Raw genomic sequence first — 72,089 nt, 5'->3', positions numbered from 1 at the left:
GATCTCGAGAAACTCGTGTTATCTGTCGAAAAGAACCAGATCGGAAAAAGGAGCAGAACTCCGTTTCTGATCAGAAAAATTTGAAAGTTGCTTCTTTTGAATAAATTCTAAATCGAAAGTACAAGAAAAATTGGAAAAATTTCGGTTAATAGTTATTTCACTGTAATTTGATCGGTTTTTGTTTCAATCGATTATACTTATGAAGAGAAGGATCGATTCTTCAGGCTCGCCTTTGAAATGAAATAAAAGAGGAGATAAAAATTTAAATTTCAGTTTATTCCTATCATTCCTTAAGATAAATAAACGAAAATTACCAACTTCTTATCGAAATAAATAATTAACAAATATTATTTGTTTATATAAATGAAGAGTATAGAGAAAGAGCACGACAAGTCAAACATTTTATATGGAACAGCAGTTTTAAAATTCAGTATGTTATCAATCAGTCCCATGACAAAATTATCTTCCTATTTGGTCTTGAAACGAAACATGTGTCTTTTCGTCATTTGTAATAATGTTAAAATATTAAATAAGATTCTAAAAAATATCCAACAAGATTTCCAAATAACAATTCTAACGATCTTTCCGAATGTCCGGATACCTACTTCCTATACTTTCCACTCTATCGAGCAAAAACTATCATGAAAGGAAGGTTTCAACAGCTCGAAGGATACAAAGAGACGTTAACATCTTATCTCTTGTGACAAACATCGGCCAACCTCCGAATTTCGTAACGTGCTGCCCATAAAAATCGCTCTTATCTCTGTCTATCAGACCTTGAACGCAGCTCGAACCACGTCTTCGACCACGAAGAAAGGCAGAAAAATTGAGCAGACCGGTTCGATCCTGGGCTGAATGAAAGGTAGCTCGTAACCGCAGATCACGCAAATTTCGCGTAAACCGCAATTCACCCGTGTTTTAACTTTTCTTGACTTAACAAATAGCTTTCACGCGGCTTGGAACACTCGAGCGTCTGTCTTTTACGGTCGCCACCAGCTCTTTATCCGGTCGAAAAGCCGCGTCACGGTACGTCTCCGCTAAATAACAGTCGCTTGCCTTCTTACGCGGTCGAGTAAAAAGCGACGCAGAGTCCTGTTAATTAAGATGCCTCGTCTCACACGTGCACGTCTGAGTCCTAATTAATTACAGAACATACGTATAACACTGGAAAATGTCGTAGTTTATGCTGTTCTTGTAATTAATTACCAACCTACCACCTGGTCAGGCTCGCAGTCTAACTGTTCCCATAAAAATGATATAACTCGGTTTACGACTAATCTTTCTTTAGTCGTCTGCGTATTTACTATTGTTTTTTTTCCGACTTTAATCTCGTTAGCCCTGATCTTAGTGGCTTTTAAATTAGCTTGGTGAGTTTTAAATTTATCTTGCTCAATGTTCTAGAGTACCACTCTTACTTTATTTAGGTTATTTCCTTTTTCCGTGTGATAATGTAACTATGTCAATTCATCAACAGTTAATGATGCAATATTACGTTTTCTCGTGGCTAGAGTATTCTTAAATATTGCAATTATATCAGTGATTCTAAAGAAACATTTCTACTAAATTACTTTAAAATTTAATAAATCGATAAACGAATATCTTTATCTCGGAATAAATGAACATATTATATATATAAACATTTTGTACATAAAAGTAAAATAAAAATGTATTAAACTAGCGATACGGAGTTCGGTTCGACTAAATTCTTCGATAATTAGGACCCAATTAGATACTTCACAATATAGGTATGCAAATGTTCTTACCATCCGAATATTTCTCGAAGTAACTGTACATATTTCCTACCATTTTTGAAAACGACGAACAGTTCGAACCAGACGTACAAACCAGAGAGATCAAATTTGGTTGACGAGCGTTTACGAGCGCGTTGACACGTGTCCTTCCGTATGACACGCGACAGATGTCGACTAGTCTCGTCACGTGGGACACGGAAAAGAAGACAAAAAGGAAAACAAGATTCTGTTTCTTCGATCGGGGATTGTCCCCATCTCGACGTGCCACGTCCTGGTGAAAGTATGGCTGACAAGCGCGCTGACAATCGATGTCACCGAAGAGCCTCGAATTTGCACCAAGTAGATCTACTCCGATGATCTGACGGGCACCCTTCTCCAACACCGGCGAATTTATGCCGGCTGATCTTCCATCCTATGCTCTTTATCGCGTCTAAAATGCAGCATCGAGAGGTCGAGACAGAAAGGCCGCCGGAAGGAAGAGTTTTTCGAACGGAGGGACCGACCCAAGTATGGGGGAAGAAATCGAGGCTCCTGGATCGTCGCAGGAAACTCGAGATACATTTACATACGTGGCAAACAACGAGGGGAAAATTTACAAAGATTTCAAAGAACCATTTTTTCCTTCGTTCTTCGTGAAAGCTTCCAACAACTTTTCGATACGTCACACATGAAACTGAAGTACTTTCAGCAAAGCAGTTTTCATTAATAGAAAAGCTACACGCGCGTAAACATTTGATGATTATACGAGAAAAATATGATAAATTAATCGAAGATCGTAGGAAGTAAACGCGATAAGTCCATTCTGTTTCAGATTTTTCTGATTTTCGTGTCTTTCTATAGTTGAAAACCAGAATTCGAAAGAACAAGTAATTTAAAAACGAGTGATAAAGTCAGGAGATTCTTTAAGAGAGACTCTTTAAATGTTCAAGTCAGGAAATTCTTTAAGAGAGACTCTTTAAATGTTCAAGACGACAAAAGCACGTATGGAATATTAAAGTTATATAAAAATGGAAAGATAGCTTCAATAAAGAATTGGTTAACTATATACTGAATTTTAAAATTGCTCTTCTATAAAAAAAAACAGGGACTACGTATATATGTATAACATATATTTTTCACCTGCGTTCTTTATGTTTATACACCCTTCGTACCGAAGGGATTAACGGTTGGAAGTTATATCTAACACAATGTTGCGTCGCCTTCTTTAATTCGTAGCCAGTTGTATCAAAATCTCAAGCGGAACACCGTTCTACTTTCGACGAGGCAATTTTCTTGAACCGTTTATGCGCCATCGCGCGTAATGTCCGCCGCTTGTTTGCCGTCTAATAGTTCCGTCCTGCTGAGATGGCGCAGTTAATTCAACGCTTGATTTTCATACAAATATAAGAGCATCGCCGGCCATCCTAAAGTCGTTTCTGTTCAAACCAAATATCCATTCCGGTTAATGTTAACATACGGTTAATGTTTTCAAATTGTTTCGAAAGAACCGAGAAAAAGGTTCAGCTTCCCTAAACGAAACGATGGTTGAAAAATGACCCGAAACTACATGAAAACGTAGTTCATTGTCAATAATATCCAATCTACTTTCTTCATTCGGTCGACAGGATTAACACAACTGCTTTGTACTCGATCAAACACAAAAAGCGACCCTAGACAACGGACGGGATCTCTCGATCGAGACCCGGATTAAAGAACAGATAAACTACTCGCAGGCAATCGTATCAATGGTTCCGGGCCAATGAAATTCCCCCGAAAGATCTGTAACTCAAATACGACTGGCGATACAAACGCCTTGGTCCCTCGTGTTCCTTGCCGGATCGAATCTGCTACGAAAAGTTCCAAGGCGCAGCAAACGAACAGCCACTCGTAACTCAGAAGCTCCTCGAACAAACTTCCGACGGCAGGCGAGTTACTTTTTTAAAAAGTCCTCCGCGAGAGTAACAAGCCGATTTATGCAGATTACCGGCCGCGAATTCGAGGCAACGACAAATTGCCGCCACTGACTGGGCAATACCTTGAGGCTATGAAATATTCACCGCCCCGATTCCTAACGATAGTCGCAACACATCCAACGGCTACAGGTTTATAAGATCGCGAACGTCGACTTATACGGGCAAAGTTTTCGCTCAAACGCAGGAATATAGCTCGAAAACGTGCGCCCTGATGCCTCGCCCCGACACGCCTCTTACGTAGGTATTCTTTTACGACGAGATGCCAGCACCTTCTCAGACTGGATTTATGGCTATTCTGTTATAACATGTCCCTCGTGTTGCATGTATTATCGACGATACGCGTTGAATCGTTTCATACTTATTTGAAATATAGACGGATACCTTTAGGCGATTATATATAAGTTATATTTGTAGAAATTTATTACGCTGGTCGAACAGTCATTACTAGATTTTAGTTGCTTATTAAAATTCATCTACGCTGCTTAAAACAATTTTTCTATACAAAGTCAACCTTTTAGCGATTCTAGCGTAATTAATGAATCTCACTGTATTATATAACCAGAATAATGTGTCAAACCAAAATAGTAAAATTCGAAATATTTTTAATCCATCTTCTGATAATAGCCAATACGCATAGACAATATTGTATTAAATGCTATTAAAGTAATTCATAATTTTCCAACTCAAGCTTTCTATTTTACACCATTTCCTATGAAAATCTACTTTTCTCAGTTACGTCACTCTTAATAAGTATCCAAGCATGCATCATACACATTACAGGCGATCAGAACGAAAAAGTTTTGAGAACGTAAGAGCAAAAGACGAGTCCTCGAGTGGATGCCACCTATCGACGTTCTTCCACTGGCGAGAGTTGATTCCCATTCACTACCTAGTCCCTCTGGCACGCGATGCATCCGAAAGTTCGATCGAAGACGTCGATAATGGAAGGAAACGAACTACTTCTTTCGTGGAAATGACGATCTAATAAGTTCTCTTTGGATTCCAGTCGCGGAATCGCGCTATTCCTCGAGGTTTCACTAGCGGGTTATTTTAGGCGTCTTATTAGAGAATGATTCCGAGGTTTCGCCGGAACGCGAGTCGGCTGACGCTGATTTATGGCTCTCCGTAGTGGGTGTTGGGTAAGCCGGCTAGTATGAAAGATCTGGGACAAATTTTCCCAGCCTGGCGTGTGAGCTGCGTGTAGAAAATGCGAAATAGATGGACAGCCGGGTTAAGAGAAAGTTTGGTAATTGAATGAACCACAGTGAAACATAGATATAATTCTTAACCAGTGTAGTCGAATGGAGCAACGAGACTCTTTGAAGCTAAATTAGCTTCAGCCTTCTAACCGTCCTTTCGGCTGAAACACGTTACACGCTTTAAGACTCGCGTACACGCGGCAGGATAGTAGACGGGGGTGAAATCTGCCTGTTATCGACAGACATATTCCGATCGAGGAGGGGAGAAAGTCGGATCGATCGATCGTCGACCTGTCTCTCTAATAGTCGAGAAAGAGCACGCTAAAGGACGATTCGTTTCACGCCTTTGAGATGGCCGACTGCACGGCCGCGTTATTTAACCGGTGGCGGCCACGTGAACAAAAACGAGAAGAAAGGAAGAATTGGAGAAAGAAAAAAATTGGAAGAAAAAGAACGACTAAGCGAGATGGAATGTCTCTAGCCGGGCGCCTAGCGCACATCCTCATTTAAATGAAATAAATCTTGTTACGAGTAATTTTCATCCGGCCGTCGAGCGGAGACGGGCAAAGAGGCGAGATGGAAAGGCTTTTTAAGGCCGGTACCCGGCCCGATGCGAGACAAATGGATTTTGTTCCGTCGACAGAACCCCACGAATATGTCGCCGCGTGCTTCGCCAAGCGAAACTTCGCGTCTCGTGGATCGGCCAGGAATTGAGACGTCCATTGTGCGTCCGATGGTTGCATAAAATGTTTCACGGGACCGGAGAGGGATGGGCTACCGTGTTTTCAGAAACTCGAAACAAGATTAGGACCGGCACGGGCCGAATTCTGTCGGGAGCAATTAAGCGGCAAGTTTCGATTCGATTTTGCTATTGTTCCGGGGTTTCGAGGAACGGCAGGCAAATGGGTGGGCTTACAGAGGTGTGGAGTTAGTGTTCCGGAAGGACATCGAAGAATCGTGGGGACATTGGTGAAGATAGTTGCGAATGAGTTGGAAGGTTGTAAACGAATTGGGAGATTGCAGGATAATGAATTAACGTCGGAATTAATGAACGTGTTGAAACGAAAGGTTTTAAGGTATTTGCTTTGAAATGACTAAAAATGTGTACGCAATCTTTAGAGAGAAATGATGTTGACTTTTATGAAGGCACATATCATCTTTATCCTGTTATCTAAATTACAGTTATCCATGTAAAGTATATTTAAGTGTATGTACATATTTTAGATTCGTATATCTAGAGGTAAGTGTCTATGCTAAAGAGAAAACTAGAAATTCTCATAGAACGGAATGCTTCTGTTCGAGCCGCTGAGAAATCACTCTGATCAATTTCATAGATTGAAAAGTATATAAATTGCTGGTATTACAAATTATTTTTTAAATTCATCTTGGAAATCACTATTCCTTATGTAATTCCCTCGCGACTAACTTATGACATTGAGTAATTTGTTTATTGGGAATTGAATATTAATCTTCTAGTTATATAATGTGATTAGGGTAATTAACAAAGGGTGCAATTGATCAGTTTGACTTTCCAGAGGCTTGTAAGTATATACGTAGATGTATGTATAAAGTAAAAATAAGTCAAATATACACCATTCTATAACATAAAAAGATGTCGTGTATCGAAACGATATTTTTAAATTAATTTGAATAAACATACGAATATTCCAAAATGTCTAATACTTTATCCAATACAATATAATACAACTCCCAACAGAGAGTTATATAATCACATTGTTGTTATACGATGTTCAGTGATGAAGAATTATGGAGATCTGTATATGAAATCTCGGAGATTTCAGATATCACAGCTAAAACCAGAAATTTAAGTACGGCGCCAGTTCCGATTTCTTCAGCCACTTAGCAGGCAACAAAGCGCACGGAAATGGTTGACAAACGAGGCCCACGAATAGCCACGAATTCCTAAGCCGTTATGGATTTATCGCGCGTCGTAATCTCAGAGTACTCGAGAAAATTATGACGAGGCATAACGAGCCCGACGTCATGAGTCACCGCGTTTAATGAACGAGACTAAAAAAATGTCGTCCGAAGGTGAACGTAACGATACGCGACAAAGATACGAATCTGTCCAGCATAATCGGCACAGAAAATCTTTTGCACCTCACAAACCCAAAGAAAGCTCATCCTGATTAACCAAGTTTTCGGAGTTTAACCAACTTGAAACTATTCTACTATTACCGCTTTTACATTCACATCTTTCATATAATTATTTTTAATTCAAACGGAAATATCTGCCATTTACATAGTTTCACGTAATTTCTGAAACATTAATTTCTAAAACTTTAATGATAGATAAATAAAATTTAAATTTTTCTAAGCAGACAGACTTAAGTGCGATAGAGGTTTTACCAACTATTCCTTGACTTGATAAGAATAACAGTCGATAGATAACGTAATGTCATTTTATGCTTGCTGATTAACTCTTAAACCAACTTTTTTTAAACTACCCTTTCTGAACCTAATAGCACCAGTTTTCATTATATACACTTGAAATCAGATTAGGTCTTCAATTAAATGATTCAAAGTCAAGTAACTCGATTTGCATAAATTCAAATTCAAATAGCTTGACTAATCTCCAAACCATCTCGAAGCTCCGTGGAAACCAGAAAACCTATCAAGATCATCTAGAAGAAACAATTAAAACGATCTCGACGATCGATCGGGAGATTCGCGGTGATCGACGTCGGCCGTTTATCAGATAGATCGGATCAGACTGTGTGCAGTTTACCTAGACCGATAAACGGAGCGTTTTCGTTATCGAGGAACGGATATTCCTGTTAGCCCTAATAGGGTTCGATAAAGGAGATAAGTAAGCGGCTTAACGGACTAGCGGTAAAAATGCGAGCACCGATGCACAGACTGGAACGAACCCTGTTCGACGTTACACTTTTTGTTTGCGACCTCGATTCATGGCAACTTTGCCTTCTTTATGCAATAAAGCTTACCGGGAGAAGCTGTGGTCCTCGAAATAGAGATCGCCACGCCCCACGCGCCACTAAACGACATCCACCTTTTTCTATTCCCATTCGCCGAGGGGGTTTCATTCTTTCAGTCCACGAGAAAACTCTCCTTACGATCGCGAGTAAACACCTAACCAGACGTATATACCACGGAATCTATTGAAACGAGCCAGAGAAAGAGAAAGATTTTCAACGCGGTCGAAAGTACCGGCAGGCTCCCTTTGGTTGGCTCCTTTTTAAAAAGGGACTCGGCCAACCCCTCCGTGTCTCAAGTTCCACCCCCGTCTTTCACGCTGACAAAGTGGATCGATCTCGTCAGTGTCTTCGCTTCTCCCCGGGACACGTTGCTCCATCGGAGGCCTACTTTCCACTCGATTTTTCCAACTTTTCACTCCGTTCTACGCACCTTACCTTCCCTCTATTCCTGCATCACGATTTCTACGTCTCATTGTTTCACCGGAGTTTCAATTTCGTCATCGATTCTCGTCGCAGAATCTACCCCTCTTATGAGAGCATCCGAGCGAACCAATTGCAGTGTCCCCTCTGTTTTCCCGGCCACGGGTTTCGATATCAGAAACTACTCGGTTTCGAGGAGCTCCGAGAGACAAGCCTTGGAAACTTTTAATCGCGAGAGAAGTTATCGTTGTCGACCACCGTGGGCTCTGGCTCGCGGCAACTTTTCGGCGTGAAATACACGGGAGCCGCGTTAAGTAACGTATAAATATGATAATTCCGCGGAGGCAACGACTCTCGTAAATCTGACGTTATGCAAATGTTTGAGTTCTCGCCAGCTTCCTTAATTGTCACGAGTTTTTCCGCCAGAATAACGCCGTGCCGCGACGAAGCGACTTTCGAAAGAGAGAAAAGAATACGATGTTGTTTAGAATCTTGTTCTTTTCTTTTGATCTGTTTTAAATTACTTCGTTTCTATTGTTTAATTTCCGTAGTATGGATATGGTATTTTTAAGTTAATTTAAAAACCAGTTTATCGACATGGTGGTTTTTCCTTTTCTCGTCATAAATAAAGTAATGTCTGAAAAGTGTTTCAATATCCCAATATTAAATTGGTCAGCCAAGAAACGAATTACGTACACAGTATGTTGGAAATTTTATACATTTTAACATACCTATATATATTTTATATATTTCTGCATATTTACGTATTAGCATTCGCAGTTTTGTTAGTTTAGTTGCTATAAAAGCACAATCTGTATTATTTTTTGTTCACTATATAACACAACTTTGGCGAAATGATTTCATGACTCACTGGAGAAAGATTCGAGACGGCACGTTGCTCAAAATATTAGAATATTCAAGTTATTTGCATCCTGCTAATAAATACAGTACAGAACGTGTCAAGTCCCGCAGGCAAATTTGTAATATTCATGATGTAACGATTAAATGAGCTATATCTCAGAATTATACCAACGAACTGCTATATTCATAGGAGTGGCAGTACTAATCATGATTTTAACACAGAATTTATTCGCGTGATTCAAATAATTTAGTATTTTAATACATTCCGCAATATTTTATGTTCTCCTGGCACAAATGCACGGAATAATGTATCGTGATATGAAAATGTATTGTCAATTAAAAGAACGTATTACAGTCAGAAATCACTTTAAGCCGTTTATGATTTTCCATCAGAGTAGGCTTATATTCGAAAAAGAAATGGCCATGTAGTGATTAAATGAGCTATACCTCAGAATTATTCTTACAACCTGCTATACTGATAACAATGACAATCATAATTTTAATACGAGATTTATTTGCTTGCTTCCAATAATTTACTGTTATAACTGCGCGATAATTTTATACCGCGTGTTAACATGAAGGTACAGAATGATACCTTCATAATTCAAAAACTGACTTTTCAATTAAAAATATCCTGATGTAATATGTAATAAGAGAATCATAATTTCTTGTCAGAAACAACTTCGAACAAAAATAACTAACAAGTCGATTTTCAGACAAATATCAATTACACCTTACAGTGAACACGATCACTACGATTACTATATTTAAAATCACCATAGTCTTTTTGTACTATTTAACATTATTAGCGAAATTTCATAAATCACGACGTATAAAAACTAGTTTGTTACGAAAACATGCATGATCCTAGAAATCGACTATTTATCATATTCGACGTAAATTTGTTAGAGTAAAACTTGTCACCAATTCATAAATATTATCGTTTCGTAAATTATTGCGCAACGAAGACCAAGTACTTAGAATTATTACTTCTCTTCCACGAATTACCACAACAGATTAGAAGAAACTGAACACGGACAAAAATGAACAACAAAAACAAATAGGAACGAAAATACCAGATGCATAGCTTAAAATCGTTTCGAAGAAATTCTACAGGTCATAAGTTATAAAAACAAGCAAAATTCAAGCCAACCGATTATCGTACAAAAAATTGTAGCAACAGATCTCGCGACTAGTTTACACGTACTATCATTTGGTAAATTATTGTGCGGAGAATACTAGATACGCAGGATTTCTACGAAACACCACACAACAGATTAGAAGAAACCAAAACAGAACTGCAAAACAAAGGGAAAACAGATAGAAACGAAAACTATCCGACACTTGTCTCAAAATCGTTCCACAGCAATTTGTTTTTCGAATTATTGATTGCACTTCACCTTCACGCTAGAAAGTTAACATGTTGTAACGACGGGACTACACGAGTGAAATTAAACGTCAACGATATAGGCCAGCACGAAGAAATTGCTCAGCTCACGGTATAATTACAGACGTTGCCGCGCGCACTTAATTCTATAACCTAATAGCCGGACACGACGATCTCGGCAAAACTTCCAACGCGAGAAAATGCTTCCGTATAATCGATGATACAAATCATTGGAAAGAATCGTCAACTTATATTGTGCACTTATATGATGGAAACGTTTTCGGCAATTTCGCTTTCACGATAAAGGCGCATCATCGTCAAAGGTAAAACGTTTCAAAGCCACTCGATTAATCTGAACATTACACCGCTTTGAGACGAGCGGAGAAACATTCCAGACGTTCACCGTGTCTCTCTTTATCCATCTTTACGTTCGAGACGAACTTCAAATCGCCAGACGCTCTCTAAGAACGGTGTCTATCTAATTTTCGACCGATAAACTTCAACGAAAACAGCAGACACCGTGCACTTCAAACGCCCGCCAAATTTCCGTCTGTCTGACGCTTATCTCATCCACTTCCGTTCACCTTGCTGTCTACAGCTAAGGAATTCGTATAACACGCCAGTGTGAGGAGAGAAAACAAAACTGGACACGAAACAATCAGCGAAATTTCGATCGGTAATCGCGGTAACTCGGAAGCAGTCGGCTAGTCACGTGCCAGACACCACAGCCACGGTATTTCAACGCACCGGCACAACACCGGACCAGTTTTTTTCTTGCTTGTCGGTGGCAGCTGCCCGAACTGTTAAAGGTCTTCGCATTATTTCCTGTTCGACGCACGAACATCGAGAAAAAAAGAATATTGCGACGCGTTCCATGTCGTGCATCGATACACGCAAGAAACCCGCAAAGTACCGCGATACGAAACCCTCAAGACACTTCATTTCGTCCGTAGAAAAATACGATCGCGGTTTAAAATACAAGGAAAGACGTGTAAATAAAAAATGAAATGCAACGACTCACCGGTGGGTACCGGATGACACGATGCTTTCTGCCACTCGAATTCCCTCGGAGAAACGTCAAAACGCCAACTTGAAAAATCCACAGAGTCACTGTTTAGACTCGATGACAATCGATCACCACATACGCGATTACGTGTCACTTGTCACAAGTTCGAAATAATTGTATTAATATATTCGACTATTTCAGAGAGTAGGCAATAGCGAAATATGACAGTGAATACTTCCGATTAAGGGCAAAAACTATGTTACGAAATGCTTGGTACGAAATCGTATCGTAGATTCAGTCACCGGGCTGCGTCCGTGCGTACAACCGTTCGGCTCGGAGTCTCGCGCTCAACTGGTCTCCGCTCGTTGGCGCGGATTTCTCATGGGCCAATCGGAGTCGAGACTGCGCGGCGCGCCGCGACTTTGCCTCGTGTGTATCGTACCTTAGGTTTAACCCCCGTCACGGCATTGCTCCTTCCCCCTCCCCCGCCGCGGAAATGCGTGTCGCTGTACTCTCTCACTCCCTCATCCCTGTCGTTCTTTCTTTTTCTTTTTCGTTCCCTTTCTTCGTCACTCTCGCTCTTTTATCGGGAAACTCTATACAAGGGTAGCGATGGCCATTCAATTTTTCCTCTCGCGGAGTTCCTTGAGTCGAACACTTCGACGAACGTAATCGTGCAAAGGTCCCGATCACTTCCGTGTAAGTTTCCGTAAAACGTTATTCTTGTTAGTCGTTCGACCGTCGACTATACTTTCCAACTTGGTCGTTACTCCGAGAATCTCGACAAATCATCATGGTGGAAACTTGATACGTTTCGCCATACGACCTGTCGCCATTACTGCAGTAACAGGATCGTTCGAGCTACTTACAGATAGATTTAAAGGATGACCCGTGGTTGATCTGTATTTTCACGGATGTAAAGTTGTTGCTTCTTAGACGCAGCCTCCAGCGTACATAAACTCTTCGCTGTCGCGTGCTAAGATCCGTGTATATTCCTTGCGATTTGCAACACTTCGACACTTTCGACATTCCTTCGCGCCATTTTTACATAAACTGACATGGTGACAAAAATGTATGTATGTAATGCGCTAAAAGAATGCGCAGTAGTTTGCGAGAACGCCGCCAGGGGGCAGTTTAGGTCTGCCCTTACATTCGCTCTAAGTGTAGTTTGTTTTTTATTCTGAATGTAACCTTATTTAAATGTGACTCGTAAGAAAGTGCGTGTAAAAAGAAGCTGAAACTAAAGTACGTGTGAAAAAGAAATTGTAACTAAAGAATGCGTGTGAAGAAGAAACCACAACTAGAGTACGTATCAAGGAAAAACTGTAACTATTGCACATCGATACTGTAAGTCGGTTCATCTTCTTTTTAGTGTGCATGTGTCATATCTATATTATTTTATTTATCATATGCAATCGATAAATGAAAATAGTCTTTGAAACATGCATTTTTTTTGTCGTTTATGGTTATCATATGCAGATAAGAACAAAATTGCGTAATATGACAATTATGAAACTTAACCTGACTGGAACTTTTATTTGGTACAACGCTTTAAAATTGATTTGAATGGTTATCATAAAGTCCTAACCTTTACGAATGCTTATCAGAATGAAAAAATCCAAACAAATGCATGTAATAAACAAGTTTCTCAAGAAAAATATGAAGGTATTTCGCACCACTTTTACAACTGATATGTTATATGAATTCATTACTCTACAAAGGAACGCGCAATATAGTAGACAGGAGATTTATAGTTTTGCATGCGTAGGGGTGACTCATTTTAATCTATAAATGGATATATATGGGAAAGTACATTGAGAGTTGAACGGTGAATATGTGAGGGTTGAAGGAAGTCGGGGGAGGCATTAGAATATCAAGGAGAAAGTTCGGTGGGAAACGAAACGTAACAGAACTCTATTATCAATACTACTTGTTAGACTATCTTCTTTGACGTCTTCACCTACCGAAATTCCTCTTGAGCATTCCCTTAGATACCCTTTAACTGTCGCATATTCGATTTCTTCGCTTCGACGTAGTTGGCATTTTTTTTATGAATTAAAAGGAGTTACAGTTAGTTATACTTATTTAATGTCTAATTCACAAAATTTGTTAAATGAACAAAGTTTTTGCGATGGTGACACAATTTCGAACATACGTTTTTCAATGAAGTAAACTGTAAATTGTAAAAATGACATTTGATTTTGATTTTTGAGCCTTATTTTCCTTATTGATAAATTTGGTTAACAAATTAATGCGTTGTTATATCCGAAGAAAGGTTAGGAAATTTTTACGAAGTATCTATATATTATGCATAGAAGTGGAGAAGGATAAAATATTTACATTGTTAACCTGGACCTTTTTGCACAATAATTTACCAACTAATAATATCAGTAAACTGACAAGTTACAAATTGCAAATTATAGACTTTTCCTTTATAATTAAACTATGATGTTTGTGCAAATTCATATGTATTTTTATACATACAACTACAGAAATGGAATGTAAATAGTGTTGTGTAGTTTCACGATTTAAATATTGATAATGAGTACTGTATGTATTTTTGTAATCTTACGACGAATAGAATAATCAAATGATCTGTGGTTTGAGAAATTTGTTTATAAAAATTTATTTGTTACTATCATACAAAAAAATTTATCAGTGCTGGTAATTTATGACCTATGACTTATAAAATTTCATTGAATTTATTGAAAAATAATAATATTAGTTTAATAGTGCTAGAGAAATTTGTTGATGTTTCGTACAAATTGAATGTTTTTCGCTGCTTGTATTTTCGCGTTTCATATTTTGTTATAAATCTGTTGTCTCATTTGCAACATACGTATTTTATAACGTAAAATAATAAATAAAGTAAAATTTGTTAGACTTTTCAAATAACTGTAAGGAATAACTGTATCAAATATTTATAACCGGCAGAGTATATACGTATATAGAAAAAGCAGCAAATTGAATTTTTCAAAATCTGACATCATGAAATGTTTCAATATTAACATCGTCAGATTTTCAGCTTTTATTTAACCAATATCGTGGCAATACATTATAAATCTACTTCAACGATACCTCGTACATCACAAATAATAATTACACGGCTCAAAAATCGTCATTTTACCGTGTATTTATCATCCTTATTCTCATTTCGGTAATTACAAAAACCGCGGTGCTCCTCAATACACCTGTATACGGTACTTGATGTATTTTCCTCGATAAATATTACTTAAAAAACGCTGGTGTGTTTATTCGAAATACACGAGGGGCAAAATATTTGCAAATATTGTCAGTTTACCGCCCGGAGTAAAATGCATACAATATAAACAGTCATAAAATGCAAGCGTCGATAAATATTCGCTTATTCGATAACGAAAAACACGCGGCCTCATAATATAACACCATGCGTATCTACGTCCATGCCACCTTAAATCTCCGCGGGATCTCTTTGCAGTGAACCAACCCATGTAACGTTACGTAACTTTTACGCAACTTCCTTTGCAGACGTAACAGGATACGAACGGCGACGACGACCGAAAAACATGAGCGTCGAAAGAAAGTTCCCTTCATATCGACTTCGTGTTCGTTTATTACGACCTATAGCCGCATGTACTTACGATCTTCCGCGTCCATCACCCCTCTGCCAGTATCTCGCCGTCTCTGTTCTTTATTTTCGCTCCCTCCGTCTTTCCCTAGTAATTCCACAGGGGGTTTCACATAATGCTTTTTTTCAGGCCGCCCTCTTGGTATACATCGGGACACAAGGTCCTAGTATCTGTAGTTCGGTCGCCCCGAGTGACGCGAATTTTTCCCCGAAACGACTTTCCATTCGTGCACAACACGGAATCCAGTCGGTACCCCCGGAGGCGCGCTCCCGTGAATTATCCGAGTGCCTTCGGTAATTCCGCTGGGAATCGTTTTGCATAATGTTAAGAAAATACTCGTAAAAGGCCATGCTGAATGCGGCCCGGCTAGGTCGTTGTTACCCGCCGATATTGCTACGCGTTATGACACCGACAGCGATCATCGTGACCGACAAAAATTTCCCTCGGTTTTAACGCGCGTCCGTTTACTCGCTGTTAAATCGAACACGTCCAAATTATGCGTATTAAGATATTATCATATGGACTAATTCCTGTTGATACTATTTTGGTTTTAGTAATTGTGGTATTTTTGATATAATCTTACTTCGATTTAAATTCAATGTCGATCCGTAGGTAAACACGCCAATAACGAAAATATTCTATAAACAGGAAATTTTTATTAAAATGGAATGCTACGTTTTATTACAAAGTTAGTTCTTTTTATGATCAGGCGGCTACGAGATGTTTTATTATTGCTTTATCGTTTATGTTATACACAGTTACACATTTTTTACTTAAACAAAAATAGGTTTTAATAAAGTGTAGACAAACTTTCGCGAGTACCGGTAAATAAAGAAGACATGTATAAAAAAACATTTCATTTTAGATATTTTGTATATTTTTACATATTATATACATTCTGTGCATTCTCATAAATGCATAAACTTTCACGGTACAATATTACATATGTTTCTCATACTGTAGAACTACGTTTGGTTGAATGAATGGAATTTTAACTACTTATTGCTGAATTAACCGAACTTTCGTTGATTAAATTCACATATTTCAAATCCACATGGTGAACTCCCATTCTATGAACAATTTAACCCGCAAATTGAATTCAAAGCTGACTCTTTTCGATCATTAGATTTAAGGGGACTGTTAGGCCGGAAATTAAAAGATTATAAGTGCGTTTTATAGCCCATATATCCTCTACTAAAACTACAAAATCATAGGTGACGGTATTAATTTCCGGTGCAACAGTTTCGAGCGTTTCCTCGTAAGTATCATACCGTTCGACGGAATTTGAGTTTACTTGAGCACGAAACGACGGCGTTAAACCGAATTCCCAACGTAAAACGTTTATTAGAATAAAGAAGCTACTTCTCGGTCCATTACTACGATTTAATTGTGCCGATGGTGAAGATTCCAACGGAGGAATCAGCTTGTGGGGAATGGGCCGTTGGTGTCTTGTGTAAATAGAGCAGTGTCGCAGAGAGAACGTTTCAAGAGAGGAAGTCGCCCTTGAAATTTCGCCACGCTCCAACTTGGCGGTTGGTGGTTTGTCGATAGTAGTAGCATTAAGGCCTCGTTAAATACGGACACGCTTCCTCGTAAAAGTATATTTCAAATTCGCCGCGTAGCCAGGATTACGTCGAGTTTGCTGGCGGCGCTTGGCTGGACAACAACGGCAATTCAGTTTTGCATAGGAACGAGCTTCCAGAAACAGACTTTCTTCTCGCATTTAAACACGGCAGAAAAGTCTTGCAATTCCCGATGAGAACTTTCTGCGGTTGTTCCTGTTTGACTTTTCCTTCAAAGGGTTTAAACAGGCCAGCTTCTCTCTCTCCCTCTTTCTCTCTCTCTCTCTTTCTCGTTCTCTTTCTCTTCATCCCTCGTTAATGTTAAGCGCCAACCATAGTCCGCGCCCGTCACCCGCTTTGATCACGATTCGTACTCGTATGCAATTAAAAGCGCGTCATAGACTCGCGTCAGCGTTAACTACGTTTCAGTGGCGAATTCGCATTTGGCCAAATTATCAAATGAATGGATGCCCGCTTCGATTACCACGCGCATCAGGCAAGAGTTTAATAATTCAGCCAGCAATGTAAAATGAATTACAAGGTTACTTTTGAGTCACAGTATTATCGTGTAATGTAAAATCTCATCTCATAATTACTTTAAACATTCTCGTGGCACTAAAAGGGGATGAGTGTTGTACAATATTACTATATTACGATGACAACACCATCAAGATCATGATATTGACATTCTACATTACTCCAAGACCATGAAAATTATTAAGGTCATGATATCGAAGTTTAAAGTCATGACATTGGTATCTAATGTCACATATCGATCGTTTAAAGCTCACACGAGCTTTATGAAAAGGTCATAACGTTTGGTTATGGTATAACGCGATTTGTAGCTGATAAAAGGTCATCGAGGTAGTATCACTGGGGAAAGATTTGCAAATCACAGGAAATCGTCAAATTTATATTATCGTCGATTATATTGATTTGATATTATATTGATTACTTTCAACGGATGATCATCAAAGTTGTGTCGTTAAATCTTATAAGATCATTTGATGTTTTTTAAAAAATATACTTAAAGATTTTATATCGTCTTCTGGAGAATCAAAAGATTGTGCGTTTTTCTCTACTCGCAATATACACTTTTTGCAATACGTAACGGATTGCACACTCGCACCGGATTCGTAATTGACAGAATCGGCATCAACTTTTTGTTTCAACAGGTCGTAAAGTAGCTCGAGATGATATTCAGCGCTCGCGGCGCAATTTTGAAACACACTCGAACTCGGTTTGTTTCCGGCAAGTGGGATTTAAGTGAGTTCTTAACGAGCTCCTCGTTACAGTTATCTGCCGCTCGAAAGCGACTAATACCTCCGCCGTGGCCGCCACTTTAACCGTGATAAAACTTCGCGACCGACCCACCCCATCCGCCAGATCGCCGAAACACTGACTCTCGGATTAGATTCAGACTTGGACGCCCTTTAATGCATTCAGCGCGGAGGAGGAATTGTTCCTCCGCGAACCAACTCCCTAAACGAGTTACGATTAACTTGTTTTTCCAACACAACCACCGCGACACCTTCTGTACAGTCGCTCCTTATCGGAGCGCACCTTGCTTCTTGTGTTCCGCGGTTACCCGCCTCGAGTACCCCTTTATAGCGAAGAAGAGGCGACACCGGAAGTCGTTGTTCATTCGCCGACCACCAGACTGGGAATCTCGTTCTGGAACGGCAGCAGCGGATCAGAAACTAGTTTCCCTTCACCTGCGTTTCTCTGTTCTTCGAATGACTTACGTGGGGCGGAAAGAATCGATCTACTTGCTCAACTTCGAGAGAGAAGGAGATCCATTTTTCGCTTCTTTTGTCTTTAAAATGATTAAGGTATTCGCATGAAAATATATGGTGATTAAGAAGTAGGAGTTCTAATTGACAGAAGAGTAGACAATTTTCTTGGTTCGATATACTCAGGTAGCTGCTATTTATATTCTGACTAAATAAATAATAAAATTTCCGCTGTTATACTGAAATAGATAAAAAAGTTCGTCAGTCGATTCATTGATCTACGCAGTTGTCAGAATATTTCTTGTATAAAATTAAATTGTTTCTATATTGATGTATTTCTAGCCGTTCGTGTTATTCTATATATGAACACATCTCATATTGCGTGAAACGATATTTCAAAGTTCAGCGGAATTTAACACCAGAAATCACCTGGGATACTAAACATTTTAAGCCTTCAACTTTAATTCTAGCAAATAGCAAGTACCATTAGAGCAATAGAAAATTCCACTCGCGAATTTCTTCCGGCGGGATCGTTCTGAAAGCGTACGTTTCGCATCGCCCAAGGCCCAAAACCGTATCGTTCCGCAATAAGCTTTTAGAAGGCGCGGGCCGTGTCGTAAAATTTCGAAGCGCGCTCCGTTTCTTCGCATACCGGTTTTAACGATACGTACTATTAATTTTAAGAGGAACGTCAACTATGCTTTAACGACGCTTACGCCGCGTTTGCCACGAGAGAGGCCACTTTTCTGGGACTCGAATTTAACGATCGTACTTTATCAACCCGGTACCGGCTACGGTTGGAACTATGCTCGCCGCGGCATTCACTAAATAATCGATGATTCTCCGTTTACTCTCGTGTACGCATTCATATTTCTCCGATCATGCGATAGAAACGAGTCTTCGAACAAAACTCGCAATTTCTGTCGCTTTTTAAATGGCATCGTGACATCGACTCTACTTGCAATACTTTTTAATGAAAAGAGTGATAATACTATGTGGCATTATTTATTTAAAACATATAGTAAAATGTATTATCCAAATAATTTTCAGCTGATAAATTATTTAGATCTTTTAATTTATTTTAAATATTTCCTGAGGTTTTGTCGAAGTTTCTTTTGAGAAGAGCATTCTCTGGCGTAACTCTATAATTATGTAAGGCAAAAAAATCTCAAGTCTTATTAAACTCAATAGAAACACTAGTTGACTAAAAAAACTTACTAGGTCACTTCGTTTAAAGAAAATAACAACCTTCTGCATGTTTCTAGCGATCATTCTATAACATCTTTTTCACGTATATGAAATAATTAATTCTCCTATATTATTGTATATATCTTAAAAAATAAATTTTAGTCAATAATTTTGCAATCATTTCGAATTTTTTAGCGGTTATAACACCTTATCTGATATCTTTGGAAAAATCGTGGAATGAATTGTGGCGTATGTTGTTTTCCTTTTTTATTTGGAACAAGTAAACAAGCTATTATTAAATAACAGATGAGAATTTTCAACTGCATGTGCCTATATGAATTTGTTAAAAACGCCCTTTCATTCTCACGAATAAAAGTGGATCGAAACATTAGTATAATCACATAATCGAGTGAAGCAACAAAGAGAAAGCCATTTCTTCAACATCTTTCGCTGGCCTATGTATTTTTCCCTCTGTTCAGGAACGAAAAAGTTTGCGTTCCGTTTGGTTCAAAGCGGCAGACGTCACAGGGACGATTTAATTTCGCGTGGTGCTCGTGGTAACAGAAGTTCGCGCCGTTATGGTAAAGGCGTGGTATTTTGTACGTACGATCAAAGGACTTTCTTGCTATTTACTTGCGGTGGCGGAGATAATGCAACTCACCGTTCCCTGTTCCCATTTTATGCGCATTAATGTGCTTCTTTGTGTGCCAATTATCACGCTTTCTGAGGATCAAACGGTAGGGGCTGTGTACAACTCGAGATATCATAATCATTCAGCATCGTTCCGACGATGTACTCCCACGAACGATTAATATTAGCTGTATGTAAAAGAAATGCACGTTACATTTACGTCCGTAGTGTTAAACTATGAAGGAAGGGAGAGATGATTGTACAGAAGAGGGAATTTACAAATGAATAAAAGAAAGAGAAGGGAAGAAATGAAATAAACAAGGGAAAGAAGCGAATAGAAGAGAAGAAGGGAAAGGAAAAGTGGAACGGAAAGAAAGAAAATAAAGAGGAGGCAGGAAGAGGAGCAAATGAAGAAAGTAAAGAAAAAGGATAGCAAACAAAAGGAAGTGAAGGTATGGAATGGGAAGGGAAGCCATTAGAAATAGTATCTTGTACATTTGCTCCTGCTGATTCCACCCCATTACTCGATTCTACATCCTAGGTATTTTGCCAAAAGTCAATCAAGACTTCATAGTTTGAACTTACTCTGCAATCTTTACCTTCTAACACTTTTAGAGCTGAATTTTTTTGAGACTGGCTAAAAAAATTCTTTTTTATTAATTTAATTATTAATGGTAAAAACACATCTGTTCTAATGTTTTCGTAATGAAGACATAATATTTTACAATTCTAGTAACATTTTAATACCAGTTATATTGGAAACAATTACATTTATCGTTTTGTTAATTGATAATTTGTTGAAGCGTATTATCGCACGTACGCATCATCGAGAATGAACAAGTTGAACTTTTAGTAGGTTTAACTGATAAAGGCAATTATATCTAGTAACTGTTACAAGCATTAATTAATATTTTATCTAATCAGAACAATTACGTCTAACAATTGTTATGAATGATATTGAACTATTCTACTTTATTTCATACCACACCTATCAATTCCTAAATGTTAATGGAAGTTATCAAAATTGAAGTTAATACTTTTTGAAAGTAATTAATATTAAGCGGTTGAAAATACAGGTCTCTTGAACCTTTGCGGAAAGAAAGAGCTCCAGTAGTTGAAGTTCAAATTGCTTTAAATATTTCGAGATTTTGAGCTAATTCCTTGGAGCTTAAACGATTCTCTTTGACAAAAAGGTATTACTTGAAACGCTTTAAGGCAAGAATGAGATTCGGCTTCGTTACACGAAGATAACGGAGACTGGTCGGACCGCAAAGGTCGAGTTACTTTCACGTCGAAGCACTCTGCTACTCCGTGCTTTCATTTACGACCCGTTCCATTGATCGTACGCAACGGCGCGGTGTACGTAATCAAATCTTCGTGTCGTAACATCATGTATGTACGACGGAGCAACGTTTCCATTTATTAGCAAAACTAACGAAATCCGAAACGGTATTTCCTCCGAAAAGTATCAAAATATTGACGCGCTTAAAATACCCGTCTTTTGAGATTTTTACACTTTTAAACACTTTCCTCGATTGAACTTTCATTAGGACATAGTTCTGCAATACAAAACTTTATCCTTAAAATGTTTTCTAGAGACAGAAGATTATTACTTTAATATAAGAATTTAGTTCTCCCGTAAAATTGTTGTCGTTATTTCTGTTCCTCAATACTTCATTTTATAACCTGAAAAATATGTTTTGTATTTCGAAAGAATTTTTTTGAAAGGGTGCGCAATTCACGTAGCATTCCACCAAATATACAATTTCCACTACCAAAGTTTCCACAATGGGAGCTATTTCGTGAAAATAATCTCAGAACTGTCACTTTTGACAATTTTCATCCTTTTTTGTTTTTGGATACTCTACTACAATAAAGAACAAGCTCTCAGCGGCCAAAACGTTTAAAGTACTCCAAACTAGCTATAGATATCAATGCCTTTAAAAGGGTACAAATCCATCTAGCATAGCAACGTCTAGCATAGCGACTGTCAAATTTTCCAGAATGGGTCACTTAAACTCCTCCGAGCATCTACTTCCGTCAGCTTCCGCGTCCACAAAAGCATGCAAAATCGCGTTTCGTCACAAAGCGAATCACCGCGGGGCAAGAATACTTTTCATCCCGCCATAAACGCGAACTATCTCGTGTTCCACTTAGCACCATCATTCAGGATGGGACGATTTCTCTCTACGAGTTCTTGCATCTTAGACGAAAAAGATCCACTTCCTGCGACGGCCTTGTTTCACGAAGAAAGGAGGAAGCCAAGGTGGAAGAAGCGGATTGCCCTTCGCGAGCGAACTGGCCTCTGGCTGTCTCGGTGGAGAAGACGCTAGAAAAAGGAGCTCGACGTCGATCCTGTTCCGCCGATACTTGTCACGAACCGTTCCTTCACGGCTTTGACGATTCGAGGAAGACGAAGAAAAGGGACGACGATGGAGAAAAGAACGAGTCGAAGAACTGAGAAACGACTGGGCATTGATATAACGAACGTGACCGGCGCACCTTCGACACTATTACGACACTGGACAACAAAAAAAGACGCGTGTCGCGTTTCTGACCGGCTCATGGTCGCGCGATAAATCGACGTTAAGTCGAAATTACGGTCGCACGAGGGTGTTGCCAATGTTGCTGCGTGCCATGGCAAGCGGGCGGCGGCTTAAGCCTCGTTTTGCCACCATCTGGATCGACTGCTCAGGTACAACATCCTCGTATGTATTGATGGTAATTGCTCGCACATCCGACACTCGCCCGCTTTTTATACTTCACTTTTCCAGCCTGGATTGTCGGATTTTCTTCTTACCTTCACGCGGCGCCTTATTGTTTATCACGGTATAGTTTTTGATAGGGTATTTGTCTGTTTTTTAGGGTGAATGTGACGGGATATCCCTTGGGATGAGGGATCTCTCTTTTTTTACTTTTTGTTTGAAGTATATTGAATGAAGTTGAGAGCCCTGGATGTAGTAGGTTGTTTTGGAAATTGAGTGGGAGGTTGATAGAATGATCCTGTGAAGAGGGTACATATTGTCCATGCGATTCGAAAGTCAATCTGTAAGGTACATTTCTTAGGTAATTTATATAATGTTGAATATGTTGAAGAGATAAATAATTGTTCGATTGTTAGATCATTAGATGCTCGATGTGCAATAACGATTGGCATGTAATTAGACTGGAATAGAATTGAAACTCTTGAACTATAAAGTTGCACAATAATTTCAAGTGATATATTTGTAGTAAAATACATAATGGAAGCTAATGTTTCCTTCGAAGACAATACAAAATTCTGTTCCTGTATTCTCTCCCATATTGTTCCTATTTTCTTCTGCATGATATATATTGGTCAAAGCATTATATAAAGTAAAAGGTCTGTTCGGAGAACTGGGGCGAAAACGTCGATTCGATATGAGAGGGAAAAAGAAAAAAAGAAAAATGATACGAGGCGATTGGTTGTTATAAAAGGACGATTAAGCTATAATCGTAGATCGGATAATTATTATTAATCCTTTGAAGCTACAAGCCGCAAATTGCGGTCAGCCTTTGGTGATTCCAGAAAAAGCTTTCTTCGTCCGCGATATGGAAAATATGTCATTTTTTTCTTTCTCTCCTGTGTGGTTTGTATTTATTTAAAGGAAAGAAAAGAGCAAGGATAAAATAACACGCCCTAAACAATTTTACCCCCAGTCGATTACATTTTCCACCGCTTCGACGATGCAAGTGTTCCGTGAACACTCGGCCTACTCCACCAAGAAAGGAAAAACAACGAAAACTGAAGAAGAAAAAAATAAAATATCGATGCAGCAAAAGTATTATTACAGTACCGTATCGAACGAAAGTTTTGTGCATAATATTATTAGTTTGGTGCATATAAAATATCGATTCATTCAAGTTCGAATTTGACGAATCAGTGTCATTTATAAAATTTTGTCTGATCGTCAATTGAGCCTCTCAGGAACGAAAAATTGTTTTTGTAAATTTTTCAACATTAACTTTGTAGGGTTCTTAACGTTGTAAAGCAAATAAATTTTATTACGTATGAAACATGAGTAATTCCCAATTTTACTTCTATAAGTTCACCTATCACAATAGAGCATAAATAACAGTATTATACCTAGGTGAATGTTAGAAAGTAATGTTTTTAACTCATTTTACCCACTTTTTAATCATCAATCACATTAAAGAAAAAATAGCGAAGAATTAAAGAAAACATCTGTTCCACCTGTACAATCGATATTTAATATATCCTTGTAGGATTTGTATATTATTAAATAATTTCTATATCTGCACTTTTACTATCATTTTACTACAATGATGAAAAAGTCATAGATATAATAATTAGTTGATTTTCAGGTGATTTTGGCATTTAAGTACAGCATATGTCTGTTGAATAACGCCCTTATCTACTTGAATAGCTTGACTCAGTCAAATGTTCTCTACTTTTATGATTGCGTCAAAGAAGGATTTTTTGGAAACTTCATAATGAAATATAGCCAGAATTTGAAGATGTTATTTTATTCATCAGTAAATTCTTAACAAATATCAAGCATCTTATATAAACTTCTTATTGAAATATGTAACATCCTCCTTTCTTCTTGAAAAACGAGGATCTTTCTGTTAATCAATACCACAGATATTTTCTCTGATTGTTATATAGATGTCCAACCGAAACCTAAATATTAGCCAGTAATTTTTTTGTAAAAGTACGCAATGAATACAGAGAATAGAATAAAATAAATCCAGTGACGAAAATGAACTTTCCGAACAATCCAATATATCATGTACCTTCATTTACGGTGGCGTGGTATGGACCACGATGACGCTTATGCTAATTCCAAAGGCTGTTGAATGAGCTGCTTAGGGGTGTGAGTCCACGAATTGTTCGTGCGGATCTTCGTGTCAGCGTCTCGTCACTGTCACGCCGGATTAAAATCCGGTTCTCGATTCGCGCGTACCTCTCAATGAAAATAATAACCGACGCTTCAATAGGCTTCGGATCTCTCTTTGTCACCGAGAATCCTTTCATTTCGGCAGCGAAACTACGCACTAAGAGCGTCAGATTAAAAGTTTTTCACTGAACGTATCAACACGCATTGCGTTGGAACATGGGCTTCGTCGCGTGTTTCATTACTGGCCGGATTCGATTCATCCGTTGAAATACTAAAAAAGCGAAAAAGAAAAAAACGTACGGAGTAAAATTGTTTTGTATTTGTGTCTTTAGTATTTCTCGTTGGGCTTTGTTTCTATACTATACATAATGATCTCTCACCAAGTTGCATCAATAATTTTTTCATTTTATACCATGACTAGGCAATATTGGGTGAATTTATCGTATCTGTACATTGTACATGTTCGTAGAGGAAAAGAATGAATTTTGCTTAATATATAGGGGTTTATAATTAATTACTTAAAAGATTCCTGAAACTTTTTATATTATTACAAATCTCCAAGCGTTTAAACGTGAAATCGTCTCGGCACCGTGGAACGTTGTTTTTCGACAATTGTTTTCACAGAAATGGCGTTCCACACAGGTGCCGATAATAGCACAGCTTTTGCGTATATCTCTGCGTCGTTTTTTTTTATTCACGCGGCAGCGCAACGTCACAGTTAAACAACGCTAAATTGGCCAAACAACTACTCATTTTTCTCGTCGCGCCCGTTGAATCTCTTTTTCCACGAGCAAACATTATGCATACGTGTTGCGTGTGTAATTACAAGGCTCAAAATTGCATGACGTGATACGATGAAATTACAAAGACAACAAAAAAAAAGGGGGAGAGAGAGTGAGAGAAGAGACAAGAAAAAATAGGATGAAGACGAGGAGGATATGGCAAAGGGCAGGGAAAAAGGAGAAAAGAGAGAGGATGTAACCGGCGGTTGCCGCATCGTCGTAAATAGCCGGTGTCCCGCTGCTTTAAAGTCGTTTTAGATTGCACGTTTCGAAACGATTGTTATCGGTCAACAGTCATCATTGGTCAGTTTACATAGCCGCCTCGTATCGATCGACATTCCCGGTAATTACGTATTGTCTGTAGAACGCTGCCGTGTCGCTATTATGCGCTCGCATACACACGTATATAGCATGTCACATATACATACACATTGGCGGATACGTATGCAAACACGCACACAAACACCTTACAAAGACTTCAGTTCGCGTGTGTCACGACGCGACGGTTCCGTGAAACGTGTCACAAACACGTTCCACGTTGCCAATAAAATGGCGTTCGCCGCAGGAAGAGGCGACCGAGTTAGATACTTTCCTGGATACAGCTAAAAAATTGGTCGCTCACTGTGCGCGGCATTCAGTTTGATTTGCGACCACTCGTTTCTCTGTACCAGTGTTTTCCGACGCGGATAGATGGACTGACTTCCGCTGATTTTTGTAGGTTAGGTATCCTGGTCCAAACAGCCGTGGACTTCTTCGAAATTTGGATATTCGCAGGGAAATGTGCTTCAAACGATTTACTTCTGGAACAATACTTTAGCGGTCGATAATATTAATAAATTAATAAGTCACAAATTGCAGGTTCAGTCTCCTCTTTTATGATTTTACTCTTTTATGATTTTACCTCTTTTATGATTGAATCCTGTGTCGAATAGGATAATTAGATAATTTGTAATTTATAAACTTTGATTTCTAAATTTATCTTAGTCTGTTAATTGTCCTGGCGTATTGTTATACAAGACAGTTTGTTAGTACTGGTAGTTTGTGACTTGTAAACTTTCACTAATACGACCTACCTGTGAAAAAGAACCATCGTGTCTTGTTCTTTAGACATTTCGAGAAAAACATAGTTACAAATTTCAACATTTTTGGATATTTTATTTAACCCTGTAAAGACCAGTTAGGTTATTTTGGTTTATTAATTAATCGGTAAGTATTGTTATATCTTGTAATAAGTAGAATAATTCGAAAGTCTTCGGTTTTAAAGATGAGCATCTTTCTCGTGTTTTTAAAGGGAAAGCTTCGATATTTCCAGTATCAGAGTAAACAGTAATAAAATATTAATAAAGTTGAAAGGAAGATTAATGGATATTAATAAAATAAAGCAAAAATACCAATGGGAAAAAGGTTGCTATTTCTAGCGTGAAAACTAAATATTTTTACTAAAATAACAGCATATTTAAATTCCTCTTTAAGGATATTTCCCTCATTTACGAGTACCTATTTGACAGCAAATATTCATTTTTATCACGTTATACATTTTATTTTACAAACTCGCTGTCTCTATTGCTCTGGTGGAAATGGTACTTATCTAATACACAGACGAATTCATTGAATTATGAAGTATCTCGAATCGTTGATATCAAATCAAGAATTTTGTTCATTTCCCTGGCACTGAAATAACATGGATAAAAAATGATGCAAACAGGTTTATACAATGTAATCCATCAAAAAAGGAACGTTATCTAAAGTTCTGTTTAACGTCGTTAAATTGTCCCCAGCTAATAGTGAAAACAGACATCCAGTGGAAGCGACCGTTCTATGGCTATCGCGTTTCTTCGTCACTGTAATTACGAGTTTATCTGCACGTCTCAAGCTCCTTAATTGTCTCATATTTGTACTGCTGGATCTACGTCCATACACACTGTTATGCAATATCGGTGTGTGGCAAACAAAACGTGTGTAAATGACAGAGATCCAACGAGAAATATACTCTGTTCAGAGAATTTTCTTATTCCTCGGAACACCGCGCATCCGCCATGCAAATTTTACTCAGCGATTCATCGTCGTTTCTCCGAGAGATTATTTATCGTGGAAGATTGCACCGTGACGTTCCTGACATACTTTATTATTGTTTCGCGTATCAGATCTGAAGGTAGCCGAGCATACGACTTATCTGCGCCGTATCGTGTACCGGGTAGAAAAATGTCGTGGCAAGGAACTCGATATACATGTATATCTCGGTTTCATCATGCACCGGTAAAAACAGCGATCTCCTATCGCTTCGTTCGTCGCGAAGTTCCTCGATCGAACGGGGTTGAAAAAACGCGAAAGTGATTAGAGCCGATAAAATCCTTATCAAATGCGAACAACGTCATTTTCAGTAGCCTCTGTATGTACTGTAAACTAAATCAAGATTCGACTCGAATGTATACAAGATTTCCAATTGATCGCGTGAAAAGCTACTTGATATAACTGGATCCGTTACACGCGAGTCCAGCGGCTGCCGACTGTCAATTACGGGAAAAAATTGATGACTAACGACCAGATAAAAGCGGTAGTGCATTCCAAATCATGTCCTGTGTATATCGTTCTAACGATCTCTCTGAACACCTGACAAAACACTCCTTGAATATCGTTCACGATATGACCGAACATAATTCGTGTCAATATTTTCGAAGAATTTCAAGTGCTCAAAATGATTGCGAGCTAGTAGCAATGTGGTTTCTAAAAAAACACTCTATGCATGAATATATATCGCCAGAGATATTCCTCTGGCTGTCTACGCCGAAAAGTTCCGCGTAATAATCCGAGGTTATCTCCGGCGACCGAAAAGTTTCGTTTAAGGACACTCTGTCGCGACGAAACTTCGCATTCCGTTACAGGAGGCGGCTCCTCCGCGAAAGTGGCAACCCGTTTTTTCCCTTCTTTTCTCCTTTTTTTCTGCACAGGCACACGATCTTCGTTTTTAGAAGCTTCCCTTTGAGCCACGGGCGAGGTTATGCATGACAAAAAGGGTCCTTCGTCTCCGGCGGTGCACCGAAAATTTTAATAAACATCGAGACAAGAAAGTATCCGGTGCATCGTCGAGTCATGGACAGGGGCGGAAAGTTAACGTGGCGCGGAGTTTCGTCTTGAGTTATTAATAATGATATTTATGTAAAGTATGTACCTCGTATCTCTTATATAACGACGCAGTTTTATCCTTTTATGTTTGTTTGTGATTGTGTTCGCAGATTCACAGATCTGTACATTACCTTAATGTAAGAATAAAAATATTAGGAGGAAATCTAAAGCAATTTACTATGTTATTTTATGCTTTGAAATATTTAAAATATTTTTATCCTAATAGCATTTACTAACAAATAATATAATTTATTGTTTTCTAGGACAATTTTTCTTAATTTTTCGCAAATTCTTCAGATACTAGATCAATCCACGCTTAAAAATATTTTATTATTTATTACATATTATTTTTTAAAACTGTTTCAATTCCTTGACGACGTTAAGATTTTTTTTCAGATATTTTAAGATTCGATCCTAAATTATTACGTTACTCCTTTGAAATTCTTCATTTTACTAAGTTTTTCCTTTATATCATTTTGTAGTTACTGGATTAAATAAAAATCTATCGATATCTGGTCTCAAGGATAAATTTCATAATTTTTCACTATTCTCTTGAAGATATCCTATCTACATTGCAATCGTAGATTATTACAACAATAGGAAGGAATTTCCTTCCGATTTATGATTACTGATCGTTTCTGTATTAAACTACATTATTTGTAATTTTTCCAATTGCTACATTTAGACAATTATCGTTTGATTTTTGTTTAAAAATACAAAGTGCACAAAACAGGGTACGATAATGTAACATGTACTTCCATATTGTGATGTATTCAAATTTTATTCAGTGTATGCTCATACGTACTTTGCCTATATATACACATATGTACGTAAAGTAATCCCGCAAGCTTCCTTATTTTCACTGAAGATTTTATTATTTGCACAATTTGCTTGATCACAAAACCGAATGATATCTAATTTCGTAACTTTTGAGGGATGCTCCTTTCGGAACGTAATCATAGTACCGGCACGGAGCAAACTCAATCGGAGTAATATGAAATCAATTGTAAGGCAATTAAAGCGGAGAGCCATCGTTGTCTCGCGCATAAAACTTCCGAAACTCGATCGAAAAGTGAGCGCCGGTTATTGCGCTCTGTTTGCATTGACCGCGGCGGGCCGCATTCATTTGAATTTTAAACAGTTTTTCCGATCTTTCTTTAAAACGATGCCATAGATTTCATTATATGCAATTACTGGGGTCCAGCGTCGCAGTTCGAATGAGGCACAGTGTCTGTGCTATCGACGTGATCATTAAGGGGAACCTTTGTTTGCGTATTTTAATTAATACGCCAAAAGGCAAACCTCATTTTACTTCTATTAACCTGTACCCGATCCCCTGAGCATATTCCTCGTTATATATTTTTGCAGAGTATCCTATTAATAAAATTGTCATATCCATTTTCTGTAACATTTCGATTGGAATGGAATCTTTACATATTATACGTGTAAAGGTCACACGCGAAAGACACGATAAGTCTGTCGATTTTCTAATTTTTATGTCACTTGGCAAGACTACTATCGATATTTTTAATATGCTCAAGAGTAGACGGATAACAAAGGCATATATTTAATCCTAGGATAAATGAAAATATAGTTTGGATAATATGAAACTCATTGAGATACATATACATACACATAGTGTATTGAATTTTAAAATTATGTACATTAAAAGATAGAAGCTGTATGACCTATCATCGTCTTCCCCTATAGCCTTCGTATCTTCTTTTTTCTCCTCTTTTCGTTTTCTGTGATACATATGTATAGAAAAGATAAAAAGGAGAAGGGAAAATGGAGCTATAATAGAAAATTGCAATATTAGTTCGCATTGCGTGCACTTGTAGCTGTGAGAGTTACGTAGATGACTTTCTGCACGCCACTGAATCATCAACGCAAAGGGCCATGATAACGAGATAACGTGTTACGAAATAGAGTCAATTAAGTAATCCGAGTTACACGCATTAGCCACGCAATATTGGGTTTTCAACACGATTCTTGTTTGGAAAAATAACACTGGGTTAGTTATCGCTAAGGGAAGTCATACATTTATTCATGATCGTTAAATCTTGTCATTTGACCCATTAACCGTCTACATTGCTCTAGCGCAATATATCACATTTGTAATCTTTTCTCAGGCAATCTACATTATTGAATTCTGTTTCTCAATATCGAGCATTTGCTTAAATATCTTTTTCGTCACATCCTATAGCTTACAATTTTCTAGAGTTCGAAAATATTGACATGTTTATAGCATTATGATAAACTTCACAATCATCTAATTCTTAATTCTTTTCTCAATCGCAGGAATTCCTTTTCTATTTCTGAAATATCCATTACTCTCAAAAAATTTCTGTATTATGACAGAACAATAAATAAGCTACTTTATCTATATTTTTTGATAATGTTGTGTTTACGGAATTTTTATATATTTATCAAAGAATATTAAAGAATCATTTAAAATTTCAGATATTATATATATATTATATATATATTATATATATATTATTATATATATATTATTATATATATTATTATATATATAACTATTGAATACACAAGGAATATTTAGTTAACATTTAACATTTTTCATTAAAATCATTTTATCATAAAATAAATTCTCCATGTGATATGTTTGAAAGAAAAGTTATACAAGATAAAATTAAGATTAACGTAACAAAAAGTGGTATAATCTCGAGTAAAGTTCGTTTTCGATATTTCAGCTCCCTCTTCCAGTCTTCGATGATGACGCATTGTGGTACTAGCCTATTTCCAGAACATCAGTATCGGTAACGTGATCGCGAAGTGGTAAGATAAAAATTGAATTGTGTACTGAAAAAAAAACCGCAATCAATCTATTCACAATAGACACACAATCGTATCATGATTTTAAATAAACCTATCACTTAACTCGATTGATAAACAGAAATATATGTATCTTCTATGATAACGACAATCTATTCATTATCAAATAAAATTTTTGAGAAAGAATATGAAATTTTGTATTTTGAAAGACTCGAAGATAATGAGTGAAATACAATAAATCATTTTGATCAAATTTATTATTTAAATGAATTGATAAACACAAATAAATCCTTCGTTATAATCTATCCATTACAAACTAAAATAGAAAAGAACGTGAAAAATTTTATTTTAATGAAACTTAAATACATTGATACAAAGAAAATAAATATTTTTAATTAGAATATGAATTATATAAGGAATTGGAGAATATTTCTAAAAAATCAGGATGAACATATTTAATATTGAGGATCTTTGTTGAGATCTTTATGAGCAGCGGATGATATAGTAGACCTCTGTAGTGCAACTAATGAAATTTTAACATTTCTGCGAACAGAATTCAAGAGAATAATCGATTCTAACTGCGTTGCCGAGCACGCAAACTGAATAAAGTGCATGTAATTTTAAACAGAACGCATTCCACGTAGACAGGAACGAGGAACGAGAAAACATTAACCACGTGCACAGTGTGGAATTCCTTTCGTAAATAACGGATGAATTTAATAATAACTTGTTACAATTCGAGAAATTAATCGAGTATTATAGAATTTTTAAGCAGCCCTCACGAAAATAACAATGCTCGTGTTAATATGTTTTAATAATTTATTCAACGTTCATTACATTTCGTAACTTTGAGTTGCTTCGCGTACAAATATAGATAATATTTAAAACAATAATATTATGATTACTCTTTGTCTATTCTGTGAATAAAATAACTTCCTGAACTAATAACATAATTAATTTCCCCAAATTTGAATAACGCATAATAAAAAATGTTGAACAAGTTTCATTTTATATATTTTATAAACTTCGTGATATTATACGCAATATAATGCAGCATAGTTTGATAAACAAAGAGTACTCAGAATCTCTCGATAACAAATTTCTCGACCGCGATTTCCTTCTGAATTGATCGATTCGACAAAGATAATAATACTAGATAAAACATATACTTTCGTTATACATACATCGTAAACAACATCGTATAAAACATATATGCGTTCGATTCATAGTAGCAATTCTATCTACACGTATATTACAAACATCATTTTGATTTTTTCTTATTCTTATAGTTTTCTTGTCAGAAACTCTTTTGATTCGTATTTATTGCAATTACGTGTATTTTGGACTTAATGGTAAATAGCAATGTTGCTCGTAAGTAGTACTTACTCAGCCTTACAGTTTTCCTAGTCTTGAAATGCGACGTTTCGTGTCTCGCGAAGGAAAATACATTTGATGTTTAATATTCGAAGCGATACACAGCCTAGAAATGGGTATTAGCTGTTAACAACAGCGTACCTATACTTATGAAAACTTTATAAAAATAGTTCATTATTTCTTTGCATTCTGTTCCTCGTGGACTAGCTAATTTATTTAATTTCATATGATAAAATGATCGACGCATCGACTCATGAACAATTAAAAATATTGATTTTAATAAATTACAAAATTTGTAGCTGTTAACGTAATATTTAAAATAACAAAAATCCTTTAAGTAACTTTATGTCTGATGTTGAAGATTTTAAGAAATGCTTATTACGTATCGAGTTTTCTTGTGAAATGGTTTGAGATAAATTAATTACAAAAATAGTGACGATGTAAAATAGTCTTAAACTTTAGTAATAATACAATTTAACGATTCACGTATTGAGTTAAATTACGTATCTCGTAAAATTAACAATTCCTTCATTTTTATTCATTTAGATATTGGGCATCAGCATCAGTTAGATATTGGGAGCGTTGCTTCGTTGTCGTATGACATAGAAAATAATTTCAATCGCTTTTCTTACAAGAGATAGGCATTATTTTCGTTCAGCCTTAGAACTAAGCTTCGATAAGAACTCTGTCGCCTGATTGTCTCCCTTTCTGTGTTCTAACGCTTGAATTACGTCCGTACCTGAACATAGAACAACAATCAAAATGTAAGAGATAAAAGTAGATTAGATAAAGGCAATTAATTGGTTATGATTAGAGGAAAAGTAAAGAAAACCTACTTTTCCTTGTAGGACGTGAAAGATTCAAGTGAATTTGGTCGAGAGACTCAATTCCTTGATCTGGTCCCGTTTCAGGAATTTCGCTGAATGGTAGGAAAGCCTCTGCCATGAATCTCGATCGAAGAAAATCTTTGTCCTTTAGTTCGAAAACTACGATTGCGTTTTCTGTGGCTCTTTGTTCGCTTGTTAGAGATCTGAAAGTATTTACATTAGTTAAATCGGAAATTTTGGAAATGAATAACATTTTGGAGAATAATAATATGGTGTTTTTGAAATGTTATAAAATTAGGCGAAAGGTGGTCTGTTATGGAAAAGGAAGTAAAATATGTAAAAATTAAAATTTTTGTATCCAAAGTTTACTTTTTATTTATAAACGTACTTATACAGGGTGGTTGGTAACTGATGGTACAAGCGGAAAGGGGGTAATTCTACGCGAAAAAAGAAGTCGAAAATATAGAATAAAAATTTTTCGTTTGAGGCTTTGTTTTCGAGAAAATCGACTTTGAATTTTCGCTCGGTACGCGTGCACTTTATCACGTCTCGTTATAACGGATCTCACTGTAGATCGTTGTCTCGATGGAAAAATTAAAAAAAAAATTAAAAAAATAACTTTTATTCTATTTTTTCGACTTCTTTTTTCGCGTAGAATCACGCCCTTTCCGCTTGTACCACCAGTTACCAACCACCCTGTATATTGTATTACCAAAATGTCACATTGATATTAGAACGTTTGATATTTTTCTTGTCTTTCGATAAACTATATATCATCTATGTAAGTAAGATTCTCTTAATCGATATTCTTGAAAAATAAGCTACGGATGAAGAAATTTAATTTTATACTTTTCTCAACTCTTCTCTGTTTATATAATATTTTCATCCACAATCTATATCTTGTTTATGTATTCAATTCTCTTAATATTTCTACGTATTACACATACATCTATTATGGGCAGATATAATATAATATTTACATGTAATGTTTCCAACGATCCATTCTCTATCGAAAAAAAAGGTTGACTATTACTCACATGTTGAAAATTTCGTCGTACAGCGGATAGAGGTTTTCCTTTTGCACATGCGTTTTAGGCAATTTTACGTCGGCGAACTTTTCCTCCGGAAGTAGCTTCACCTTCACATATGAATCGCAACTACCTGGAAGATAGACAGAACAGTATTTTCAAGCTGTTCTTTCGAAACACCAGAAAGACCCCGATATAGGCTCATGCACGATGAAAGGTGACTGTCTGTATTCTTGATGGGTCTTTTGTCTATGAGGTTCCACAGTGTCAACAACATTTAATATATTAAATTGCTGCATAAATTTTCTTCGTCGTTTCGTTCATATAAACACGCTATCAATGTTATAATAAATATAATATCGCTATGTAAATCGACATAAACTATCCTCACTAGTCCATTCAGATCCGTCAATAATCATCCACTCAGAAGGATTTTTATTAGGTTGAAGACAAAGTAATATCTGTTTCTGAAGATAAGAAGACAAGTTGACAAGAAAAACAGTTTCAAATAGACAATTTACGATAAAATCATTTTATGAGAATGGTGTTTCGTATTTATAAAATGGTATTTATAAAATAAAGATATAAGGATTTACGGATAAATGTAGTAAATCGTATTTGTAAATCTACTCTGATGAACATACACAGAACTTATGCAGCAATTTAATATGACATAACAAACGAAAAAACACACATTTTACAACGGTTAAACATTCGTTAAATAACTTTTAAATTATTTGTTATGTTTGGAACCTTATAGAAGTTTGCATCACTCGTGATCAATTCCATGTTTCTAACTTAGGGAAATTATTCGATATGCTAAAATACTCGTACATTCTCTAGTTACAAATACATAGTAACAGAAAATGTAATATAACAGTTTGGTCAGCCGTGTTCATGCAAATCTGTAAGTCTAATTGTTGCGAGGGCAGGCATGAGAGATTCTAATTTTAACAGTGATGAGGAAGAGCGTGTTTTTTTTTTTTTTTTTGTTTATTTCTTTATTTGACATCCACGGTTTACATACTTGTCTTCCCTTCTTTCAGTCTTTGTTTAGATTTTGTATGAAGCTTGTGCTTGAGAGTAGACACCTTGCCTACCAAATCGCCTACAAAATCGAAAGAAAAGGTCATTCTCTTTGTCGCGAACCACCCGCTCATTCCCGTAACCGATGTACAGTGAAACAAGCAAACGTTAACGAGCTACAAAATGAAAATCTAAGTTCAATTTACGTCGATGATGGAGCTTTGCGTTTTGTCTATCGACGTGTGCAATGCTGCTTCTCTTTGATGATTCGGTATAACGTATTGAGTGATGCTCATAAAACGACTGATGCGATTATAATTTTTTAATTAAACGGTTTTGCAAAATTTCTGAAAGAAATTCTCTTAATAAATTTCTTTTTCTAACTAAATAAAGAAATAAAAGGTACTTGACCTATGTACAGTTAATTTTGTAGATGACAAGTTATAAATATTACAGTAAAGAATTTTTCATGAATTAATTACGTCTGCTTTGTAATTTTTAAATGCACATTATAGTTTTCTATGTATTCCGTCTGTAGATAATGAATATGTCATCGATAACAATTATTTATAGCATTAACTTTTCTACGAATAAATCATTCAACATTTTTATACATTCTATATGATACATATGTGACAATTGATTTGCTAAAATATTTGGTTATCAAAAAGACGTCGTACAGTAGAAACAATATTTAAGTTTCAAATCAAACTCTTTTGTATTCTATGAATTCCAAAGATAATCGCACTTTTCGCTTCATCAGAACCACCCGTAGAAATTAAAAAGTGTATAATAAATTATGTCTCGTCTAAAATATTGTTTTTAACATTCATGCCTTAAATTGTAATTTCGAATTCAAATGTTCTTTAGAAAATAATGTCAATTTTTCTTCTCTTACCGTTACTGTCGACCGGTCGTAACTTCCTCGCGTTCAATATCTGAATGTTCAACGAATTATCCACGAACTGGGCCTTCACGGTGATCTGTCCGTACTCGGATTCTTCCAACTCGTTCTGTTCCTTTATTCGTTCCTGATGGTAACGATGTATCAGCTCAGCTGTCTCCAGGCCGTGGAGCTCCAGAAGGTGTTCGATCTTTTCCAGAACCTTCACGTTCGCCGTCTCGTCAGCTCCAACATTAAAATATCGAATGAGGGTATGCAGAGTGCGATGGAGGTTCGAATAAAACGATGGTGGCCTTCTTCTCTGTAATGCAAAGATTTTCAGCTTTCATACTTTTTCGATACGCAAATTACTAAAAACCATTTTCTTGCCATTTATATAAGAGCAAGATTGTTTAAAGAGAAAAAAGAATAAAAGAATGACGAAGAATAGTTTCTAGTACCTCTAGGTTATTATGTACTAATTGATATAAACTTTCCGATAGCGTGTCCCAAATAACATGCAAGATCCTCTCAAAATTGTCTTCATTAAGATGATCGTGCAACGTCGATAAGTTACTATCAAGATACTGTAGAAGTCGATCCATGGTATTGCTGGTCGCGTCTATCAACTCTGCCCCCTCCATGAGATACCTTTATCCAAATTATAAAGGTAACAATTAATGAGAAATTAAATACAGTAGAACCTCATTTAATGCAACGAAATTTTAGTTAAATTTTTTTAATTAAACCCATTTATATGAACGTGAACTATGGACGTAAAATATGTATGGAACGTAAAATAATAGATAGGGAGAAAAATTACCGAACCTATGAACCGTTTATCCTATAAGTTTCGATAATTGGGATTACATAAAATGTGAACAGTTTGCTATAATTACCTGTTCATGGCAGGAGACATCTTATCCGCGACGACTTGTAAAAGTTCTATAATCTTGTTTTTAACAGTGTCAGTGGCATTATCGATGATCAGCTGAAGCGTCTGTTTACATCTGTCTGCGTCTTCTTGGGTTTTCTTTTCCGCTAGCTCATCCACGATGTTCTGAAGTCCTAGATCGTTGGCTAATGGCGCAATTGACGTTCTAATGTAATCGATATTATTGATCGCGAAACACCACGCCGTTGATACGGAGAACCTCCTTTCGTACACGCTACTTTCTGACAACTGTTCCAATTCTGTGGTCAATTCCGCCTTCTTTGCCATTTTATCTGCGTATGCGATAGAACATTTGCAGATATCCTAAAAATATGTAATGCGATATATTTTTCAGGAAATAGAAATATTTTCAAAGTTTGCACTTTTCTTTCATTAATAGCTATACTAAGATACAATTAACTCGTACAGTTTAGGAGTTTTCTGAGAAAAGAATCTGCATGTCTATGGTATATTACGTGTATAGGTATCAAATGTATTTTCCATAGTAGAATTATTATGAAATTTTTATTTCATAATAAGGAAAACGAAGTTTGAATTACTTCCCACGAACATAAGTAATATTAAAAAATTAGAGCTAGGATTGCCAGTACAATTTAATATGGATTTTGGATTATATCTGGATCTTAAGATATGCACGTATGTAGCAAAATAAGAAATAAATATTTCAAATTTTTCGATCAAAAAGTCGTTCTCTATGGACTTACGTCTATAATTTTGGCAATGAAAGTGTAGGAGCCTTCCGTGTCCGGCCATGCGAGTTGTGTCCAAAAGACTTTGATTTGGTAGAATATCGTTAATGTATCCACGGCACTTGAGCTGTATTGGACGGAGTTATCGACTGCTTGCAACGTGTCAAACTCCACGGCTCTGTCTATTCGTTTCAGGGCCTTGTACACCGCTATATCGAGCCAATGTGCCACACCAGCTCTGAACCAGTTATAGTAACTCTGTACTTTCATCCCTTCCAGCTGCCCTTCGGCGCATAGCACTTGACCAAGGCTAAAAGAAAATTATATTTTATAGTTATTTCTGAATATTAGAATATTGGCAGCTAAAAAATTATATACAGAACACATAACGACTTACATAACGTATCTCTGCAACGCAAGATACAGTTCGAATAAAGTCGTTCCCAGATTTAATTCCACATCGGCGTTTTCAATTTCAATTCTCTTCAACCTGCCGCAGACATCCTCTATAACAATCATACATATATCACTGATCCTCTTCTCGTACATCATGTACAGACATCTTGCATAAGGAAAATTAATTCGCCTGAAATTACAATGAAATTAATTTCAAACAATATTCAACATCATGCTAGAATTCTGTCTAAAAGATTTTTAATTCTCACTTGATGAACAGCCTATCGTAATTATCAATAGCATTTTGTAAATCTGCTCTAACAAGTTGAATCACTTTGATGTGATACTTCAGCGCATCTTCGTCCGATTCGTTTTCCGGGAAATTATTATTCAATATATGGTCAAACCTAAAATACCATAGAAATAAAATGTACAATTATTTAATTCGCTATTTATAAGTTTTAATGTTTTCTTAAGATTGTACAAACGCTCACCATTCGATACCACCCTGTTCAACAGTGTACTCTAAAGCTTGAAGGACACTTAGTGTCTCGTCAGGGTCTGGAAACCAGGGATACATTTTTGCAGGGAATAGGTTAATGTCTTCAGGCACTTTAAGGGACGAAATCGACGACAGAATTCTAATGAAAGAGAAAAATTCTCTTTGAGAACCTCGAAGATTGACTGTTTTCATAAACTTTTAAACACAAATACAGTAATATCTTCGCTAGCTGATTATTGCTGTTCTTATTCTTTACATTGGTACACGCTTGTAATTTCTTAGATCATCTGATAATTTTATTTCTTAAAATCATATCAATTGCACCTCTTAAAATTCTCTTTTAGATTGTGATAATAAAGTATAAATTTAATCTCTTTGTATAAACGAGTATTCTGTAAGAATTGTTTTAACAAATTTTGAATCGATTCTACGTGAAGTATTGCGTGAGATATTACGTAAGGTTCTGGTTAACAATCTTAGAGCATCTTCTATTTCTAGCAAAACTTTAACGTTTAACGTAGATTATGTATTAAACTTTTTCCAATTTGCAGCTAATATAGCAACTGTTCTAAAATTTTTTAACTAGATTCTTACTTCATTTGCATTCAATGCAAACGAAATACACCAATTCTCTAGAATTCTATTTTCTTTGATAGTTGATCAGATACGATCCCAAGCTACGACCAGCTAACACGGAAATTCTGTACTTAGGATTCACATAGTTTATTAATAATCACCCCAAAATCGCGGACAACTGTGTCATGGCGTTCTTGTCTCCAATCGTGAGCCTCCTGATCTTGCGAATACTGTTCAGACACGAGTATAACAACTTCTTCGTGGCGTCCCAAAATAATCTTGTTTCGTCTGCCGAGAAAAGACCATTCTCCATGGGCCTCAGAAGGTCGATCGCTAATTTATTGAAGACAATAAAGTTTAACGGATGTTCTTGATGGATCCTTGAATATTCTATCCATTGAGCTAGCGTCACGTTTCTGGCTAGTAAACCACGTTGAGCACTGTGCTGAAGAAGAAGAACTTCCGCTGGCGCTGACCATCGACCGCACCAACAGTATTTCTCTATTTTCTGGGTCTCTATTTCGTATAACAATAGCACCCTGATCAGGTGTCTGTACTCTTGTGCGGCCACCTGTGCATTGTGCTCGGCACTGAAGGCCAGCCTTAGTTTCACTACACCACGTCGTTTTGATTTGTTCTTCTTCTCGAGGGAATACCACATTGTATGGCCTGTTGTTGGTATGTCCTGATATTGAACGAGAAATCAATCTTAGTAGATTCATAATTTATTAATGCACTAATAAGAATTGATATGTTATGAGAAATTCATCTGTAGTAGACTTTAATGTAAATTATCTGAAGAATCTTCTAAGGAATGTAATAGTTCTGTGAAACGAAATTGTTCTTGATCTGCGATTATATGAAGATTAAAGCTTCTTACGATCTGAATTCTAGTTAACATTTTTTTAGCAAGTAGTTTCTGATTTAAAAAAGAAAGTAGGTAAAACTCCTACATATTTAGTGCTCTGGACTACTGGCAGTTAAACTAGATTTTTAGTGACAAATCAGAGGATGAATTTAAGCAAACTGAGAGTAGAAGTTAAATAATGATAGTGACGTTTGATTATTTTATGTACCTTCAAAGGTATCCTACAGCGACCGATAAATTCGTTATCATGGCAACCGGTAGTGGCAGTAACAGCAATTTCCTTCGCTAGTTTTACCAGCCCTCGAACACCCTTCACGTCTTTTACTTTACTCATTTTCTCAGGAACTGTTTCAGCAGCGTCGAAGTCCCTTTAAATCGAGGAATAAAAAGATCATATCTAAACATGTTGTTAACAAATTTTACTCCGATTACAGTCTTCGTTATGAACTTACCACACTTCTAGATACAGTACGTCGTTTTCTGGGTCGTCTAGAGGGCTACAAGAAATCATGATTGAAGTTATATTACAATTTATGCATCACAGTGCCGAAATTTAATCTAATAGATTCTAATACCTTATATTATATTTCACCTTAATATTTTATACTTTATTGGCCTATGAATTAAAATTCAGCACTATTTCAAATATTTGATTATTTATTCATGAAAATAATGATAATACTGTAATATGTATTAGATAATGCTAATATTAATTTAATTATTACAATACATGATTAGCGTCCAACTTCTCAAAAAAAAAATCGCGTATATCCGCAAGGTTATTTATCATAAAAAATGGAATGAATAGTCGTAAATTTCTAGTATTTTTAATAAATGGGTAAATTAAGGTAAATTTTAATAAACGATATTCGTAATATCATTATTTCTCTACTCTTCCAATGTATGCTTTCTGGACGATTCATATAACGAAAAAGCGTGATTTTTGTCAAACAACATTTTCTTAAACTTCACTTTAAACAAACATACGTCTGTCAACTCACAGTTCGAAGTGTTCCTCCCACACTGGGCTCAGTGTGGATGTTTTCACGGCAGTGTTGTACCTCCTCGTGGGAGCAGATTCGAGGTAAAGGGCGCAGAAAGGGTCGCTTTTACCATTAGAATCTTTCGACACAAGTTCTTTGGCTTCGATCACTTCGACGTTCAAATGCATTTCCGGTGGCTATATAAATTATAAATAAGTGACTTACAATTTTATAATTTGTTGAAATATTGACACGTGGAATTGGAATTGGCGACGAAATTCTTACCTCCATGTTTTTCGTCTCGTGCAAAACTCTCTCGTGCATGTCGTTGTCGACTTTGAACGCATTTTGAAGGTAGTTCAACAGAGTTTCCAATTCACACTCTTTAGAAACGTCATAACCGACTTGGTGTTGGGTCATGAACACCAAAGCAGCATAGAGCTCCTCAATCTACAGTAATATCAAACGTTATAAACTAAGGTCAAAGATATAACTATTAACAGAGAAGTGGACAGGACATAATATTTTAATATCTAGATACTCGGTGCAAAAAGATAAAATGTGACTTCTTCTTCCCTTGTGGTATCATTATTGTATGTAACAATAATAAGAAATTCTTTTACTAAACATTGATAATATTCGTTTTCTCTCTATTACTGTCACTAAATGGCACAATTATAGACATTCTGTATCACTTAATACATCATTGTCCATTGCAGCTGACATATGTAATATAATAATATCTATAATATTCCACAAAACATAGCACTGATACGTGAATGAAAGTACATATTACACAATCTAATAAAATGGGACACATTTCTATCGAATCTTTTGTAAAAAATAAATTAATAAGTTACACAAGTATTTAGAAGTAAATAGAAGGGCAATTACTTCTCAAACGTATCGTAAACATCAGTAAATAACCTTCAATTGGTTTACAAATGTTGATAATTAAATAATGTAAGAACAATGTGCAATCGATTTACGTCACACATAATTGTACCATCTGCTAGTCACAAGATGCGTTGATAAGACACAGCGAGGAGATTTTAGCTGCTAGTCGTTTGTCGAAGCATCGCTCGTGGTACGATATACTCACAGTTCAAAGTTCTTCAGCCGGAGCATTAAACGCATGCTTCAATCGAGCACATGATTGGCAGTGAACAGATACGTATTGTGTGAACAATTTTGTTTACTTTTTATTAGTGGCACCTTCAAATATTCAGATATAGTTGAGTATTGAACTGCGCATAAGTTCAAAACCACTTTATTTTCACCGTTCTTCTTTTTACATGCAGAGAAAATTATTTCTCTTTTTACGTAATGAATTTAAAATCCAGCTGTTTAATTTAACAAATATATTATGCGATAAAATTTACAGGAAGATTTGCAAGGTTGTAAACTTTGCAAAATTTAAAGCTTCTTATTGCTTCTAAAAAGCTTTTATTCTACGTTATGATATTTATTCAGATTTACAAAATTGCGAGACTCGTACAGGTTTACAGATCCTCGTTGCAAGTTGGAAGTTTTTTATACTTGATAATTATTTGTTGCAAATTAGCGTGGATTTCACATTTCGCTAATTGATATAAAAATATATTATATAAGATTAGCGTTGACCTTTATTGACACGGAATTATACTTATATACCTATCTATTTGTATTACACCACTTTTATTATAATTATTTATATGTGATATATTTTTTTAGCATATCAAGTTAGTAATTCTACTGTCAAACATTGTGAAATTTGTATGATACATTATATCATATTAACCACAAAATTTTCAGTACGTATGACATACCACCATCGTATTTAATATTTCTATCAACAAACCGAAATCATCACCGAATAGACTCACCGTCATAGCCTGAAGCAGAGTATTGGTTCTGCGCTCGATTTCCGCTTTGGGCACGCCACGGAAAGTGTTCCTTCCCCGATTCAGCGTGGCCACCCCCAGGGGTGGGTTGGTGCTCACCATTTTCTTATTTTTCAGCACTATACTATCTCATCTCGTTAAACTTCACTTCTTGATAACTTTCAAAGAACAAAACCAATATCACGTATCACGACATGCTACACTTTTATACATTCAACATCTGATGTAAACATCGATTCGTCCGAGCTTTCTGTGCACCGTCTGTTCGAAGAAAATCTTTCATTCATTGCCACGACTAACTGTCAAGGTTTCCTCTTAAACGATGTCGAAACACGATTTCGAAAGAACGAACAAACTGTCAGCCAAGAACAATATACTTTATGCACTGACACTCGATCGAGACCTCACTTCCTCTTATTGACACTTTCATCTTTGAATTAGAATAACCACTCGCTGTACAAATGGTAGAGATTTATAATCACGTACAGATTGGGATAAGGTACAGATGAATATTATAAAGAGACTACGGATATTTATGCATTCACAGGGAATTTGAAAGTGTAGACGTATACAAAACATACAAAAATATATAAAATATTCGATATATTATGAAAGTCTTGTGACGTTACATTACGTTATAATTTATAACGAAAATTTTTTAATATGTAAGTTCTGAAAATCTTGCAATCTTGTAAAATTCTAATGTCCAGTCGTAATGTGGGACGCAAGCTTCTTCAATTTTTAATAATAAATCTGTTATGATATTTAGTAGGCTCCAATTTAGATTCAATTTCTTCAATGAAATGAAAATATAAAATTGTGTAAAAATCTGCAGTTTAATAATTATATGTAAATGCTCGAAGAATAACAAAATATTTACTATTCCATTTTGGATTGAGATGACTTTAGTAGAATAGGAGGGTCGATACGGATGCTCGAGGATCGGCAAAGTTTCGAAAGTGCTGCACACACGACGAGTATCGAACTGCTCTAAAAAGCAAGAATCGTAGCGTATGCTAGTACATTGTTGGCCGATGATGAACTTCGACGACCGCGACCTTTGTTATCGGTGCTACGTATATTTATTCGGGCGCGCTTATGCAGTATGCATAATCGAAGAGTAGTATCTAGTCCAACTTACGAGAACGTGGACGTTGTTTGAAGAAAGGCAAAGATAATATAGAAGTACAGATAATGGAATATCAATGGCTTTTTTGTGTTTAGAAGATTTTGCAAATCCGAATTTATTAAATTTATCAATACTTGCTAAATGGCTGAGATAAATAAACAGCATGACATATATTGATAAAATTAGTTACTTGAAAAACGAAATCGTGGAACATTAACGAACATTGACGAAGACTTCGAAACATAAAATTTGTATTATCTCCTTGCCTTTGAAAGATTTTGTAAACATAGGACGAGTAAATGGTAACAGAAATAAGTATTATAAACGATGGAATAAGAAAAAATACGTACTCATTGAATTGAGATAGCTTCCTGCCTATTCTTTCGAAGTCGGTATAACAAAATTCGATTATTCGCTGGAAATTAACTAAACAGATAGATAGATAGTTTTATTTCAATCTAGTGGTCTTAAAATAGATCTTGATTTACAAATTTTTGGAGATTAACTGCATACCTGCAGTTTGGTTTCGAAATCAAAGATTAATTTGGATATTAGTTTTAGTTACCAATGGTATATGATGAAATTTATGGAGAAACTCTGTGATGTTTCTCACGGCATTGACCTAATTCCAGTATGTAGAGCGGCTACATTTGTCCATTTAATTAATTACTCAGCGAAATGGAGAGTTACAAATGCACCTTCCTGTTTAGAAAGTGGTTCGGAAGTGGTATGACCAGACAAAAGAATAATTAAAACTTGTGCTGAATAACGATGGTCATCTTGAATTTAAATCTCAGTCTATACATAATTTATTGTTATTTCCATTGTTATTTGTAACTTCTAAATGTATAATTCATGAACTTTCTATCAATGTTCTATGAAATCTCGATGAATTCTTTATGAAACTGTTCATCATCAATCATAATTCATTCATTCATCAATCATAAAATCTAATCTCATTTCAATAGATGTTTCATATTTTTGAAATATTTTTATATTTAACGTAGTTAATTTATATGTATTCTTCAATAAGCCGTCTGTATAATCAAATGGAGCTACTTATAGAAGACTTCATATATTTTTAGTTTTTATTTCAAGTAACTTATTCCAATAAACGGTTCCATATCTTTAGAACTGATTCATACGCAAAAAGTGAATGTCAGAATTTTTCAGCCTCTGAAATATTTTTATTTTTTATTTTATAAGATTTCTACTTAATCTTCCAGATACCATTTTTATAATAATCCAATCGCATTTATTTCTTATAAGGGGCTATTATAAAACTATTTATTAAATTTCAGTCGAAGGAAGTTATTGTTTAGTTCAACTAATATATGTTTAGTTCAACTAATTCATATTTAATAATTCGATATTACAAACTTTCAGATTAATTTATATTTAATCTTCGATGGATCATTGCCAGGCAATCGAATTTGTTATTTATAGAAAACTATTGATATTATTTCGAGCATTATTAGGAATTACCTTAAAATTAAAATTAACCATTTATAATGCGATAAACAAAAAATTGTTTCTACCACGGAGAGTTAACAATTTTTTATCAGGAGTTTTTCGCTAAGTTTATATTTAATCTTCACCTCGTCGTTCTCAGTCCGCAATCCGGTAACGCAGAATCTACTCTGATACCACTTATATTCCACATTTTTCTGGATTTTCCATTGCGTAAGCATCACTTGTAAATCATTCGTTCTGCTCGTCTTGTAGCAGACAAATTTCTAAGGTTACTCTTTTTTTAGCGCGTTCCTCTCGATCGACCTCTTGAAAAGAGCGTCGTCAACGCGACGACTTCTGACCAAAATAGTTGTTTCTCCTTTGCTACTTACAGAGAATCGTTCATCGCGACAGTTGCAAAATCTTTTTCAATCATCAAATTGAATTATCTAACTTCTTCTTCAATGTAGTAAAAAGACTTGGTGAATCGACCAAGATACTTCGTCGTTGGCTTAAACAGAGAAGAGTCTCTTTGAAGCTGATTATATCTAATGAAAGGGAGGAATATAAAAGAGAGATAGAAAATCCGTTTGGACCAGCGACTCACTGAGAATCAGAAAAACTGGGCCATAGCCTTTAACATCGTCGCATACTAGTGGTTGCCAAGACCGATTGACTCTGACAATGAGATTCCATTTATTTGTACGCGTTTTGTGGTTCGCCTAACATTGGCCCTTTTGGCTTGATCAAGCCTTAGAGCGGGAATAATATTTGTCTTACTGACTTAGATGTTATTGATTGATGATATTATATGCTATTTGCGGATTAAATGTCTGTATATAATATGCAGTTAAATATATTTGAATATATTTAATAACATAGGTAATATTTCCGTTTTTATCTCTACAGGAAATCAACTATACAAATACTTTAGACTCTTTTGTATCTCCAATTAAAAATCCAATTAAATATACAGGGTGGCTGGTAACTGGTGGTGCAAGCGGAAAGGGGGTGATTCTACGCGAAAAAAGAAGTCGAAAATATAGAATAAAAATTTTTTTTTAATTTTTCTTTTTTTTTTAAATTTTTTTAAAAATCTACAGTGAGATCGAAACGAAAAATTTTTATTCCATATTTTCGATTTCTTTTTTCGCGTAGAACCACCCCCTTTCCGCTTGTACCATCAGTTACCAACCACCCTGTATACAGGTAAAGGACGATATTTAGAGGGTGAAGAAGCGCTCTATTTTGTTTCTACGTTTCTAATCGTGTTCGTAAAGATACAAATTTACATAAAAATCCGCGGTTTAATTATAACGTTACGCAGTTACAAGAAAATTTCAACATATCTAGATAATATAAATTCGATTAATACGATTAAAATTTTTTTGGGACCGTATAACGAATCCGAAAGGTCATCGACAGAAGCCAATCATTAAATAAAAAGGAAGAGCAATTTCCTTTCCCATTCAAATTACAATTCAATCTGAAACGGAACAAAGATGCACGACATTTGCTCGCGGTCTCACATTTCTTTCGCCCATTTCTCTACGCCGTGCACGGCGGCAATTTAAATACCGAAGATCTGGCGTACTCATTGGTCGCTCGGTTAACTGGCTGACCAATGGAAAACGCGAAAACAAGACAATGAATCTGCACAAAGGGAAACTATGCCGTATCCTGTTTGAAGCGACCCACGGGACAAGTGCAACCACAATGCGTATTCGTGTGTTCGCACAATTGCGCCCAATGAAAATTGATATACCACGGCAATTAGCTCATTGACCGGAGGAGGCACGCGTAGATAGCCTACGACGCCGACGTCGACGTTCCCGTCCTTCGTGGCCAGTCCCGATTTTCACGATGCATTATGCAAGTTCGTCTAAATTCGACCGCCCACGTACAAGCCGGATTTATTTTGCTACGGGAACAGGAATTAATTTCGGAGACGGATGCCTCTAGGACGTTTCGCTGAACCATGAATGATTTTTATTGCTATCTAATGTTGGCGAAATGTTACGAATTATCGTTAGTTACAAAGATTTTTCAGGGAAATGTTAACAATTTTGAGCGCAGAAATGAATAAGAATTCGCGTAAAGCGTTTTGGTAAATCGAATGGCGTTCGTTTCGCCAAATCACGAATGATTTTTGTTGCTAACGTTGGTGGAATGTTATCGTTAATTCCAAAGATTTTTTAGAGAAATTTTAACAATTTTTAAAGCAGAAACGAATGAGAATTCATGTAAAGCGTTCTGGTAAATCGAATCGCGCTCGTTTCGCCGAACTATTGTTGCCCAATGCCGGTGGAAAATTTAAGACAATCTCTAATTGCAAAAGTTTTCCAGAGAAGCTTGGGAAATTTTAAAAACGGTAGAAAATAAGAATTCGTGTAAAGTTTTGGCAAACTGAATCGACTTCGCGTTGCATAGAATCGGGTTTATTTTTTGATGCTATTGCATGTTTCGAAAATATACACTGTCTGTGGAAAGCTTGACCTCAGCATGAATTTTAAAGAAGGGTATGCGAAACATTCAGCAACAACCTTTTAAAACAGTTGTCGATTGACAACGAATTCCAAATTTCGTATTAAAGGTTCTTGATTGTCGACATCAAAGTTATTACGCGTTTGAGCAAACGGCCAAAAAGTTCACTGAGGAATTGGAAATTTTTTGACAGCGAAAAAAATGTACTTCGAGCTACATGGAATTAAATTTAGTCTGAGATTCCACTGATCTTCTAATTATAACATGAAAATTCCAAGATACATACATATATATATAAATATCTAGAATCTACCGAAAGATCTTCTAACTATAATTATTTTTCATTCAATTTTTGCAAACCATACAATTTAAACGAAACGTACTTATAATTTTCTCTACTTTAATTAATTTGAAATCGTGTTATTTGGGCTGCAATAAATTTTTAGACATTTTAAACGCTTTATGTCAACAACGTATGAAATACGATGTTCTTCAAGGTCTATGTCTTGGAGAAATTTTTTACGAACATTTCTATACAGAATGAAGCTATGTTACTGATAGTTTGTCAATTTTTGAAGACATAGCAGAATGCGATTGATCAACCCAGTTTTCTCGCTAGGTTTGATTTATTTTTATGACTGCTGCCTGACTTTCGATGAGCGGGCTTTTGCGCCTTAATTGCCAACAAATAAGACTCTGTCGAATAGCCAATTGCCACACAATACCAACTTATCCTCTTGAGCTGAAACCACGATCACCACATCTCGACCCTCAACAAGTCCCATCAACGTTACATACCTTTGATCCCATTGCTTCCTGTTACCTGACAAATTTCTATCACCGCGCGTTTCACACCGATCGAACGATAATTTCAATAATTCTTATTTAAATGTTTATTTATTTGTATTTATTTAAAATTTCAATCAAGGTATGAAATTAATTTAGAAGCGAGAAGAGGGGCAGAGTTTTGGATATTTCATTTCGGAGTACTTTTCCACACACTGAGACGATACAAAGTCCACACCACAGTTTCTTTCATTGTTTTTTTACACACGTTTTACTCTATTGGCAGATTACGATACGTCCTTATAATGTTTGATCATTTTGTGTTACACTTTTCAAATAGAGGCATCCAGGACTTCCGTGGTGGTAGCTCCAGACGGAAGTACACGGACAGGACAATCGTGGTAGCTCGTCAGCTAGAAAGGAGCCTGACGAAGGCGAGTAGCACACTGCCAGGAATAGATGGACGGACAGATCGGAGTCGTCGTCGACAACGTCGACGATTCAACTAGCGTCACACGCTGGCTACGCTACAAAACCAGAGTCGCGTTTCAAATTGAGCTTAACTGTTAATTGAGCTTAGAGGATAACACCCTACCGGTTGTACTACCGTTCCATTCTATCGGTGAAATAATATTACGCAATCATTCACGTTACCTGTTCTTTCCCTTTGATCTTCTATTTCGGATGATTTTGTCGGGAATCGAACGATTAAAATGATTATACATTTAGATAACATTTTCTTAGATAACATTTCTTAAATAACATCGGTAGAATCAGAAAGTTATTTTACTACGGTACGGGATAAAATTAGAGAAGGATAATTGCAATAGACTGTATATAATGTTCAGCAGACTATATATAAATATTTTACGGAAAATTTTAGGAGAAAGTAAAAAATATTACGAAAAGTTAGGAAAAAGTTCAAAAATTGCTGGAAGTTGGAAGAATACGAGAAAAATTATGGAATATTGGGGAAAACTATTAAGGAAAACTTGTCGAAGAAACTGAAGAAATTTTCATGAATGGACTATGCGAATTATTTATTGCAGAAATTATCAATGCTTCTGGAGGAATTCTGATATTTTTTTCAAATTCGGCCAATCCAAATCCGTGTTAATGATTCGATGAATTGATCCTTTGAAATTGGATCGAGTTCAAGAAGAAAATTAGGGAATACGTGAAACAGTATATTATAAAGCCCTAATTAAGAAAATATGTATAGCAATGTCACTGAAAGATTCATGTAGCGGAATCCGTGAAATAAATCTCATAGTCTGTCCTTTCATAAATTGGATAGACACGATCCTTCAGCAATTACGGACTAAATTGCGAATTAAGAGATACGTAAAAATTATTATGGCATAAAAATACTATTGAATACAGATACAAGCATAGTTTTTACACACCATAGTAAAACTAACAAAAGGGTGGAGATAAAACATAATAAGTCGCTAGAGTCCAAAATAAAAAACAGGATAAAATGAAGTTAATTCTAATAATTGTTCAACTAAAAGTAAAAATGATATAATAAAATGTATCCTATGGAGTACTACAAGTTGAAACAACTCTACTACCTTCATAAGAACGTTATAGTACTCACATATTTCTCGTCGAGCCGAAGGGAAACTGGCCAGTCGTATATCCCCAGTCGCATTATTCTCAACACGGAAATTGAGATATAATCGAGGGTGCGCTAATATTTCAGGTAACCTGAAAGTTACCACATTTTCAGGCGACCAAAATGTTGCTCGTGCCAGGACACGTAACTTGTTCGGACATTCGATTCGAACTGGGGCCTTTGTGGGATCAATATCGTCTTGTTACCACCCTACGATGCAATATGCCGGCGGCATGATTCAGTCATCAATATCCAATATCGAGATAAATAAAGAATACAATGATATTCGAACGTAGTTATAGAATATTTGATTATAATACTTTAAACATTGTAACTATAAGACGAAGATTGAAAAAAAAATTGAAAAAACAGAAATTCGGTTCTTTGAAAAATTTGATTTTTTAGAGGGAAATTTGCAAAAATTCTATCACACAAAGGCAACAAAACTAATTTAAGCAAAATGTTACCTATCGAGAATAATCTGATTGAAATCCATGTTAAGAATTAAGTTTCTTAAATTAAATAATCTATTTCTATTTCTCAGATCTATTATTTATTAGTCTAAAGCTCTATTTGTCAAGTAATCTTGGATTGGAATTCGCTTCAGGGTTCAATTTTTTATTAAACATAATATTTTAAGTTAAACGAAAAAAAAAATTTTAGCAGAACAGGTTACTTCCCGAACCATGTAATTAAAATTTGTTTTAGGGATTAATTGCTTATCAGTAAATTAAATCGAAAATTAAATCCAAGATTAATACCATCAGGTTACGATGCTCTTCACTATGTATACATTATATTTGATCATTATTTCAAGATACTTTCCCACGACTTTTCTCCATCTGTTTCCCATAACTTCCCACAGAGCATTCTATAAACCAAGCAAATAACGATAAACAGACCACTCGTATTCGTATTGGCGTAGATAAGTCTATCAGAGTATTTTAAGCGGTTCGATGAGGCGTCGAGCGTTCCATTCGCGGAAGTCATTGATATTTCGAGTTATCCGGTGGCTCTCGAAATTTCAGCAAGCCAAGAAAAGAAACACTCGAACTTCGAGATGTGGCGGACATTTAACATTCGCCATTTAAATCAACAGACGGACAAACGAAAAAATAAAACATTTTATGGCCGATTCGCAAGTAGGAAGAGTACACTGTGGTTACGTATGTTTTCAAAGTCGGAGATTTCGAAGCAAATGAAATTCTGAAAATTAGAAGACTCGATAAAATTTCTTGGAGGAATTAGAAGAAACATTAAGCGATTTTATGTGTTGATTAAATAATCGAATCTTGAGTGAAGAGAGGAACAACGTTTCTTTGGGTTGCACACGATTCTTCAGGAAACTTCGATAGAAACGCGCGTCAATTGTCTTAAAATGTATATTTTGTAGCATCTTTGAAATACAATGATCTTAAATCTTATCATTCAAAATAAAATAATAATAGAGAACTGTCGATAATTTTAAATACGGCGAAATGCAATAGAAATTTTTCAAAAAGTTCGGCAGAAATAATTAGAATCTTTTAACAAAATTGTCATATATAGTGACAATTTAAATTTGTCTAAAAATTCGATAGAAATGTATCTCGTATCAATGATCATAGTAAAAAAACAAATTGATAATAAATAATATCCGGTAACTTAAAATACACTGAAAAAAATAAAAGTGGTATATAACTCACGTTCCATCCCATAGATTCGGCTAAGAAATTCGTGGCATGCTCATTTTCGTCCCTGTCGCTGTCAGTCTCCAAAAGTGCATCGACAGGCTCCTCGATACTACCTTCTTCACTGAAATTGTCCTCTTCCTCTCCCGTTTCCTGAACCTCATCTTTCTTCTTTGGAAGCGGTCCTTCCTCCTGTTCCTGCGCCCGAACCTTCTCAGCCAATAATGTTCCAAGATTTTCGAAGAAACCGCCGTCGGTCTCTTGTATTCTGTACATACGTATTAGGAAACAAGGAAATTAATTGTAGAAGATAATACTAAAAATTGTATCTAAACATTTATATCAATCCTTTTTACTCTGAGAATTTTTTGTTGCATCGATCAACATAATTTTATAGTAGCGTCGATTAAAGTCAGAAAAAATTTCGTATAAAAGAAATTATGAATTTTTGTAAATTTTTTGTATTAAATAATAGCTTTCTTTCATTTTTTCAATTTTCACGGGTGAAAAAGAAATCGGATGAAAGTTTTACTGTATCAATTTAGTGGCGCTAGTGAAGTATAAAGGATCAATGTTCCATTGAAGCAAATGCTATGTTTGCGTTGATCGTTTAAAATATTGCGTGATAATTTAAAGGAAAACGTTGCGGTTAATAGGTGGAATATTAAGAATAAGTTGCAAGAAGCTAGTGGTGAATGATGAAAGCAAATATCTTATTTAATGCCACGTTAATTGTGATGCGAAGCAACTCCTGTTTTCTTCGTCTCCGACCGATTTCGCTAAGTGTGCTGAAAAACGAGCTATTTGAAACCACCGACTGCATAATAGCTCATTTTCACGGCCAATGTGAACGTTTACATTCTTTATTCTTCTTCGTAAAAAATTATTTTATTATTCTTTGGCAATTTATGAAGAATTCGTGTTTTCGTAAATATTATAACTTATATCTAACAGAAAAATTGCACCGTTTATAGAATAACCTAATACCTCGTGAAAATCATATTATAGGACTTATTGATATTTAATGTGTTTCGTACCCACGTAAATAAGCATTATCAGAAAATCAATAATCGTATAACTCAAGAAAGATAAATATGCATACTATCAGTCATAGTCATGCGATTATGACTTATAGATAAGTCACAAGTTTCATAGAAAAACAATGAAACCTTGCAGCGTTCAAACATATTTTGGAAAGCAACTACGCTGAATTCTACTATATAAATCAAGTAGAGTCCATTTAGTAGACTATACTTCAGAGCTGGACATAAAAAGTGACTACGACTTCAAATAAATAATTATATCCTAACTTCTTAAATTTTATGGAATATTAATGATTCGATATTTGGCCAATGGTGTGTACGTATATGTTTCAGAATTTTTCTAAGAAAAAGCATGTAAGTAAATTTTTGTAAAATTTCGCAATTGAAAAGAGAAAGTATACAGCTCTGTCGCATAGTACACTCCCGTTACTTAAGCAACGAACAACACAATTCACCTTTTATGAATGAAGTTGAACGCAGCGAATTTCCAATAGAATCTGCCTACGGTGACCGGTTTCGTTTCCGGCTTTTGCGACATTCGAGCCGCGGCGATCGCGTAGTAAGGATGCGTCTCGTCCAGCTTTTGGAAGTGCGCCATTTTTCGACTCTCTCTCCTTCGGAAGAAAAACACAAATTCTCCATTTCACACGTGCTTCACGAAATAACACTGACGATTCACGAAACGCTCTAATTGTTTTTGGCTGACTGGTTGACAATTTTTATATGTCTGATAGTTATGAGCAATTCCCATTTGAAATAATTGAAAAATCGATCCAACACAGGCATACTAATTATTTTACGAGAGTCTGTATTTGATTTAGTTAGAAACCAATCAATATGTGAAATAAACTGTTTCTTAGGAAATAATTTTACTTTTATGAAATAATTTATCCAAGTGTTTATGCTTCTGTGTATCATTTCTCAATGGTTTCTGTGCCGTTAAGGAATTATCGAAGAGTCATAATTGGAAGACAGATAAATTCGTATCATGGTTGTGCATACGGAAAGTAGATTTGATCAGACTGTGCGTCCAATGATATTTGATAATGTACTTACATTCTTATTTCCTTTTTTTGCAAATGAATATTTATATTTCCTGCTCCACAAATTTTTGTATTCTATAATATTATATCTCACTTTGTTAAACAGTTAATTTCACAATTTAAATTTATATTTGAAATTATTTAATTTTTAATCATAAAATTATATTCGAAATTATTTAATTATTAACCATAAAATTGAAATTCAGAATTATTTTATTTTAAATTATAGAATTTTATTGAAAATTATATAATTATGATAATCGTCAAACGTAATTTCCAGAAAAATATCCTGAAATCCTTCACCGAAGAATAAACATAAATGTTTTAATAATTCTGTGATTTTTTATAGTAATATTTGTTAAACCTCACTGCACGTAATATTTGACTGATCTGCGCGGTTAATTTATCATAATGTATGATAAATGCTCACTTCACTGTTAGACCTGCTATTAGTAGAACGGTATACTTGCAGGAGAATGAGACGTCGATGTAAAATGTGTCAGTCGGAGCATGTCTGACAACAAACTGCCGGAGGACTTCAGGCGAACCAGAGAAGAAGGAAGTAGATATCGTGCAATATCAACATCAATGGTACATCAAACTTTCCCATAATTCAAGCGCGTCAGGTATCATTATTGCATCTCTTGTTACGTATATTTTATAGCTCAAGAACCGTATCGTAGCATCGTAGAACTGGAGAATCGTAGAGTTTGATAAATATAATTGGCAGGGAATAAAAAATAATGTTTAATTTATCATATCTTTTAACGATTTTAGGAACTTTTATATTATTGAAACATTAATAATATTATTCTACTAAAATTATAGTGTAACTGATCTACAGTTTGTAGTTAAGTAGTAGAATTTCGTAAATATAATTAATTACTAGCGAATAGAGAATAAAGTTTGGTTTAGTATATCTGCTAACAATTTTTTGGTACTTTGCTATTGCGAGAAAATTATTAAAATTATTATACTAAAATTGCTGTCCAATGAAATTGAATGAAATAAGAAAATTAGATGCCTTTATATTATACTTTTGAAATGTGCTGTTTATGAAAGTAATTGATAATAATGTGACTAACCAACTATTTCTCGTTCATCGAGAAAACGAAGCAATGCGAGTTTCAATCATTTTAATTACTGTCACCGCTTTGCTCATTATTTCGATACGATACAACGATTCCTAACAATGAAACTACTTTCACGATATATTGTAACAACATACATGGTAATTTCTCGATTGTTTAGCTGGAATACGATCAGCTCTTCTCGAGAATAATTAATAAAATCAGAACTTCCCCGCTTATTACCTTCCCTGTGCCAATTCACAGACTCTACTTGCGCAATAAATACTCTACTGGAAATATCGGTATATGCATGATTCACGTTTACTTCTGGATCAATAAAAAAGATAGTAAATGCATGTGTATCGTAGAAGCTGTAGATTCTCCGGAACTTTGTTTGCAATTTCAAGGTGCTCTTTTGTTCCAATTCCCAGTCATTGCATTTAATTGCAAACTATTCTGGATTTTCTATAAATTTCTGTTTTGTCACTGAATAAGCCTTGTTAGAAGATAACGAAATTAAGAACAGTTATTCATCTTAAAATATGATAATATGTAAGAAAATTTAGCAATTTAAAGATCATTAAAATTAAGGAAACTCTTGTAATTTGAAAGATATGAAAATTAAGGAAATTTTCACACTCCTTTACATGTCAATAATATTTTTAATGTAATGTAATATCAAAATACTAATGGCGTAAAATGATAAAATATTTATGTTGTAAAATGGGCGAAATCACACACGCACACATTTCCCCTTTTTTCAAGCTTTCGCGTAGCAGGGAAAGGAAAACCACATGCTCTTACGGTATTTCTAACATCTTTATTTTACGGTACATCTTGCTTCCAACTAGCCTCTTTTATTTTTAACTTGACCGAAGAGACATGATTCACCGAACTACATTCTTCGTCTTGGTACACTATCGCGGATTGGCTCTCCAAACACGTTTCTACTTTTTGCTTTTGTTTTTACGCTTTGTAATCGCTTGATTGGAGCGAGTATATCGGGTACCGATTACCATTTATAACTTGCAAATTTTTTGTTCTTTAAATGACCACATAGAAACCGATGATAGCACAACTTGTTCGACCTACGATAATTATCGTGTGCTAAAATATGCACTGAGTTGTTAAATGTCCTGAGTTACATAACAGTTTTGAAATATCGAAGAATTAAAAAATCTGCTTAAAAGGTATTTTTTAAGTGGAACAAAAATACTTTCTTGCTCTTTATACTATGCTCTTTAATTATTTTCCTCGGTGATGTATATTTTTGGAAACTTTGAGGTTTCTTTTTTAAATTATTAATAGACTTTATGTGGATTGACTCGTGGATTAACTTGACTACACGAAGGGAATATACTTTTTAAAACAGGATACGAAAAAAATAACTGAATCTGTATATCATTATAATATACATACATCAAAATGTTAAAGATATGCTTCAACGAGATTACTATCATGGTAAATTGCAGTCTTTTGCTTTCAGCATACAGGATATGGAAAATATCAGCGTGAAGTATAAATTATAGTTCAATTAGCTACGCTTTATAGTAACATTCTGGAAAACTATATGCAACTAAAATCCTGTGTCATAAAGTAATACTAATGCAATCTAATAATCATTTTTTAAATAATTCATTCCAAAATTATTGTAAAAATGATTAAATAATGAACTGTACGAAATGTAGACAATTTCAAAATAAAGAAAAGTATTCGATAATTACGCCAAATATTCGGCTGTAATTATTTAAGCTGTTGCTCATAATTATTTCTGATTCAATTCGAACTTACCATTTTGGACGGTTTCAGAATTTAACGTACGTTGCTTAAATAGTTTGGATTTAAGGCACGTACAATTGCAACGTAAAATAGGAGCAATATTAACCATTCTCATAAAGGAACGTGTATTCTAACATTCGTAAGATATCTTATTTTTATAATAATTCTCTCTTTCTTCGTCTCTCGAATAATTATGGGTGATTTTGCATCTGATATATGTGTATTTGCATTAATATACATATACAGCGTACATACAGCGTGTTTCATTTGAATCAGTTTCAATGGTTTAAGAAGTACATAATATTATCGAACTTAATTAGTTCTTTGTTCCCTATATTTAACAAAATACAAACTGAGAATGTATTAATAATTGCATACAACGTTTTAATGTTGGATATTTGTTCTCAAAAGTTTCAGAAAATAAACGTTTAATCTATTCAGAGAATATACTTAGACGAGACACCATGTATATATTGTAATTTTACGTAATCTTTTACAGATATACGACTGTAACGCAACGTTGTTGTCTTGCGAGCAAGAAGCACAAGGTCCTCAGTGATGTAAGTCACGAACGGCCTTCAGTGGTCCCTATCGTTACAAAATTCGAGCGGACTCGATCCGCTTCGCGTTAACTTCTATGTCCGACTATTTATGTGATTTCGCGTGACCATGTACACGTTGTAATTTTCGAGGACAAATGCAAACGAAAAATGGTCATTGTATTATTTTCAAAAAAGTATCAAAATTATATTCGTACGCCTTCAAGCTTATCAATATTTTCCTTTATCCTGTAACCTGTTTTTAAACGTTAATTTCCCGTGGGACGTTCACCTACGCGCTGATGATTTAACGTTCTGCACAGTTGCGTATCCGCCACGGAAACAAGGAATTCCCGAGGTAGTCAGGATGACGTCTTCACCGACATTGGTATATCGTTGACCTATGGGAAAAAGCATCGCGATTTCTGCTGACTAGATACGTAGTAACACCGGCAATTGCAGTTAATTAAGTCACTTCGCTATTGTTGATTATGAACATTTCATAATTGGAAAATCGTATAGTGTTACGTCTTTTTTATTAATTAAACGCATGATCGTGAGAAATGGTTTTTTGAAAATGGGTAAGCTAGTAATTTATAGCATTTGTATATTCTTGGTGTAAGATCGTACGTGTATTGTTTCTCACTTTATACTGACTTTTCCTACTACGTCTATTTCGTATTAATTTGTTATAAATGTAATTTTGCTATTCGTCGTTGGCTTTTAAAAAGAATATACATGTATATTTTTATATTTTTTCAGTAATTGTAATTACAAGTGAACAACGTGTAAAATTATTTTTTTGGAGATAGACGATATATGTAGTTATAACGTGTATATACACTGTGTCTATGCTTTTGTCTATTAGTATATTTTATATTAATTTATCTTTTTAATTCTGTTAAAACGATTCTACGTCTAAAATTTGTCTGTTCTTTATTGCTACATACGTTTCCTATTAGCCTATTTTTTAGTTTTCTTGCCTTTATCATTGGTTTCCACAAGAGTCATGTATATTTAGATTTTACTAAATATTTGTAAATGATAAGAAGAATTAATGGTATTCGTTCGTAACGTTTTATATACACGTTTAATAGTTCCTGAACAGATTGTAGTAGCCACTTTCGTCGTCTCGTAGAGCTTCTGTCATCGACGGCAATGCAATAGTTGAGACATCATGAAAGAATTAATTAACACGTATGTCTACACATTGCTTCTTTTCTGTTTAAGGAGATCGTGTGGAATACGACAGTCTCGTTATATAGTTTACACGCTATACTTCGTAGAGTGTTTGTATGAGTAGGATGAAACCTCCTTTGCATTTTACTTTTGTGCAAACTGTTCTTCCTCGTGTGACATCAACGGATGACCAACTCTTCTGTCTGGCATATTTATAGATGCCGCTTGATATAAACAAAGACGCTTTCTTATACACGTAATGAAATCCAAATGACGTCCAAAAATTTCGAATCATTTTCTCAATTGCATCTATATTAATAAATCTCTGGTCAATTGTAATTCTCAATTTTTTTTGTATTTCGATAGATTCTTCGTTAAAAGATACTGTAATTTTAAGTTGTCTGTTTTTTTTTTATGTAAAACTTCCTATTTAACGCGTTCAACGTCTGCAATTAAAAACGAATTCCATATGGATTACCCCAATCTTGCAACAAATTTGTACCGTCAAATTTGCATTGCAATCGCCATTAGCGTATCGCAATTAATATTTCTCCGTTACAATTGTCGCACTTGCCATTGCAATCATACTTTGCATATCTCTATGATGCAATTAATATTTTGTCACTGCGATTATCGCGATACCTTAAATTACGTTGGCAATAAATCGCGAAACGTCGACCTTGAGTCACGGATCCCAGTGGCTCGTTACGCTCGTTCGCGCGACCTGGAGAAACAATTCCTCTACAGATGTTCCGGACAACGCGCGTTAGTCTGGTTTTAATAATAGATCGCGCGTATGTGGTACATACGAGAGTTTCAGATCGTCATTCCAACGTGCCAACGAGTAAAACGCAACGAGCGTCTGTTCTGGAACGAGACCGCTGCAACAACGACTCATCACAGACGAACACGTGGTATTCCATCGTGAAAACATCGACGAATACGTTAACTTTTAACACTGAACTTTTCTCGAAAACGATAAAACGTGGAGAAAAGTGCATGAGAAACAGAAACAAGTTAAGCGACTCTTTCCGCCGTTTATGTCACCTGATTCATTTTTATCTATTACATTTTGCATTGGCAATCATTCTGAGTCATAAGATCGACGTGCTACAGACTCCGTTTAAGCGAGAAGTATTTGCATTTGAATGCTTGTGATCGAACAAAATTCCTCTTTGAAGTTGCCTTATTTTGGAGAGTTATAATTTCTAAAAGCGATTGGTTACTGAACGACACTTGTCCATTTTTGGAAATGATACTGAAGAAGCTTACTGTTTCGCTTTGGATTTGAAAAGTTAAATCAAATAACTCCAGTCGCATAAATTAGAATTAATAGAAATTTATTTTGCAGCATGACTAATTCTATTAAAAGAACTAATCTACGTTTGTATGCGACTACAGATCTACTAATTTTAGTTAATAACTAAAAACTAAACAAATCTCAGCTAACAATTAATGTTAACTGCATTACAGGATGGCAAGTAAACGCTAGCAAATAACAGTACATGTAAAAACTATTATGTGATTATGTAATATTAGTTACAATTCTTTAAAATATTACTTTTGCAATATAAAGTGAAATGTTTGTACGTTACTGCATTAATCCTTATAAGCGCGTAAGATTAATTATTAACATGTTTATGATTACATATATTCCACGAGCACAGTCCCATTACTCTGTTAATAGCGCAAACGACATGTTAAAGACTAACACACGTAAATAAGAAAATGAAAGTTATGGTTTCCAGTCTATTAATTGTCTACTGCAGAGGTTCCTCTCTTTCTCTCTCTCTCTCTCTCTCTCTCTCTCTTTCTCTCTCTACCTTGTTTCGTGTTCCGATTTTTCTTGCTCCTCCTTTTCCTTCGTTTCCTTCTCCACAACAATCTTGTGATAGAAATCTTTCCACATCGTCTCCTCGTCCATTCTGGCAGGTATGTTCTTTACGCCCAAATGAAATTCATAACATCCTCCTACACGTTCTTTAATAGACCAAATTAACTTTCTCTCGTCGATGAAACGTCACTTCTATAGCTCGAGCAAGAGCCACGGGTCGCTCATTGCTAAAATCACGCAATGTTCAACGAGTATCGTCAGAAATTCCGGCGAACAACAAGTTAACACCGGTAGGTCAGCTCGAAGCAGTCAACACTGCCGTGAATAACACGCCTTGACATTTTCCATTCACTGTTGCTTCCTCTCCAGCCACCAGATGGCGGATGCTCACAGACCGCGCGTCAATAACTTCTCGACTATCCTTGATCTTCTACTTTCTTATCTGACGCGTTTACAATCTTCCTTATCTGTTCAATTATTCTTTAATCGAAGATAGCTCGCACGGAGATAGGAAACGCGGATTTACACGAACATCGTTCCGTGGAAACTGAGATATGTGAATCTTGGTAACTGGTCGGTACTGGTAATCCTGATGGCGCCATGATTCTCAAATAGCACCGGTGAGTCAACGTTCAGAAACGAGAATTGTCATCAGAATGGTACCGTGCTGTTTACACGGCAGGTGTGTCAAAAGAATTTACAGATCGTTGCCAAGGATGATTTAAGTAACTGAGATGATTTTCGAATTCGTCGAATGTCGTTGGCATCGCGGTACATCTGTTTTGTCGGAAGTCGATGATCCTTTGTCTAACAATTGCCAATTTTTCCTCCCTGTGGCTTCTATTCTTATCGCTGGCTACTTAAGTTTCTTCTGTATTTCTCTGAGTATTTTTCCACAAAGTACAATGTCATTATAAAGTACGGTTCGTACGAGGACACTTCCTAATTTTGATGGTTGGTTGAAATTATTAAGATTTAGTCGATCATAACTTTGCATTCATGCAGGATGACGTCCAAAAGATTTATAAAAATTATTTGCAAGAATTACACGAGGAATTTAATAAGTAGAAATAGAATTGAGTTTATTTCATTTCCTGTAAGTGGCCTAATAGTTATGAACGGGAGCGTATATCGTATTGTTGGCTGGTAGTGGTTGGAGGAAACCAAAAGAAGCTGCAAAGAAGTCCTTGAATTTTTTACTCAACGTATCCTCGATCTTATTTTTAACGTTGTAAGTCTCGCTTTCTGTTACTTATCTCTATTTATTTCGTTTCTTTGGTAATATTTCACTAGATATTCATAAAAACTGCAGATGTAAAGCGACGTTTATGAGGGTTTACATATGGTAGTTTAATCTGTAATGCACTTGAGAATAGCAGAACGATGCAATATTTCATATCGTGTTATCAAAAATGTGTCTTCTTCGATATTTTGAGAACGAGAAAGTTAGATATACCGAAGTATATATAAAATAGCGAAGAAGGAGCAGTGTTACAGACGAGTATATTATTTTCACCATGATTTTCAAGCTAATTTCGTTTCTCGTATTCTTAGGTAAGCCTCTAAAACTGAATTCTTTTCCTTTCTCAGTTATTCATATTTTTTAACTAATTGCATAAATTGAAAGATTCTCAAGAGAGACTTATATTTTCACACAGGCCTCATTTTATGTTCTTCAACTTCTAAACATACCACTGGAAGCAATTCTCCAATTCCAAATGATACTCGATCAGATCCAAATACCTTTGTGTTAGTTAATCCAAATCAAGTGCATCGTTTGGAAAGGACGATACGAAACTTCTTTTCGAAAATAGCAGAGCCTATAGACAAACCGATTGTGTTAAGATCTACATCGTCTAATTCATATGGTCTGCTATCAACTATTCGAGAAGTATGTGAAAGTATAAGGAAAAAGCTCATGCAATTCGCTAATGATTGTGGACTAATTAATACCGTTCAACGATACGAAAAACGTTCGAGTCAGGATCCATTGTCCGATGATTGGTTCTCTGAGTTGCTGCTGCAAAGTATATACGTGATACGAGACTTAGGAAACATGATTAATGAAATTAGATCATCAACTGGTTTGTATCTTGGAGAAGGAAATACGACTTTCCGAGAAAGTAAGGTTTGTGCAAATGAGAAAATTGAACGAGGTATTTTGCTTGTTAATTGTGCTTTACGTTGTATAGTCAATGTTTTTAATGATAAAGATTTCTGTCTTTCAAGTAATTAATTGGTGAACTTATGTATCAATATATAATTGATAATAAATTAAAACAATTAATATAGTAATATGACACTAAAATTCTGTTAATAAGGTAAATTACTGCATCAGAGTATAGAATATGTAATTAATTCTATGTTATTACTTTTTATTACTAAAACTCGAAAACTATCGAAAACTTGAAAAATGTGAAACCTTTTATTCTATGTACGTATATCAGCAAACAACCTGATAATCAATTATACAAGTTTTAAAGATTCCTAGGAAATTTTTCGGTACTATCTTTACGATTAACTCTTCCAAAAATTCATAAGCTAAAATATTCACACAGTTCCAGCAACTGAATAGACACGCTAACGGCTTCAAATTCCTCGGCGTAGTGAACGATGCAGCAGAATTTAGCGACAGACTATCGCAATGTCTGCTGCAAATAACGAACAATAGGAAGCGTAGATCTTCTTTCAGTCTAAATCGAGCAATCCTCGATCTGATGAAACATACACCGGAAACCACCCTTAAAACTTTGGAAACTAGTTTAAGGAACATCTCAGAAACGAATGTTCTAAAGAATCATCCAGGACGAAAGTCCTGGCACATTTTCTTTTGTCTTTCAACGGCGAGAAACAGGGGAATCGATTACGACGAGTGCATTCGCGAATTGCAACGCTTCGATGAATGCCTAAGCAGCTCGAAACAATCATCGAATATGAAAATGCATAATTTTGACGCGAAATCGTGGACAAGGGCGATTCGAAGATTGAGTCATTGCAAAACTATGGAAGATAAATATGGAGAAACGGAGGTCTCTTGTAAACCCGATCGAAGAATGCCACGAAAAATTAAAAAGAAAACGAAGTACGTGTTTGAAAGAATATTGGACAGAAAGATACCTAGAGGATCTTCTTTCCATCGTGCTGTTAGTGATCTTAGCGACACATTGTCGGAAAGCGAATGGGGACAAAGATTTATCGATGAGTTGTGCCAATACTTTGGTATTTACGAGGATGGCAAAAAGAAACTAAGTAGATTTTCAAAATCCGCGAGTAAGAACAAAAAGGCAGCGGTGAAGTTAGTATGATTAAATTTTATACGATTGAAGTTGATTTAATTAAATTTTAGTATGTGTAACTAAAATCCTTTAGAAGGGTTAATAATCAAAAGGAATTAAACAATTTCTATAAAAATTTAGAAATGTGAAAGTTATACATATCTGCTTTTCAACCAGGCACAGTGAAATCTCGGAAGCTTTGAAATCATACAAAAAGGGAGCGATGGTAAGAACGTTCGGAGCGATAAATAAAATGCACCGGTCTGCGGTCGATTTTGAAAAATTCTTCGCGGAGGGAATGAGAGATACCTTTAAGGAAGCTTGGCAGAGCCACGTGAAGGTTTTATCTAGTCTGATGGACTGGATGACCAAGCTACTGGAACTCCACAGCGGCGGAAGCTCCAGTGGAAAGGAACCGCGCTCGTCAGACACGAGCTCGTCAGACACGAGCACATCGCAAGTCGAGTGGAATAGCGACGAAGATTTGGATTCTGAAAATATCCGGGAGCGTGTTGTAGCTCGTCCTAAATCAGGTTACCACGATTTATATTACATTACAGTTGAATTAGATATTTTATTCATTTTATTATAAGAAATTTTTCGGGTCATGGTCCGATAATTTCCCTTTTATTCGCCAAACATTAAATACATAGAAATTTTCTTTATAAACTTTGTACGAAGAAGATATAAAGTATATTATTAAGCATGAAGTACGAACATAATATAGATAAGTGTTTCATTTACAGAGATAATAAAAGATGTGGACAGCTCTATGAATAGTCTAATGAAATCAATGAATCACCTAACCAGACATCGAAACGCGACCAATAAAGATATGCTGACTTCTCTTGCTAATAATCTTCTTTTAGTCATGATATTCATGGAAACTATGGGCTTCGTTTCTTCCTTATACTGTTTTGCACCAATTGCGAGTGAGGAAACTTCTTTAGAATTTGACGACGAATGGAACCGTCAACATGGATCGTTGCATTTTTCTGAATACGATAAAATTATCGATTTAATCTCACGTGAATATCCTCTTTTTAATTATTAATTCTGAGAATAATTAATTCTGAATAAACCACAAAAATCCTATGTAATCTTCAAAATAGTTGTAAATAAATATAATAAATAAATTTATCCAATGTAGTAAATACAAATTATTGTAGAATTTCATTTCAGTCATAATTTATTTTCAGGCAATTTGTTAAATGTACTTAATATATATTAACACAGCTTTGTGAAACAAAAGTGCGAAATAAAATCCTTCGGATCTCTATTGTGATAAATCTGTGTTAATTTATTTTCCTACCCTCCATTTATTATTTTAACTAATTATTTTAATTAAATTATTACAAAGTGTTATGGATTGTTATTTAAAAGAATCGAATTTTATATTTTTTAATGTTATCTTCGAGCTTCTCAATAAAAATTTTTAATTTCATAATTTTTATAGATTTCATAGACAAGACGAATGAAATAAACTATATAAATATTATTAGTAAATAATATTATATATAATATAATATTTGTCTAATGTAAAAGAAAAGAAATTTATGAATTATCAAGATATATTTTTTGAAATTAGTATCATTCTTATCGGGCATCGTACACTTGCTAAGGACCCTATAAATCCTAAAATACAATAGATCAAGAAGTTTATATAACTATTTCTTCTAATCTTCCAACTTATATAATTTATTTACTTGCAGGTAACAGTAATTTTCAGCAATTTACAAGAAAAATGCATGACATCTATAGTTTCCCAAGATATGAAACGTTCTTTATTCTGTATGACACTCAAATTTATCAAACGCAATCGTTCAAACTGCCAGCAGAAATGCACGCAAAATCTAATATCTTCTTCCTAACCTATGAGTATTCTTTTTATTTTATTTCACATGTTCTTGTAACTCATATTTTCCTGAATCTACAATAATCAATAGCTTTTATTCACATTTTTACGTATGTTTATCGCAACAAATATAGAGAGTGTTTCTTGTGCGTGTATGAACGTACATCGAAGTACAACCTCACAACCGCCAATTAAGTTGCATCTAGTCTTTCCTCTCTTTTCATATCTCTATTATCATTATCTTTTCTTAATCACTTCCTTTTTTTTAAATCTAAAGATGACACAAATCGCTGAAGAAATATGCAACGTTGTAGGAAGAATGATCTATCTGTATAAATAGTATTTCATTCAAATTTCGAAGTCTATGTCGACAGAGTAAATACCTGAAAATTCTGAATTAGGAACTAACCTATGCACTAACCTATCGTACATTACGCGGATCTCTTACGATCCCAGTGAAATTCCACTCGTGAATTTCTTCGAAACGAATTTTAATTTTTTTTGAGAAACCTTTTGAACGTTTAACTAATAAATTATTTGTATAGTAAAGACTTTAATGTGCGTCCCAACATTTTTGCAGACGTTTCGGAAGCTCAGAATAATAAAAATATTAGACGTGAATATAAACAATTTTGTTCACGGAAATTGTGAAAATATGCTTGTTTACAAGAGGTTGGCCATTTTATTCTCGAAATGACACTAAGGACTATATAAATCAATCGAATCGATAGTCAGTCGATCAAGGATTCACGTTCCACGTATAGCATGAAAATAGTCGTTTCCAGGAAGATGAAAAAGCCGCGTCCAATGCCAGAATACAGAGACAGGCGTGTTCAGGTTCGATGCACGCAGGAAGTCCATTACGCACGTTCTGCGCAAGATCCTGTCGCATACACAGCCACTCGACTCACGTACCGTGTACTTAGGGCTGAATGAAGTTCGAACAGGGCCCTTGGGTAATACGTAATTAGAAACTATTGTGCGCAACGACGTTTCGTATTGTCGACACGCATAAGCGAGTATGGCTATTTTTGAACATAATACTACTTGATGTATATTCTCAGATTTCGAGAAAACGACATGAGAATGAAATTCTTTTAAAATCGCTGAAATACAACACAATATAATTTAATTAGAAGTACGCCACACTCAACAATTAATCTCATCAAAGTTATTCTTAAAATTTTATCTTATCGTATCCCGAGTTCAATTATAGTCGTTCCAACAAAAGGAATTTGTCCGGATAATTGTCGTAGATAAATATTTATTCAAAACGATTCGAACAATAGTCAACGTTGATGCAATGTTGGTCCTTAATAGATTATTAACAATAAATTACGTAACTAATTTTCAAAATCGACGAAATCGTCTTAGAAACCTACTTCTTTGTTAAACCTATACAACAGATTGCCTTAAACCTCTTGTCTATTGAATGTAAAATTAAATATTCCCCACGTACAATCTATTCAACTATCGTTTTGGCTATCGTTTCGTGCAATGGTGGGCACGCAAGCGTTACACCACGCTGTCATTTACTCGAATGACTCACCGACGCTGGTTTCCCTGCATAAACAACGGCTGCCGGCTTTTCCAGCGGGTCTTTAAACTCCCTTGCCACGTGCACCGTGTCTTCTAACCGTGAGAAGTGCATTATCGTCGGTCACATCCGTCGATTTCTCCGTGGCTCTCTATCTATTCGGTGGATAAACACGATGGCCACCCAACGATCCAATCGACTCGACGACCGTAGCCTCTTCGATGCCACTGTTAATCGATTTCGTCGTCAGGTGCATCGTGTTTGATAACGAATTAGCAATTCTATGTCGTGATACTATCTAGATCAGAGAGATTTGCGACTCGAATTGAGTTTTGGAAATTTGTTAAATCTATATTTTTTAGCTCAGTTTTGTTTGTAATATTTAGACGAAACGTACTTTAGTGACATATGATGTCTATATAATGTATGATATGATACTATATGATATAATACTGTATTATAAGCGTATAATACGCTTTGATATCGTTTGTTTCGCTTCCGACATCGAACATCCTCAACCTTAAATTAGCAAAATCGATAACAGTTTCATCGATTGCGATGCGTATACATAAATATTAATTGTTACTCGTTCATCGAGTTATTTAAGCCACTATGGAAGAATGCATCCAGAAAAGAGAAAACAAACGGCATGTGGATTTGCATACGATTTGATACTTAATGCGATTCTGAGAACGTAATAATCAGGCAATTTGTTCATCCAAGTTGCCATGGTTCGTTCATATGGTTCTACGTGGAAACATGATTTCGAATGTTATCGTACTTTCCTTATATGAATTTACTTTCATAATTCACAATACTTTGACGGGACATGCATGATATACGCATATGTACAATTAGAAAATTTTATTCTGCAGCATTTTCTCCAAAGAAAGATTTCAAATCAATTTATTTTTCAACGTACGAATTTCTTCTTACTAATCCAGTATAATCTAACAATTGACCACTTAACAAATTTTATCATTAATAAATTTTCCATATTCGTAAATTACACTCACCCTGTTACCACACAAGGAGAAATCCTATTTGTCCTCGAAACTAGTTGCTTGAACCTCCTGTACCATCTATCGTTACATGCTGTACAACAGTTCTTCCCCGAGACAATACTCGTCTTCACGCTTTCTGAATCACTATTATCATGTACATTCTTCGTGATAAGTGTCGCAGGCTTTTCTTCGATACTCACAATTATATATTCGTCTAAACTTCTCCTCGAAAGATCATTAGCCTTGCTAGATTTCTTCTCCATTAAATTCACCCCAACAAAAGAATTTTCTACACGTGAGTCAAATTCGTCGTCAGTCATAATCGATAAATTCTTATTTGTCAAATATTCTTTATTATACAGCTCTGTGCCTTTTGTTATCTCATATTTCAAAGCACTGTTTTTAATCTCACTCGATTTAGGAGACAAATATTTTTCATTATAAGGACGAGAATCCTTTGTTTTCTCATACTTTGGAACACCGTTTTCAATCTCGCTTGACTTAGAAGGCAAATATTTTTTGTTACGAAACTTTGTATCCTTTGCTTTCCTATATCCGAAAACTTTGGTTTTAACTCCAGTTGACGTAAACTTATTTTTATACGCCTTCTTCTTATCCTTTGTTTTCTCAAATTCTAACACTATGTTTCTAACCTCGGTTGACTTAAAAGATAAACGTTTAGACGACTTCTTACGACGATGTTTCAGCTTCTCAAAAATAGCTAACATCGTTATAGAAAGTGGTGTATAATTTTCTCAGTACTCATAACATATTCGTTCCAGGATTCGTTATGATTTTTTGAATGTTTCACTCGAAGCAAGTGTAAAAGTTTATGGCACCGTTACGCGATGAGTATTAAAGACTTCATTTTCACTTTCAAATACGACAGTTTCATTTATGTTGTTATGACTGTTCGGGGTTTAGGGTACAATGTGGCTCGTGTGAATAGCGCGCGCAAAACTGTAGAACTGAGCTCGAGCCACACTCACAATAAGTACGTGAATGTTCTCCAAATGGAAGTACTATATAGTATGTAGTTGGTCGCAAGCTGTTCTACTCGGAGTAGGGGCACTCATGACTTCCCACCAGCTCCGATGGTGGGTTCCCCGATTTCGATTTGCTTAAAAAACGTTTGCTTATACAAATTACACTGTGCACTGAGTCTGTAAGTCATCGGAAATAGGACTTGTAGAAGTTCCTCTGGTACATTAAGGTCTCTTAAAAAATTTCCTTCCCTCGAAGACTTCAATTAAGTATATCCATCATACTTCGTCGAATTATAGGATTTGAATTTTTACCGTCACTTTGAAATCAAGAGTTTATATTGTTCATTTTAATGAAAGTAGAACGAAAATATGATGTTACATAGGATGTTTCGTAATTTGGAAGAAAATTGACAAAAGAGTGATTACTATTTGTATTTGTGATTATTTTATTTTTGAAATTAGTTCTCGTTTCAAGCGTTATTATGACATTATGGAGTTTAATTTAATTTTGAGTGCGTTCTTTAAAAAAAAAAGTGATATAAAAATAAATTTCGAATATTGGTTCAAAATTATTAATTTTTGTTTAATTTTGATTGGGTTCTTTAAAAGGAAAGTAAAATGAAAATAAAATTGGTGTTCACATACTCTTGAACCACAGTGTACTCGTATGTCTATCGCTTGCAACCGTGTTATATATAGATCTTAAAATATTAAATCCGAAATCATATGTGGGAAAAACGCTATTATTACCACGATTCTAATAAAATCGAGCACGTACTTACTGCTCCCTTTTTCACTCTATATCGCATTCTTTTCCCCATGATGCATGTCATAATTAAGTGATAAATATAACAATAAGGAAATAGATGTTATTCCCCGAAGTATGATACTGCTGAAGGTTCCGGCCTGAAATCTGACATCCTTCCTCAACACTGTATATTAACCGCTAAAATATGCTGATAAGAGCGCGTGTGTCACGTATGATTCTGCATTAACAGCAATAATAATTGTGACATCACTCAAATTACATTTCACGTAACCAGCAATTTAAGCAAAATTATTGTTAACGACGATTGCTGACGTTTAAAAGATTATTTTTCATTTGATAGGCACAACCGGAATTTTCAGAGAGGCAATTGAAACTATCATCGTTTCAATTATCACCTTTGGATTCGAGTACAATGACAAATTTAATCAAGCGTTTATCCATGATCGTTAAACGATTGGAATATTCTGCACAATTTTTGCAAAATCACAGATTGTGGAAGTTACGTAGCGAAAAAAACGTATAAATTGTAGAATTTTATTATCTTTTTTTGCAAGAGTAAAAAAATTTTAATTAATAAAACAAACAATTGTGCCTAAAAAAATAGAGGGAAATATTTTTTTAGAAAAGCGAGACGGAGTTCGGTTTAAATATTCTCAAAAAGCAAGCTTAAAATGATTTTTTGTTTCAAGATTACATTAAAAATTATAGTTAATAATGTAAAATACTGTTAATAATGTGTTGTGATATATTATGCATTTGAAATTCAATGGTACTCACATTGAGGTGAGTCCCACCCAGAGAACTTTTGGGAATGACCTGATCCAAGTATTTCCGTGGGTGTTGTGCGCGATCTTTGATTGGGAAGTCTGCTTCCGTTTGAAAAATGTCCAGTCGAACATCTTACAGGTAGAATTACGCTTCCTCGCGGTTGAATTCGTCGAAAGACGTCTAGGAACGACGAACAAGTGAGACGCGCTCCGCAGAGATTGAGGTACTGAGCTGTGTTCCATTATTTAAAGAAAATAATGTTCAGCTGCAATTACTGTGCTGTAATTGACGTGACGGCACGCATACGTCAGCCGAAGGAAGATATGCTAAAATATTGTAATCGTGCTGATCATAGAAATATTTTCCACTAACTGACTAAAAAAAAAAAAATAATTAAATTTTGATAAATTGCTATAGAATGATATTTTCTTGAGATTGTAA

At 35.5% G+C, this 72,089-nt stretch overlaps 2 protein-coding genes and 1 long non-coding RNA gene across 11 annotated transcripts; 2 read left to right on the top strand and 1 right to left on the bottom strand.

Annotated features, from left to right (window-relative positions):
- Positions 1 to 33,645: 33,645 nt before the first annotated feature.
- Positions 33,646 to 70,085, bottom strand: stac (C2 and C2B_Munc13-like domain-containing protein staccato). 8 transcript variants are annotated; one of them, XM_076623603.1, is made up of 19 exons: positions 69,138 to 70,085; positions 54,466 to 54,624; positions 52,983 to 53,235; positions 42,231 to 42,395; positions 41,964 to 42,142; positions 41,415 to 41,459; positions 41,171 to 41,330; positions 40,256 to 40,779; positions 39,511 to 39,657; positions 39,286 to 39,423; positions 39,018 to 39,206; positions 38,636 to 38,930; positions 37,876 to 38,234; positions 37,438 to 37,627; positions 36,992 to 37,298; positions 36,095 to 36,175; positions 35,077 to 35,200; positions 34,049 to 34,242; positions 33,646 to 33,951 (listed from the first exon to the last, which is right to left on the bottom strand). In XM_076623603.1, exons 1-19 carry the CDS (start codon positions 69,851 to 69,853, stop codon positions 33,857 to 33,859), a joined length of 4,320 nt encoding a protein of 1,439 aa, XP_076479718.1. In that variant the 5' UTR covers positions 69,854 to 70,085; the 3' UTR covers positions 33,646 to 33,856. The 8 variants fall into 8 exon arrangements, with proteins under 8 accessions (XP_076479718.1, XP_033194119.2, XP_076479720.1 ...); XM_033338228.2 differs by lacking the exon at positions 69,138 to 70,085 and adding an exon at positions 61,444 to 61,748; XM_076623605.1 differs by lacking the exon at positions 69,138 to 70,085 and adding an exon at positions 55,067 to 55,128.
- On the top strand, positions 54,280 to 59,063 carry LOC143303481 (uncharacterized). 2 transcript variants are annotated; one of them, XR_013059848.1, is made up of 3 exons: positions 54,280 to 54,364; positions 55,526 to 55,679; positions 58,402 to 59,063. It is a non-coding gene; the product is annotated as an uncharacterized LOC143303481 (long non-coding RNA). The 2 variants fall into 2 exon arrangements; XR_013059849.1 differs by lacking the exon at positions 54,280 to 54,364 and adding an exon at positions 54,622 to 55,058 and having other exon boundaries at positions 58,402 to 59,054.
- Positions 62,369 to 65,836, top strand: LOC117158900 (uncharacterized). The gene is made up of 6 exons (XM_033338289.2): positions 62,369 to 62,685; positions 62,767 to 63,008; positions 63,113 to 63,582; positions 64,013 to 64,749; positions 64,907 to 65,262; positions 65,476 to 65,836. The coding sequence occupies exons 2-6, from the start codon at positions 62,972 to 62,974 to the stop codon at positions 65,781 to 65,783; spliced, it is 1,908 nt and encodes a 635-aa protein (XP_033194180.2). The 5' UTR covers positions 62,369 to 62,685; positions 62,767 to 62,971; the 3' UTR covers positions 65,784 to 65,836.
- Positions 70,086 to 72,089: the final 2,004 nt, after the last annotated feature.

This window comes from Bombus vancouverensis, chromosome 13, assembly GCF_051014615.1.
Source record: "Bombus vancouverensis nearcticus chromosome 13, iyBomVanc1_principal, whole genome shotgun sequence".
NCBI lineage: Eukaryota > Metazoa > Arthropoda > Insecta > Hymenoptera > Apidae > Bombus > Bombus vancouverensis.
The sequence above is the reverse complement of the archived record's forward strand: the minus strand, read 5'-3'. Positions and strand labels throughout refer to the sequence as shown.

What these genes read in the sequence shown, in the direction of transcription:
- LOC117158900 (XM_033338289.2), top strand. Translation starts at nt 62,972, where the DNA reads ATGATTTTCAAGCTAATTTCGTTTCTCGTATTCTTAG. An exon ending in TTCGTTTCTCGTATTCTTAG is followed by an intron (nt 63,009 to 63,112) that starts GTAAGCCTCTAA and finishes ATTTTCACACAG; the next exon opens with GCCTCATTTTATGTTCTTCA. An exon ending in AACAAAAAGGCAGCGGTGAA is followed by an intron (nt 64,750 to 64,906) that starts GTTAGTATGATT and finishes CTTTTCAACCAG; the next exon opens with GCACAGTGAAATCTCGGAAG.
- stac (XM_076623603.1), bottom strand. Translation starts at nt 69,853, where the DNA reads ATGTTAGCTATTTTTGAGAAGCTGAAACATCGTCGTAAGAAGTCGTCT. An exon ending in CCGAATCTATGGGATGGAAC is followed by an intron (nt 42,396 to 52,982) that starts GTGAGTTATATA and finishes ATATTACTGTAG; the next exon opens with ATTGAGGAGCTCTATGCTGC. An exon ending in GCTGTAGGATACCTTTGAAG is followed by an intron (nt 40,780 to 41,170) that starts GTACATAAAATA and finishes GTTCAATATCAG; the next exon opens with GACATACCAACAACAGGCCA.